Source organism: Zalophus californianus, chromosome 4, assembly GCF_009762305.2.
Source record: "Zalophus californianus isolate mZalCal1 chromosome 4, mZalCal1.pri.v2, whole genome shotgun sequence".
Lineage (NCBI taxonomy): Eukaryota > Metazoa > Chordata > Mammalia > Carnivora > Otariidae > Zalophus > Zalophus californianus.
This window is the reverse complement of record NC_045598.1, coordinates 16,610,890-16,680,671: the sequence shown is the minus strand read 5'-3', so window position 1 is coordinate 16,680,671 and position 69,782 is coordinate 16,610,890. Positions and strand designations below refer to the sequence as shown.

General features: G+C 56.1%; 1 protein-coding gene across 5 annotated transcripts; it reads right to left on the bottom strand.

The window, feature by feature from the left end:
- Positions 1–23,553: 23,553 nt before the first annotated feature.
- On the bottom strand, positions 23,554–69,282 carry EPHA8 (EPH receptor A8). Of its 5 annotated transcripts, XM_027583088.2 has the most exons (19): positions 67,900–68,003; positions 66,862–66,995; positions 63,574–63,720; positions 53,195–53,259; positions 46,777–47,440; positions 39,491–39,646; positions 36,996–37,331; positions 32,832–32,956; positions 32,592–32,754; positions 31,264–31,357; positions 30,108–30,175; positions 29,098–29,262; positions 28,732–28,917; positions 28,344–28,405; positions 27,586–27,795; positions 26,619–26,768; positions 26,327–26,517; positions 25,743–25,916; positions 23,554–25,573 (listed from the first exon to the last, which is right to left on the bottom strand). In XM_027583088.2, exons 3-19 carry the CDS (start codon positions 63,617–63,619, stop codon positions 25,459–25,461), a joined length of 2,970 nt encoding a protein of 989 aa, XP_027438889.1. In that variant the 5' UTR covers positions 63,620–63,720; positions 66,862–66,995; positions 67,900–68,003; the 3' UTR covers positions 23,554–25,458. The 5 variants fall into 5 exon arrangements, 4 of the variants coding, with proteins under 4 accessions (XP_027438889.1, XP_027438862.1, XP_027438879.1 ...); XM_027583061.2 differs by lacking the exons at positions 66,862–66,995; positions 67,900–68,003 and adding an exon at positions 69,151–69,282; XM_027583078.2 differs by lacking the exons at positions 66,862–66,995; positions 67,900–68,003 and adding an exon at positions 68,591–69,258.
- Positions 69,283–69,782: the final 500 nt, after the last annotated feature.

Below are 69,782 nucleotides of genomic sequence, written 5' to 3'. Positions count from 1 at the left end.
CTTGTACTGAGAGCTGGACAGTACATAAAGTGCCTAACATGGTCTGGTGCTTAGTAGGTGTTCCATAAATAGGAGAAATAGGAGTTATCAAGATTGGCCCATAACACCCCTGTGGCCATGTACTACCTGGTCAAGGCCCCGTCCCCTTGGGGGCTCATCACCACCTGGTCTGCCTTTCAGGGGTACAGTCAGCCTTGTGATATAAGATTTGAAAGGCTTCAGGAATGATCCTCCTGCTCCCAGGCACGTATGTCTCCTGTCTTGCCTGAAATTCTGCACTGGGGCCACAGAAAGAGAGTGAAGCTCCCTGTGAGCAAAATTTCCAGAGACATTCACTCTCAGGTTGTGCATGTGCAGAACTGACCCCGGGAGTGAGCACCCGCTTACACTGCTCTGCCCCAGGCAGGCATCTCGCTCCCCTCCCCTTGTCTAGGTCCTGCTGGCTCTCTACTTCTGTTGAGTCAACTTCCCTCAGCGTTCAGCATTGCACTCTTATGCTGCAGGGGTGGGCATGAGCACATGTTCTGGGGTCATAGAAATATTTTATATCCTAACTGAAGGGTCAGTTACACAGATGTATCCCTTTGTCAAAATTCATCAAATGGTACATTTAAGTTATATGCATTTCACTGTATATACAATTGACCTCAATAAAACATAATTTACAAGTAAATCAAGTGTAGGTATCTTCTGGGAGATATCACACATTAATGTACAATGATGATGATGATGATGATGACGACCAGAGTGGTCATCCAGCTTCTACTCGTATACGTCCTGTGATGGGGAGCTCACCACCTGTGGAGCCAGGATATCACTTGTTTGGCGGTGGGACTGGGGTTTGAACCCAGATCTGACTCCAGGGTCCAAAGCCTTGGTTTCTTCTCTACTGACTCTTCCAGGACTCTGTGTGCTCAGGAATCGTCCTGGGTGTGATACGTGAAATGTTTGTCACTTGTGGAGAGAGAGCAAGAGCTCCTGCACATCTGGGACACGGGTGAGCTGCACTTCCCCTGCCCATCCTTGCAGCTAGGTGGGGTCTGGGCTAGTTCATGCAATGACGCTGAGCAGAGTGACGCCGGTGAAACGGATCTGCCAACACGCTCTTGCCCTGCTGCTGTTGTAGAGACCTCCTGTTGTGATGGCGGAGCCCCAGGCTCCAAGTGGCCGGGCTTGCTGAGTGCCTTCATGGAGGACAACTGTCCCAGAGGGTCACCTGGGTCACAGCAGGCTTTGCAGGAGGGATGAGTAAATCCTGGTGTTGTTAAGCCAGAGGTGTGGGCTGTCGCTACAGCATAACTTACTTATCCTGACCGATGGGTCTGACACCGATATGATTGCCAACCTCATCGTCTTAGTCACCGCCCTCCTCTCCATTTCCAGGGCTGTCATTGTCATGACAATGCCCTCACAGGATGCTTCAGGCAGCTCATCTCTCCTGAGCTGTCCAGGGTCCTGTCCTGGGCCTGAGCCTCCACCACTGCGCAGGCTTCCATCAGTTCTGTGCCATCCAGGCTGAGCACCTGGGATTCTACAATGAAAAATGCCCGGACCCACCTTTGGAGAGCTTACGTTCTGTTGGGGGGAGGCAGAGGCAAATAACTCCCAAAGTGAGCAGCTCATGGGGTGCCAGAGATACCTAGAAACCAGAGGTGGGAGTTCCCAATAGGTAAGACAAGAGTCACCCCAGGGCAGGAGTCTTGGGGGACTTCTTGGAGGAGGAGGAAGGGTTGGAGGAAGGAGGCAGCAGCAGTGACTCCCTCCCAGGTATTTATAGGCTCTCCTCATGACTCAGGTCTGAGTCCAACTTCTTCCACTTTCCGATGAATAATGCCAGGCAGGCATTTTCCCTCCTAAAGGCTTGGTTTTCTCATCTGTAAAAATGGGGACAATAAAAGTCCATCTTCATAGGGTTGTCATGAGACTCGAACAAGTTAATACACGTAGAGTGCTTTACTCGGTGCCTGGCTGTAGCAATTGCTCAATAAACAGCTGTTATTACAATCCCATTTGGCCTTTGCAACAACCCTGCAAGAGAATTGAAATAACTAGAATTATCTCTGCTTTACAGATGAGATAAAGGAGGCTCAGAGAGGGCCAGTGACTTGCTTAAAGCACACAGCTAGAAGTGCCTGAGCGTGCAACGTATGCTGGGCGTGCCTTTAACCAGAGCCTTTCTGGGGTTAGGATTTATATCCTCAGACCTGGAGCCTCACTACTCCCTCTGGCTTGAACGCCTCTCCCACTCTTTCGATGCCTGACCTTTGAGATCCCACTGTTTCCTTATTGTGGCAAAATATACAGAAAAAAATGTTTACCACTTAAATCATTTTTAAGGGTACAGTGTAGTCGCATTAGTTACAGTCGCTGTGTTGTGTGATCATCACTACCGTCCGTTTCCAGAACGGTTACCATCCTCCCACACGGAAACTCTGTCCTCATTAAACACTAAGTCCATCTTTCCCCTCCCCCAGCCCCTGGCAACCACTAGTCCACCTTCTGTCTCTCTGAATCTGATGACTCTGGGGACCTAGGGTACGTGGAATCATACACCATTTGTCCTTTTTTGTCTGGCTTATTTCACTTAGCGTGAAGCCCTCGCGTTTCCTCCATGTTGTAGCAGGTGTCAGAATTTTCTTCCTTCTTAAAGGTGAATAATATTCCTTTGTGTGTATATTTCACGTTTTATTTATCTGTTCATTCATTTTTGGAGATTTGAGTTGCCTGCACCTTTGGGCTATTGAGTGCTGCTGCCACAAAAGTGGGTGTACCAGTATCCGCTAGGGTCTCTTCTCGCATGAGACCCCGCTGCTACCACCACCTCAGGGGCCACTCGGAGGGCTTTGCCAGGATCCAGAGTTCCCAGCGATCCAGGAGCCAGACCCCCACCCAGCCTACAGCACGCTGGCCATTTTGCTGTCCTGTCAGCTCCACGCCCTTGCTGTCAGTCAGTTCCTCTCCTCTTGGCCTGCCTTCTACACTACCTGCATGGTCCAAATCCACCCATTCCTCAAGGCTCATCTCGAATTAACCAGCCCTCCAGGAAGCACTCTCTACCCTCCGTGGCCTTCTCCTACCCATATGGCACCCAACCCCCCATCTGTCCCGTGTTCGAGTCTCTGATTACTGCTATCAGTGCCACCTATACCCTCTCTTCCAGAATCGGGAATTTCCTTTAAATATTGTGGAGATAATGTCCCCTTGAAGAAAAGCAAAAATGAGAATCCCCTTCCAAAATGTGTCCAGCTTAAGTGACCAGTGAATCTTAGGGTTTTAATGTACCCGTGTGACACATTAGAAGCAATGTGGCTTGCTGGGTCTTGCCACACTCTGTCTTTTCAAGCTAGAAAAAGCAGCAGAGCCATCAGTCCAGTACTTCTCTTCTGAGTGGGACTTAGAACTGAGCAAGCCCTGGGGAGGGACAGGTGGGAGGGCCCCGGCAGCCGGCCACCCCCAGAGTGAAGGAAGGAAATTGTGGGTAAGAGCACTGGTGGCCTCATCTTGCTTTATTGATGGGGATCTGAGGCCTGCACCCCCAGGAGCTTGTGCATGAGAACACCTGATTGGAAAGGGGGCCCAGGCATAAGCAAGTTCCCATTAGCCTTGTCCTCTCCAGAGGAAATGGGGCAGGGCAGAGGCAGGGGGACAGGGGACACAGACTCCCCTTTCTGTCCGGCATAGCCCCTGATCCCCAGGTAAGAGACCTCTTTTGGGGGGGGGGATGCCTCAATTGGAGGGTCCTTGTGACTGGGCCCCATGACGGGTCAGGAAGGATCATAACAGACACTGAATTCCTTGAGCTGCATAGAAACCCTAGCAGACTGTGAATCCTGGAAGGCAGGGCAGGCCGGAGTCACCTTCTCCTGGCTTGATGAGCGCTGCGCGCGTGGCATGTATGTGGCACCCCCCCACCCTTTCCTCCCGCTTGCTTCCCTCACCCCCACTCACTTGCCAGAGAAGCAGCCTAGCCGCCTGGGTTCACATCCTGCCCCTGCCCCTGCCTAGCTGTATGATACCGGGCAAGTTACTTTATTCCCCACTCCTCCACCCCTCAGTGACTCCATCTGTAACCTGGGGGTAGTAAGAGAAGCCCCCTCACATGACTGTGCTGAGGAGGAATGAAGTCAACATGGTAATGTCTTTAGAACAGTGCCAAGCAACTAGCAAGTGCTTAAGAAACACCAGATATTTTTTATTCAAGAAATATATAGTGCTTGCTCAGGGAACTGTGGCCGGATTAATGGGAGGGCTGAGCCTGCAGAAGGAGCTCGTGTTCAAAGTCAGCAGGTGCCCGGGTTGCCTTGAGAGACCTGCTTTGCCCCTGGGAGTCTCCCTGTCTCCTCTGCAACACGAAGAACACGTTTCCCATTGCCCTCACTGCAAGGTTGTCATGGGCATTACTGGGGAGCTTGGGGTGCAGGCACGGGGGAAGCAGGGCAAGCGACCCCTGGCTCAGCCATGGCCTCCCCTGTGACAGGGGCATCTGAGCAGCCCTCTCTGGGGATCCCCCGCTCGACATCTGCAGCCCCATGGCTCCAGGCAGTTGCTGGGACACGCTGGTGGGGGTTGGCACCCATTGGGGAAGGGGCTGGTGGGATAAGCACCTCGGCTTCATTCCCACCAGCTCCCACAGGAACCAGGGCTGCAGGGGGGCTTTCCCCGAGGCTGGCCTGACCCAGTGGGGCGGAGAGGAAGCAGAGCTTGTGTGTTGGCCTCTGGGGCCAGCGTGGGCCGTGAAGTCTGCTGTTCCTGAGAGCCAGGCCGGGGCACCAGCTAAGCCGAGAGAGGGCCCCGGCTTGAGAGTCTAGAGGCCGGGTGCTCCCCCTGGGCTCGTTCATGCTGCCTTGGCCTCCTCCCCGCCTCCCCGGGGTGTTGGCATCTTCGTCTCTAGCAGGCACTATCCCGCCTGCCTCATGGGGCTGTGGGCTGGCTCCGTGGGAGGATGCTCATCAGCAGCGTCCCAAAGCTGGGCACATCTAAGGGCATCAGGGTCCTGCCAGTCGGTAACTCGCTCAGGGTCCCCCACAGACATCAGCAAGAGGCAGAGCCAGGTCTGAATTTAGAGACATCTCTGGAGCAGAAAGCATGCTGGCTGGCAGTCCCCCGCCCCCTGTGCAGCCTGCGGGGGAGCCTAGAGCCAGTGATGCCGTCTCAGGCTCAGTTTCCCTGTCGCGGAGGGCAGCTGCAGTTAGCCCTGAGGCAGGACAGGCAAGGGTTTTGTTTGCTTCGTTTTCTAATATCTAACTGTCACAACTTCTCTGCATAATCCTTCCCAGTCTACAGATGAGGAAGCAGGGGCTCTGGGAGACGGAGTCCCTTGCCCCAGAAATCCCACTGAAAGACTAGGAGAGCGGAGCCCCACCCCCCCCCGGGGCTTTAGCACAGGCTGCTGTATGGCCTGGAGCGAGCACTTTGCCTCTGAGCTTTGGTTTCTACATCTGTAAAATGGGAGTGGCAGTCTGTCCGGGGCGGACACTGAATAGTGGTAGGTGGCAAAAATCCTAGGAGGGCTGGCTGAGGTTTGAACCGGGGGCTGCAGGACCCCTTGGCCCTACTTGCACACCGGGCCACCTCTGGCACCTGACAGGGGGGCCGGGTGGGCGCCGGGAGCCTTTGCAGCTTGACTTGGACATTCCTAGGCCTTATCTAAGCCTCCGGATTCCTTGAAGGCCTCTGCCTGATTTCATCGGGCCTGCTGCCTAATTTTGCTCCGAACACAGGCTGCAGCCCCTGGGGCTGGTTTCAGTGATGTGGTGGCCCCCCTCTCCCGGCTGGTTCCCAGAGCTCCCGTGTGTGCAGGGTCTTCTGCCGCAAGGAGGCTATTCGGACCTCCTAGCCCTTGCAACATCTGGGAAAGGCTAACTGGGGGTGCCCCTCCAGAGCACCCCCCTTTGCTTCTCAGCGGGAGGGGGCGGCTCAGTTATTTTTGTGATAAAAGTTTAATAAATTGGAAGGCACGGTTTTCATTCTGTGGGTAATTAGCTGCTGCCACTGTGCTCCCTCCTAATTGTCTCTCTCACTCCAGACCGGCGGAGATCAATAGGAAGCGGCCCCTGCACGGTGAAAGTCACAATTAATTAATTGTCGGGTGTGCGTGTGTCTCCATCTCTGTCACATCAAAGGCCCAGGGGCAGCAGCTGCCCACGTTTCTGGCTCTGCTGGGCCAGCCCAGGCCAGAGTTCCCAGATGCACGTGACCGCAAGCCACCGTGCACGCTTCCTGTCTCTCCCTCGGGCAGCAGGAGGCTCCTGGAGAAGGGGTCCCCTGAGACCCCAGGCTCAGGAGCCTTCTCTGACAGCCAGCATTTTCCTACCACCCCAGCTCGAATGCAATCTCTGCTCTATCCCTGCGTGGGTACCTGTGCCCTGGTACACCCCCAACCCCTCACCCCACTTAACCTTTGCCTGTCCCATCCAGTCTCTTGTGTGCAGTCTAACCCAGTAGATTTTCTAGACTAAAACTTGGGCTGTATCCAGAAGAGTGGTTAGCTCTGGTGATAGGGGGAGGTATGGGCTGGGAGACAATATTTTGGGATTCTGGGGATGCTCTACATTTTTGAGTGGTGGTTTCATGGATGTATACCTATGTAATAAGCCATTTGCATGTGCACACAGACACAGACACATACACACACACACACACACACACACACACACACACACACAGGCACACAAATGCCCCCTCCCGTTCGGTAACAACAACTCACTTTTATGTGCCGGTGTTAAGACATGAGGATGACGAGGAAGGCAGCCAGCACGTGATGGAACCACAGGCTCTGCCGCCATGTATCTTTCCTACTCTTTCCCACGAGGCTTGGCGATAGGTAGTGTCATCCCCGTTTTACAGATGGGGAAACAGAGGCACAGAGAGGGCCTGGAAGGAGGAGAGAAGACGTTAGCGGTCGGAAGGTTGAGAGGAAGGGCCTGAGGATTCCAGAGGCTTGTGGGGGCCACCTCAAGCTTTACTTACCTCCACCGCTCTGTGAAGGCACAGCCGTGTGTCCCATTTCACAGGCGGGAAGCTGAGGCTTTGAGAAATGGCGTCTTTTGTCCGAGGTCACAGGGCCTGGGAGTGATGAGCTGGGTCTGGAACCTGGGTTGTTTCTGAGGAGGGGGAGGGAGGAGAGAGGGAAGTGAGGGTGAGAGGGGTCCTGAGGTGGGGTGAGCAACTGGGGAATACTAGCAAGATGTGATACGAAAGACATGGTGCTAAAGACCTGTGTGTGGGAGCGTGCATGCACACCCACAAGCGCGCGCACGTGCACCCACAAGCGCGCGCACACGTGCACATACGTGCATGCACATGCATGCCCCTGTGCACGCACCTGTGCACACGCCCCATCCTTTCTAGCGGGGCTTCCAGCCGTCTGTCTGGTGCCGGTGAGTCCAGCTTCCCCTCATCCGCAAAGTGAGAGAGGAACCGCGGGGCCTCAAGGTTTGCTGTGGCGGGCTCGCGGCCTGGCAGACACGGTGGGGGGCTTGATAAGTAGGCTGGGCCTCTCATGCTCCTCCATCTCAGCCAGGCAGGGCCGTGCTGGGCTCCCAGGCACCCACCCTCTGCCCAACACCCACAGCTCTGCAGGTGAAGCTTGGCTCTGGGAGGGGTCAGGTCCCCTTGTCCCAGACCCTGGGCCTGTGCTCTGGTCTCCTGCCCACCCCCCATGCCCAGGCGGGCCCATCCACCCCCTGGAACTCAGGGGTTGACAAATATTTTAAGAGCTTCCTCGCTCGTGGGGAAAGGTGGTGCCTGTCCTTCTGTTGGCTGTTTCTCATTGCCTCCCCTTCATGGCTGGTCGTCAGGGGAGGCCACCTCCATGCTCCTACCTCCGATGCCGCCTGTCATTGAGCCTTTGAAGTGGTGCCTGATTTTCCAGTCTGTCTGAAGTTGCTAGCTGCTTATGCAGCAGCTGGTCCAGAAGGTACCCCCGCCGGGCCTTTCCGCGATGGTGCCAGCCGCCAGAGACTCCGGGAGACAGCCGCCGGGTCTCGGGGGGGTGGGGTGGGGCAGGCAGAGGAAGCCCACATGCCATCTCTGTCTCAGGGTCTTCTAGACTGAGTTTGCTTATTTTTTGTTTAAAAGGATGGGGGGGAAAGAGTTTTCAAGAACCCCAATGTTTTATTCTCTTCAAAGAAAAAGGAATAAAGATTTTTAAAAAGAAAAAAACTAAGGGCCAAAGGTAAAGCTTTTAAATTTCTTTGAACATTTTTACTGCCATGGCAGCCGCATGGGGGAAGGTGCCGGCCTGAGAATCCTTTCCTGGTCGCTGATGTGCTGTGTGACCTTGGGCAAGTCACTTCTCTCTGGTCGTCGGATCCCTAATGAGGGTTTGACTGGTTCTGGCCCACTCCACACCTTCTCACAGACTGTGCTGTTTGTTTTCCCTGAGACTCATTGCCACAGGCCCCCTCCTCCTTCTCCATATGAAAGTCTTCCTGAGCCCAGGAAACCAGAGAGGCAGGTGGAGAGGCCTCTAGGGATCCTGTGAGCAGGATGACCCCTCAGACGTGGGTGCACAAATTTCCATTTTGAGGATGTCACAGCTGCAGATCAGAGGGGTTAAGTGGCTTGCCCAAGGTCACACAGCGGGGGAGTCCATGGTAGAAGCGGGATTGAATCTGTGTCTTTTAACTCCCCAGCCTCATTAAGCTGCCAGAGGAGGGTTCCTGAAACCAGGGGCCAAGTTTATGTGGCTTACATTTTTCAACTGAGGCTCTTGAGAGTGGAATTTAAGGGCGAGAGCTTGGGGTCAAACAGAACTTGGTCTTGGATCGGCTGCTCTGTTTGTGTGACCTTAGGCGATCGATTTCACATCTCTGAGTCTCAGTTTCCCTAACTGTAAAATGGGGCTGTTCCTTAGGCCTCCTTGATGTGTAGCTGTGAGGGCAAAGGAGAGGATGCACGTGAAGTGCTCAGTGCGGGGCCTGGAACGCATGAACCCTAAGTGCCAACAGCTACTCGGGCGAGCCTTTAGCGTGGGGCTGGAGCTTTATCTGCTTTCTTCGTCAAGCACTTGGAGAAAGAGGGCACGCTGGGCCAGCCTCTGGGGCCTGGCTGTCATGCCTGCCTTTCACGCCACACCCCCTCCCACCAGAGCCCCTTCTGGGGAGACACAGGCAGCCCGTGGCAGGCTGTGTAGGAAATGTCAGCCTCGTCTCATGGAGAGGCCTCTGCTGGCACTGATGAGACCCCTGGCAGACGGAGTGGGCAGGGAGCGGCCCAGGGCCTATCCTCGCTCCCCCTGGGCCTGGACTTTCTTGGTCTCCCTGTCACGGCTGTGGCTCCAGCCCCAGGAGGGCACCCCAAAGGTTGCCTGGGGCTGGGGAAGCCGTTGTTCCAGGGGCCAGGCTTAACTGGAGCTGGTAGTTGGGCAGCTGGGTGGGCTTAGCTTCGAGCCAGGGGTGCAGAGGGCAGGTGGACAGTGGGTATGGGCGCAGGGTTCAGATAACAGAATGACCTGGGTTGGAATCCTGATCCTGACTCTACCACCCCTAGCTGTGCGACCTGGGGCAAGCCAAGTCACCTCTCTCAACTCAGGTTCTTTGGCTGAAAATGAGGGCAGGATTAAGGCAGTCTCCACAGGACTGTTGGAAGACTGGAGAACCGCCAGCCCCTGACACCTACAGTAGGAACATCATGAGTGGGAGATGCTAGGGAGGTTGTTATGCTCTGCTCTCAGGGGTGGGCATGGGGCTCTTCATTCACGCATTATTCAATGAGGCTTTATTGCAAATTCTGTCATTGGCCTGCCCAGTCCCAGGCACCAGCAAGACATCAGTGAACACAGAAAAGATCTCTGCCCTCAGGGAGTTGACATTCTAGTGGAAGAGGGTGCGGGAGATCAGAGGCCCAGAGAGGACAAGGGATGGGGCTGGGGAGCAGCAGGAAGCAGAGGAAAGAACACAGAAGCCCTGTGTTCAAATTCTCACTCAGCCACTAACTTGCTGTGTGACTTCAGAAGAAGCACTTGCCCTCTCTGAGCTTTAGTTTCCACACTTGCAAAATGAGATCAATCACCCAGCCTTGCATCACCAAGAGATAAGTCTCCATCAAGAAGTCTTGGGAGGGCCCTAGGGAGACCAGTTTCCTCTCTCTGTGCAGCTTCTCCACCCTGAAAAATCAGGGCTGGGCAACTATCAGGTGTCCCCTGCGACTCTTCTACTCAGCCTGGATGCTCCAGCCCAGGAAACCCCGAAGCCATGAACCTGGAAGCAGATGTTCCACTTTCTCAAGTCTGGCCCTAGGGTGGGACAGGAGCTCCGCACATCTCCTCCAGCCCTAGACCCTCCATGCTGGGACCCCTCCTTGAAATCTTGTTTCTTCTAGTCACCTTCAGGGTGGGATTCTGGGGATCCAGAAGGCCATGCTGCTGGAAAAGACCGGTAACATTCATTCATTCATTCATTCATTCAATCGTTATCAATCAGTTGGCCAGTCAACATTTACCATGTGGCAACCCCATGTTAGGCATGGAAGATCAGGAATGTATCAATTCTTCAACAAATATCAAGCACCTCGTTTGTTTCAAGCTCTGTGCCTGGCACTGAGGACAAAGTGATTAATTGATTTAACATTTAGAGATGACTGCCATGTGCTCGAGGCTGAGTGCCAAACAAATACTGAGGTCCTACTCTGTGCCAAGGACTCTGATGGGTACAGGGAACAAAGAGACACTTGCTCCCTGAACACCAGCTCTGAACAAGGCACCACACGCCTGGGAGAACAGTGGCTGATGTTTTGTGGGTGGACATGAAACCCAGCATCTCTCTGTGGCTAATCATCGGGCTCACAAGCGCGAACAGACCCCCTTGTCCAAGAATTTGCTAATTGAGCTCCTCGAACTCAGACATTAACCTGCATTACCATAAATACTGTGGAGAACAGCCATTCGCAATTGATGCTCAGTGGTAATGGAGAAAATCAGTAGAGGAATAAAGCTGAAATGGAATCATAAAACCTTATTTTCACCATTAATTTGAACCTAGGCTTCCCCAAATACCTTTTGATAAATCTTTCCGTAAGACTCGAGGGCTGGAGAGAGGAATGTAGGGCTGAACGAAGGGAGACGCTGTGCCATGGAGGCTGGGAGCTGAGCTGGGGCTGGAGGGCTGGAGGGGGGGGTCCTGGCTCACTGGCTGCCTGCTCTGCCTCACTGGGGGCAGCCAGCCCTGGTTCAGGGCCAAGCGAGGTGGCTTTCAGTGAAGAGTGAACCCAGCTCCACATATGGAGAGAAGTGGGGATGGGGAATAACAAGGTGGATAGAGAGGAGACAGATAGGAAGGCAGGACAGACTGACCGCCAGGTAGACAGAAGAAAACACACAAACTCAAAGACAGATGGACAACCAGGCTGACCAGTAAAAGGATAGTTAACAGAGACAGACTGACAGACTATTGTGATGACAGACAGCAGGTAGACTTGAGAAACAGGAGGCCAATCTGTCCATTGGGAGGACAGTCAGACTTAATAGGAAAAGAGAGGAAGACCCACAGAAAGACAGACTGACAACCAGTCTGACCCACAGGGAGCCTTCAACCGACAGACCGACAGAATCACAGGCAGACAGACAGGCATAGTGATAGTCCAGAAAGCAGATCAAAGGAGAGGTAGGCAGCCAGTCTACACTTTCAGAGGATAGATGGACAGATGGACAGACAGGGAACAGAGACTAGAGTTGGGGCAGAGGCTGGGGTCACTACGCTTCCCTAGCTGTGCTTAGGGGGATGGGGGGAGCGTGAAGAGGAGGCCTGGTGGACGTCTTCCCATTGCGTGTCAAGCCCCTTGCGTGAGGGAGACTGGCGTGCAGGGTGCTCCCCTGGGCCCCAGGCTTCCCGGCTGCTTCCCCGCCTTCTCCTCCTCACTGCCATGTGCATTGTCTTGCACGCAATGCAGGGAGGCTCAGAGCCACTGCTGAGGGCTGCTCCATGGCTGGGGGCTAGGGGCAGCTCCTGGAGCCGTCTGTGGGTCACCTGCACCCAGGTGTGTGTGTGGGGTTCAGACCCAGTGAAAGGTCCTAGCCCTGAGAGCACGGGGGCGGGAAGCCTTAGAGGCAGCCTCGGCCCTCTGCTCCTCTGCCTCATTTGCACCCCATAACCTCGGCCACGGCTCTCTGTGGAAGGTTCTGTTGGCCCCATCTCACAGAGGAGCCAACAGGGGCTCAGAGAGGGGCAGTGCTCAGGCCCAGCGCTCTCAGCATGAGGGTGGTGGGATCTTTCCTTCTGGGAGCCAGGCTGCCGACAGGAAGCCCATGTGTTGCCGTGCTCCCCTGTGGTTGGTCAGTGGCCTTGTGGCTGCGCGGTGAGTCTGTCAGACCCTGGATTCACCATTGGAAAACTACTAGTCCTCAGATGCCAGCTCCACTGTCCAGCACCAGCTTTTCCAGGGATCGAGATGCCTTTGGCCTCCATCTGAGGGACTCCCATCTGTGTCAGTTAGCTGCAAAGTCAGGCCAGGCAAGTTCCCAATAACTGGGGTCTGGTCCAGCAGAATTTCTGTTGCTTGTCCCCACCCCCCACCCCTGGTGACACGGCTGGTGGAGAGAAATCGGGGCCTTCCCTAAGGCATGCCCTGCTCCTCCATGAATGGGCCTCAACTCCAACCATCTTGGTTTTCACCCATGTCTTGTTCCCACTCAGGATGGAAAATGCTTCCGTTCATCAACACAGTGATAGTAGTGCAGTACAGCAGCGGCAGGATTACTACTGGTACCACCAACAGTGGCAGGATTACTACTGGTACTACCAGCAGTGGCAGGATTACTACTAGCACTACTAGCAGCAGCAGCATTACTACTAGTACTACTAGTAGTGACAGGATTACTAATAGTACTACCAGCAGTGGCAGCATTAGTACTAGTAGCAGTGGCAGTGTTACTACTAGTACTACCAGCAGCGGCAGTGTTACTACTGGTACTACCACCAGCAGCAGGATTACTATTGGTACTACTAGCAGCAGCAGGATTACTACTAGTACTACCAGCAGCAGCAGGATTACTACTGGTACTACCAGCAGCGGCAGCGTTACTACTAGTACTACCAGCAGCGGCAGCGTTACTACCGGTACTACCAGTAGTAACTACCAGCAGCAGGATTACTATTGGTACTAATAGCAGCAGCAGGATTACTACTAGTACTACCAGCAGTGGCAGGATTACTACTGGTACTACCAGCAACGGCAGGATTGCTACTGGTACTACCAACAGTGGCAGTGTTACTACTAGTACTACCAGCAGCGGCAGGATTACTACTAGTACTACTAGCAGCGGCAGCATTACTACTGGTACCACCAGCAGTGGTAGCATTAGTACTAGTAGCTGTGGTAACGTTACTACTACTACTACCAGCAGCAGCAGGATTACTACTGGTACCACCAGCAATGGCAGGATTACTACTAATACTACTAGTAGCGACAGGATTACTACTAGTACTACCAGCAGTGGCAGCATTAGTACTAGTAGCATTGACAGCATTACTACTGGTAATACCAGCAGCAGCATTACTACTAGTACTACTAGCAGCGGCAGGATTACTAATAGTACTACCAGCAGCAGCAGCATTAGTACTAGTAGCAGCAGCAGCATTACTACTAGTACTACCAGCAGCGGCAGCATTAGTACTAGTAGCAGTGGCAGGATTACTACTAGTACTAGTAGTAGCGGCAGCAGCAGCGTTACTACTACCACCACTCCAGCAGCAGTAGTAAGAGCAATGACTATTTGTTGAGTGATAACCAAGAGAAAATAAACTATGTTGCAAGCCCTGGATGTATGAACTCACCTCACAGCGGCTCTGTGAGGCAGGCATCTTCCTCATTTTACTGGAGGAGAAGCCAAAGCTTATGTGGCTTCTCTAAGGTCTCAGGGAAAGAGGCAGAGGCAGGATCTAGACTCTGGTCTGACCCAAAGTCTGGGCTTGTTTTGCTGCCCCAGGCTGTCTGGGAGAGGCAGCTGGAGTTCGGTGGAGCTTCTGAGAGTTGTGGCTGTGCTGTGGGGAGCATAGGAGGTGGGGAGGGTGATGGCAGATGGTGGGGCAGCGCGGGTTGGAGAACCTGCAGAGCCAGGAGGCCTTGGTGACTTGCAGGCAGCTTCCTCCACTGCCCTGGGTTGCTGCGGGTGAGAAACGCTGTCCCATCCCTCATGAAAGAAACATCAGTATTAATCGGATCAGGCCCCACACTCTGGGCTGGGTGCCTCATCCATTTTTAATTTATTTCTTCCTTAAAACTCAACCCAAGGGGAGGAGGAGGGGAGGGAGCTGAGAGAAGGCTGTGGGAGACATGAGGGAGAAGGTAGGAATTCTACACCTTCTGGATTGGTCAGGTTAACAGCACACGGAATCACATGCCTGGGTATCATTTCAGCCCAATTATTTGCCAGGCATGTGACCATGAACAAGTCAACTTCCCTCTCTGGGCCTCAGTTTCCTTATCCGTAACATGGGGCTAATGATATATATGCCCCTGCGTTGTGGCAAGCAAGTGATAGGTGTTCAATAAATGGTAACCATTGTGCCTAAGGGCTGGTCTGCTGTCATGAAGACCCTAGAAAAACTGAATGTTTTGTCTTGCTCACTTTTGGGAAGCCCTTCTCTTCCTGAAGTCTCCAGTGTGTGGTCCCAGGAAGAGCTAGCCTGAGTCTCTTTCCCAGAACAGTCCCTCCAGGATCTGAAGACAATGATTGGTGACGCTCCCCTTGCTATGACTCCCAGATCACCTCCACCATGGGATACTCTCATGGATGCACTCAAGGGCCTGTTTTTTTCCTTCAGCTCAGTCCAGCAAATATCACTGAACCAGGACCTTGGCTGCATCAGCCATACCCAGCCTTTGAGAAGCTCTATGAGGAGTGTTTAGGCAAGAAAAGAGGCAAGGCTTTAGACATGGCAGGCCAGCATGATGCATGGCAGGAAAATCACCTCCCCTGACCGTGACTCTATGCTTCCAAAAATTCAGCTTCAGGTCATCCCAAAATCCAGAGGTGACCCCAGATCAGGCCTTGGAGGCAGATGCCTGCCTTGCAGTTTCAGAACCAAGGACAGCTCCACACCATTGTGGGGCCGCACCACTTTCCCCCTGGATTTGAGGCTCAAGGGAGTCTGGGGAAGATGACTACCTAGTCCTTGAAGAGTTGGTTATAGGCTGATAGACCGTGTCATCTGCTCACAGGGTGGAAGTGCTGAATAATTGTTGGATGAATAATTGGTTGTCTTCATTTCAGACAGGACAAGAGGTGAAATTATGAAGCAAAAGCTCAGAAAATTAGGGGACCTTAGGGGAAAGCAATTAGGACCTGAAGTTGTAGGCAAGACTCTCAACTTGTCTGAACCTCAGTTTCTCCAGCTGTGAAAGGATAGGAAGAAGAATGGATATTATACACACACACACACACACACACACACACACAATCTTTCTGAGGCTGGACCATTCTTTTTTTTAAGATTTTATTTATTTGACAGAGAGAGAGAGAGCACACACAAGCAGAGGGAGCAGCAGGCAGAGGGAGGGGGAGAAGCAGGCTCCCTGCTCAACGGAAGAGGGAGCCCCATGTGGGGCTCCATCCCAGAACCCTGGGATCATGACCTGAACTGAAGGCAGACACTTAACTTGACTGAGCCACCCAGGTGCCCTGAGGCTTGATCTTTCTTAAGGATAGAGCCAGAAGTGTCTCCCTGGCTTGGGAGGGATGCTGGGAGTATCTGAGGGTTAAGCAGGACTCTGGGACTCTGCTGTGCATCTGCAATTGAAAGTTCCATGTCCAGAATGTCGCCTTGAGGATCTTTACACTGAGGCAAATGACTCCTATTTTAAGCATCTTGACAGACATTCAATTCTGTCACTGGGAGAGAGACTGGGGGAGGGAGGGAATCAGAGGTGACCATCTGGGCTTGGCACACACACACATACACACATGCTCCTACCTGCCTCTACACACAGGCATACCATTCATATACTAAGTCACACACTGGCTCATGCTACAGTCATGGAAATGCTTATGCACTTCACACATACACGTACAATCATATATGCAATAATATACTTACACCAATCACACACATTTGTGTGTTTTATATATGTTAGTCACTGAATTCTACATACAAAAACACATCCGGTAATGTCAGCCACCCTCACCTTCATGGCATAGGCTTACCCATCGCAGTTATACTCACACAGACACATGTACATACAATCATATACCAACAGTCATACACACACTTGGAGATAATGTCACATGTGCCCTTTTGTAAAGTCTCATGTCACCAAATGCACAAAAATGTCCACACAACTCCTTGTGGTCAACCACTTACATTGAAGCACAAATCTGCAGCAATGGACCCCACCCCACTACTCCGTCACTCATCCCCTTCAGCCAGTGGGTCTCACATGTTTTCCTCCCAGGAGCAACTGTCCAGAAGACAGATACAAGTGTGAACTGCTGGGTCATTCCTGAGCTCAGGATAGAGCTGACATCCTTAACCACTGCCTTCAGCATACCCCACCATAATGCTCCCCAGGGAGTTAGGCTGACATGCATTCAAATCCTGATCCACCACTCACCAGCTGTGTAACATGGAGCATGTTACATAACCTCTCAATGCCTCAGTTTCCTTGCTAATGAAAAGGGGATAGTAATGGTAACACTCTTATGAAGTTGTTGTGAGGACTGGAAAGTGTAATGCATGGAGAGCACTTGTCACTGTGTCTGGTATATGACAAAAGTGCAGTAAATAGTGATTCATTATTATTAATAACAATAAGCTACCCACATGGGCTCCCATTACGTGCCACACAGACAGCCTTTTCTTCACGATCTCTTAAATAGGAGTATATCTTTTTGTTGGGGGTGGTGGTAATTACATTCAGCATCCAAAAATAATGTCAGCATTGGGAAGGAGGGGGCTGCACCTGGACTCCTCTACCCTCACTGCCCTGTTCTCAGCCCTTGGGTCACCTTGGCCATGCCTCCTCTTGAACTTTTCTCCTGATGGTTCCAGATGCCTTCACCTGAGTCTCTACATTTACCCAAGGTCCCCAGGCCCCCTTCTCCTTCCTTTGGGTTCCTACCATATCAAAGCAGAAAGGTGGCTTTCTGGTTTATTTTGGTTTATTTTACATTTGATACTGGACCCCTCATTTTTGGTATTCAGAGAGAGGCTCTTGCGCTAATCTCTCCACTCTAAATGCTCATCACATTTCTCTTAAAGCCACAGGAGCTCCCCTTATTCCCATCTTTTATTCATCACCTTCCACCAGCCCTAACACAGGAGATGTGGAAATGCAAACTCTCCAAGGACTGTGAATTTCACACCAGCAACTGACCCCTCCCCAGCAGGCTAGGGTTGAGAGATGGAGGTGTCCCTAACGAGGTACCTGGGCAATGGGGATGGAATGTGAGAGGTGGTGGCCCATGGGCCCAGGTCATCACCTCGTGGGTGAAGTGAGAGATAGAGAAACCACAGTGAGGAGACTGTCCTGGGGTCTGGGGCTCTCCACACCTTCCCGCTTCTAAAACCTCACCCACACACCAACAGCCTTGCCCTTACACCATCCCAGAGACACCCAGCCACCTTCCTCCTGCTATAGTGACCAACACCAGGCACTGTCCCTCTTTCTTACCTTCATATTATCCTCTAAACCTCATGACAAGCTTGTGCAGTGCGTGTAAGTACTGACCTCATGTTACAGGTGATGAGTGATGGGATGAGGCTCAACAAGGCAAGTGACATGCTCAAAGTCACATGGAAGGGGAGGAGGAAGAAACTGACCCCACAACAGGGCAGATACCAAGGGCCCCAGGAAGGATTATTTGCCTGTGCCTTTATTCATCACCAAATCCTTACCATGAGCCAGACCTGGGCTGGGCACTGGGTTTCTGGGGCTAAATAGGTACACTTTTGACTTTAATCAGTCCACAGTGAAGATGGGAGATCTATCACAGTGCAATATAAGAGCTTTAATGAGGAAGCCTGGTCTGTGGGATCTCAAAGAAGGGAGAAACCCAAACCTAAATTAAGGAGAGGCCTCAGAGGTTGAGCGCTGAAGCATGAGTAGGAATTACATAGGGTGAGTAGGGAGAGGAGGAACATTCCTCTAGTGGAACACGCACATGGCGCAGTCATGGGAGAGGGCCAAGAGTATTTATGGGTCTGCAGGTACTTCTTCCTGGCTGGAAGTTCCTCTGTGGGTTTGCTGAGGAGTAAGAGCATGGGATGAGACAAGAGACATGGGTGGCACCAGGCTAGAAAGTTTGCTTGGTATCTTGGACTACCCCTTTCCATGCTTCCTCCAACCCCCAACCATATTATCTATTCTCCTCTCCCAGTGAGCCCATTCATCATAGGGGTGGGAAGGTTTGGCTGGTTTTGCCCACACTGAGGGCTCAGAGAATTGTTCTTCCAGGGGGCTTTTGTGTTTTCTCAGGGAAGTCCAAAGACAGCAAGTCTTGCTTCAAAGAGATGAGATCCTAATGGTGAAAATCTAGGCATTGTGTTTGATTAAAAGCTAAAGCATCCATCTGCCTGAGGATTTCCTATTGCTTCCCAAACCACTCCTCTGGGAATTTGTTTCCCTTCTGCAGGTGGTGCCTAGAAGGGCACTCAAGAGCCAGGTGGTGGAAGAGTGTGGTGGAAGAGCTGCACTGGGGGAGGGGGTCTTTCTTTAAATGCTAACCATAAGAAATTAGGTGGAGAATTTCATACCCAGACTATGCCTCTGATGCTGTGTGAACTTGGGTGAGCCCTTTTCCCTCTCTGGATAAGGCTGGATTTCTTTATTTAAGAAAAAAAGAAGCATGTGGAGAATGACCAATTTGATTCCCTTAAAGCCCTCTAATTCTATAATAAAAGCAAAGGGGGCACGCCTGAGTGGCTCAGTCTGTTGGGCGTCTGACTCTTAATTTGGGCTCAGGTCATGATCTCAGGGTCATGGGAATGAGCTCTGTGTTGGGCTCCATGTGGAGCACGGAGTCCACTTGGGATTCTCTCTCTTCCTCTCCCTCTGCCCCCTCACACTTGTCTCTCTCTCTCAAATAAATAAATAAATAAATAAATAAATTAATTAATTAATTAATTAAAAAGTCTTTTTAAAAAAGAGCAAAGGGACTTATCCAGCATTCTATGATCGTGTGATTTGGCTTTTCTGTTTTTTTTTTTTTCTAGCCTGTGAGCATCTTGGGGGCAAGAATTATCTTATTTATTCTCGAATTCATATCCCTAGCCAAGCACGGGGCTTGTCACAGAACAGGTGCTCAGAAGGTATACATTCATTCATTCAACAAATATCTGTTGCACACAAATAAGGGCCATCACTGTGCTGTGTGCTGTGGGTAAAGCCCACTGAGTAAATTAGATGCAGTGCCTGCTTTTTCAGACTGTACTGAATTAGGGGAGCACAAAATAAACAAATAAATAAGTGCTAGTTAAATCCAACTGGTTGTAAATTTGTATTGTACAAATACAATAATATTGGGTAACATGGTAGAGAGTGACTCAGGTGGGTGGTGGTCACACTTGGGTGGAACCTTTTGCAGACATGGAAGAGCATCCCAGGCAGAGGTACGAACTAATGCCAAGGCCTGGCATGTTCAAGGAATAGAAGGCTAGGCATGAGTGAGGGAGAGGATGGTTGGAGGCAGATCAGAGAGGCCAGCAGGAACTGATCATGGGGGATGTTGTAGGCCGGGTGAGGATTTTAGATGTTATTACAAACTTGATAGGAAACTTTTGGAGGGTTATAATTAGGAAAGTGGCATGCCCTGGTTTTTAAAAGATCCCTTCAGCCCCTTGCAGAGAATGCATTATGGGGGTGACAGGGGAAGCAGGGAGACCAGTAAGGAGGCTCCTGAAGATGGGGGCGGCGCAGGTGGCGATAAATGGTTACATTTGGGACACAGTTTGGAGAGAGAGCTGAGAAGACCTGCGCATTTGTTGTAGCACACCCACCAGCTCCAGCCGTTGGGATTCAGCACCATGGACAGCGCAAGCCTCGCAGGCTCAGCCCCCCCCCCCCCCCCACGCCCCCCATTCTATTTCTTAGGAGACACTGAGCTTCCTGAGGGCAGCTCTCGGAACTCCTTCCTCCCTTGTGGTTTTTACACATCTTTATTTTTAATTATAAAACATTTCAATATACAGAAAACTCATAAAGTAACAGGCGTGGGTGTGCCCCCCAGGATTAAATGGGTGTTAACATTTTCCCATATTTGCCTCACAACCCTCTCTTTTTAAAAAGGAAAACAAATAAGACACAGTCAATCCAGCTCAATACCCCTTGCCCTTCTTCCCCAGAACTAACTGAACTGAAACCAGTGTTTCTCTGTCCCAGGCATGTTTTTGTATTGTCATTATCGAGTTATGCCATCCAAACCCTGTAATTCTATTGTGACATATATTTTTAAAGTTTACATAAATAGTATAATACTGTACATATTCCTTTGTAGTTTATTTTTTTCACTCCATATTATGTCATGGAGACTTATTCCTATTGGTACATGTTGATCTAGTTTGTTCATTTTAACTGTGATAGATGATTTCATTGTACTTATAAAGCAGCTTATTTTCCTGTTCCCCTGCTGAGAGCAGTTAGGCTGCTCCTCATTTTTCTATTACATACTAAGGTGCAGTGAATATCCTTGGACATGTATCCTTTTGCATGTGAGTATGAGTTTCCCTAGGATGCATAGAAAACACTGTGGGTGACCTGCCCAGATTCCTTTGACCTGCAGGTGCACTCATTCTGCAGCTGCCCTAAGTGTTGGCTGCTAAGAGCCCATAGCTGCTCCCTTCCTGGGAACCTCCTTGCCAAAGAAGATATACGATACGACACCACCCACCCTCCCGCAATGGGGCAGGCAGCCTATGGGCAATCAATGACTGATAAGGGTACAGGTCTGGCCCCTTGCTTCAAGGCGGATCAACTCTGTGTTGCTATTAATGCTCCAGAGCTCCCTGTGGCATCAGATTGAAGCTAATCTCCAACAAGAACATATCGTTGCCTAGCATTCCCTCCCACCCGATCTGCCTTCCCCTCTCTCTTTCACCTGGGAGCGCTCCCTCAATACATCACCTGCACAAGAATCTCAGGCACTACTTAGGGAACTTAATCTAAGACAAACACACACTAAGGTGGAGCTGCTTGGTCTTAGATTTGCTCATCGTAAAATTTACTAAGTGTTTCCAAATTGCTCTCCAAAGTAGTCGCACCAATTTACATTTCCACTAGTGGTTTATAAACATTCCTATTCCCCCAACACCTTCATCAATGCTGGTGTTATAGACCAAGTTTCCCAATCGAATTGGTGTAATACCTATCTTGTTATTGTTTGAATTTGCATTTCCATGTTTACTAGTGATGTTGAGAATATCTTTTATACCTTCATTGGCCATTCAAATTTCTTCTTTTATTTGTGTGTTCGAATCTTTGCCCACTTTCCTATGCTTTGAAATGTTTTGGTAAATTGATTCTTTGAAATTAAAAAAAAATTTGTTTTGGAAACGAATTCTCTCTTGGTTGGTTATACAGCTTGCAAATATTCCCCCAGCCATGGCGCTACCAAATCTATTTCTTTTTTGCCATGTAGAAGTTTCCAATTTGATTGAAATAAGGTTTAACATTGTTTTCCTTTATCATTTGTGCTTTTTTGTGTCTTATTTTCTGCTCTAAGGTTATAAAGTTATCTTCCTGTTTTCCTTTGAAAGTTTTATAGTCTGCTCTTTACATTTAAACCTTAATCAACCTGGAATTTATTTTGTGAGTGGTATGAGCAGGGATCCAATTTTATCTTTTTCCATGGGGGTATTTAATTGTCCTAATACCACCCATTAACTAGACAATCCTTTGCCCCTTGTCATGTTTCAAACTCTCATATATATTTGGATCCATCCTTAGGCATTATTATTCTCTGTTCTTTTTAACTGTTTCTGTATTCCCAGAACCAAATAAAACTATCTTAATTATTAGAGCTGTATAGTAATTATTGACATTTGGTAGGGTGAGGTTGCTTTCCTCTTCCTCTTTTTTCTTCTTCAAAATTGTCTTGGCTATTCTAGGTTATTATTCCACATACATTTTGGGATGACCTTGTCAAGTTGCAGAGAAAACTCCACTGCAAATTTTATTGGAAATATAATGTATAGATTAAGTTGGAGGGGGCTAGCTGACTTTATGATAGCAAGGCTTCCTAGACAGGAACCCTATTGCTTCTTTTCTGGCTATTATTCTTCCTCTTCTCTGCATCCATCCTCACACGAGGGAAATGAACCTCCAAATCCTTCTCATCCTTCAATGCCCAGCTGAATGCTTCCTCCTCCAGGAAGTCCTTGGTGATAGCCCTGGCCCTCTAGGCTTTCTCTCCTCTAATTTCCTCTAATCCTTCTGTGTGCCCCATTTCCCGGACACTTGGCATAGCAATCTGGCTGGGGAGCCACTCTTGTGCATTCCATTCCTCCACCTAGTTTCGGCTTCTGAAGAGTCTGCCTTCATCTCTGTATCCCCCAGTGTCACCCAGCACATAGCAGGTGCTCCAGAGGCCCTGACGATTCCTTCCCTTAGGGAAGGAAGTGTGTAGTAACAGGTTCTTCCTCATAGGAAATGGCTAGTCCCACGGGGAGGAGGCCTGGAGCAGAGTTTAGAGTTTCAGCAGAAACACACCTGGCTAGAAATCAGACAGTTCTAGCTTAACATGGTCATTCTGCCAGTTGGGACACTGGCCTCTCTGAGCATGCTTGTGCCCAACTGTAAGATGGAGACAATATTACCAATCTCACAGGGCTGCTGGCATTATTAGTGAGACAATGAAGGGAACACAGTAAAATGTTTTCTCCCTGGTCTACGTTTCCAATTTGAGGGAGGTGCAGGAGTGAAGATTCTTCCCTCAGCTTGACGAGCTGCTGGAAATCATTTGCTTGCTCATCAGTAGGATCCCCAGGGGCATCTTCCCCAAATGGACACAGTCAGGTTCTGCTCTGCCCCCGATGCCGCTGCCCTGGCTCCTGCTGTGTGCCCTTCCCCCAGAACAGAGATGGGTCCTCAGCCCCTGATGTCACTATAGCAGGTGCTTGCATCCCTCCCCTGCCCACAGCACACAGGTCTCTCAATGGAGCCGTTGGTCCCAAGGAAGTTGTTCTTATGAAATGCTCCTTCCTCATGTGTTCCTCCTCCAGAGGAGATCTTTCTTCCATAAGAGCACTTGAGGCAAGGGCAATGCCCGCTTGCAAGCAACCATGCTCCAGTGTTAAGCACCACCTGCACATCTTGAAAGAGAGAATTTGGGGCCTGTGGGGGTGCTTCCTAGCAAAGCATGGGCTTTGGAGTTGGAAAAACCAGGGTCCTGGCTCAGCATCCCCCAAACTTGACTTCAGGTGACTTGACCTCTGTGACTCAGCCTCCCCATATATAAAATGGGTGCATGAATCCTATCTCCTGGGATAGATGAGAAGATCAGAGCAGAGAAAATGTATGGGATGCATACAGTAGGTGCACAGCATAAGGCTGCTCTCTTACCAGGTGATGTTGAGGTTGAAAGGATGGGAAGAAAATGGGGGACACAGGCAAAGATGAGGCAGAATGAGGCAGAATTTATTCTCATTGTGGGCAAGTTCAAGACTCAGGATGAAGACCACAGAGAAGCAGATCCCTGGGACCCCAAGGGTACCTCACGCCTGGGGCAGGGGCCACACTTTTGCAAGTGCCGGGCCCTCCATGTCCACCCTGACTGTGAGGATCAGAGACCAGGAACTGGGTGAGAGTGGGGTGGGGGCGGGAGGCAGACAGGGTCCTCCCTGGATCGTGTCCTGACCATGTTTCCGACTTCCATAGGAAGGAAGAACAGCTCAGCTATATAGTAATATAATATATAGAGGTGTAGAGAGCTGGCCGCAGCACCTAGGCGGGGCTGAGACTCCCCAAATTATTGCAGGAGGAAGGGGGGGCTCAGTGCTGGTGTCTCTGCGGAACAGCTGTGCTGGCTGGGGGGAGGGCTGGGCAGGGGGTGGGGAGCTGGGCTTGCCCCTCCCTCTGGGGCCGGCAGGGGGTACAAGGCATCCTGCCCAGTGGGGTTCCTTGGGCCCCGCCCACCAAGCTTCCCCTGGGAAGGTGCTTTCTCACCCTGGGTGCTCTTTATGTGCTTTGAAGACCATTTTTGCATTGTCAGGAGTGAGGAAAAAATATTCTGGCATGGTAGAAAAAAGATATTTACATACCCTGGTGGGCCGTAAAGGGGAGGGTCAGTCTCGGGGTGGGGGAGCTTCCGAAGCCCCCTCTCACCCACAGCTGTCAGTGTGGGATGGTGTGTGGGGGAAAGAGCCCTGGGCTGGGAGGCAGGCGGCCTCAGCCCTGTTGACCTTGCTGTGTGACCTTGGACAAGGCACACCCCCTCTCTAGGTCTTGGTCTCCTCAGGTGGCACAAGAGGGGGTGGACGTGGGGCTGAAAAGCTGGGATCTTATGGCCCCTGATCTTAGGATTGAGGAGGGAGGGGCACAGGCCAGGGCTGGGCAGCGAGAGGTTGGCAGAGGGTCTTCCAAGTGAGGAGCCCTGGGATGTGGAGGGGCATTGGGGCCCAGAGGGAAGTTCATGGCCCTGGCCGCTGACCAGGCAGCCAAGTCCAGCTGAGGGCATCTTGTGTACTCTACAGCGATGTCTACACAGTAGGCAGCCAGAGGGGCTGGCCGGGAACCCTGTTTTCCTGTGGAAGCAGTGGTGGGAGCCAGGTGGAGGCTGCAGGTGGCCCCCTAACTGCTAGAGGGAGGGCTCAGACCTGAGATAGAGCCGGGGGAGGGCTCACCCGGGCTGAAACGAGGGTGGGCCTGGTGCTGGTGCAGTTCCAAAGTGGCCCCTAATTCCAGCCTCCAGGTGTGGGGGGAGGTGGGCATGAGCCTCTCCCTAGTCCCTGTGGGTGCTGGGGCCTGGGCCCATACTCAGTGGGCAGCGTCACACCAAGTTCTGTGCTCACAGGCCTGTGACACACGTCCTCATTCATCCATGGTCACGCACGTGTGCCCCCCGCCATTATGGAAAAGCATGCACGCCATAAGCACACATCCGTGCTCGGACCTGATGGGTGGACACGCACACATGGTCACAAATGTTCACAAAGGCTCCCACGACCTCATGAAAACACATCCCTACAGCATATGAACACACACACACACACACACACACACACGCACACACGGAGGCAGGTGAGTGACGTCTCTGTCAGGCTCCGTGTCACTGAGGCCCCAGCCTCTGGGGAAGAGAAGCCCCTCCGCCCTGGGGGCAGATGTCGCAGCCAAGCTGGGCACCGAACGCCCCTTCCCAGGCAGCCTGACCCCTGCTGAGTCCAGGTCCTGCGGTGGAGATCTTGGCACCTGAGAGGAGGGACAGAGGCTTGGGGGGCTGCCTGACCCCCCCCCGCCAACCCTGCAAGTCCTCTGATGGCCGACATGTCCCGGGTCTGCTTTAGTTGCTGCCCGGGCCCTACTGGCCTTGGGTCAGAGGTGCCGGCGGGGCCCCTGCGTGCTCGTCAGCTGGGCCCTCATGGTCTGGATGCTGCCCAGGATCTTCTTCTGGTGGCCCATGAGAGTGATGCCCAGGGCACGCACGTCCCTGTGAAGGAAGAGTGGTGCTGACCCGGTCGGCCTGGGAGGCCGGGAACCATGGGGCCGGGGCAGACCCATTCCCTGGAGCTTCCAACCTCCTCGGTGGCTCTGCCTCTGGTCCCCTGCCCTCCTCCCCTGTCCGCACCCCCACGGGCACCACCCGACCCTTCACTCACTGAGCATTCATACGCAGCACCATGCCCAGGGAGGAGTACCCGCCGGCGGCGAAGTGGTCCCGGTAGCGGCCCATGCGGATGGAGTCCAGCCAGTCCCCCACGGTGAGGCCCCCGCCGCCACCCCCGCCCCCACGAAGGTCAAAGCAGCTCTGGGCAAAGGCAGGGGGTGGGCACCTGAGGCACAGGGGCCCTTGGTAAGTGGCCTGCCAGGGCCTCTGCCCTCCTCAGGGACCCTGGTACTAGCCACTCTCAGCCTCCATGCAGGCTCAGTAGTGGACAAAGGGTCTGACAAGCTAGCCCCAAGCCTGAAAAGGAGAGGCCTGAGGAAAGCTCAGGCAGGACCAGGTTGAGACCCAGGAAGCTCAGGGGTCAGGGGCCCAGGCAGGACAGGGGTCAGGGGCCCAGGTAAGGCAGGGGTCAGGGGTCCAGGCTTGACAAGGGTCAGGGGACAAGGCAGGTCAGGGCTTTGAGACCCCGGCTAGGTGTGGTCCGATTGTTAGGGCTGACACTAAGTCTGGGCCTTATCTGGGGAAATGCTGGGAGAGCAGCTGGGCTTGGGCAGTGCTGGGGTGGGCCCCGGGCACCTGTTGACAGTGGCAGTGGCCCTGAGACTCTCAGGGCTCCGGATGAGGGCATCGAGGACGCTGACAATCTGGGAAAAGCGAGGCCGCTGGGCCCTGTCCTTGTGCCAGCAGTCGAGCATGAGCTGGTGCAGGGCGTGGGGGCAGCCCATGGGCGCCGGCAGGCGGTATCCCTCCTCCACGGAGCTGATGACCTGGGGTTGGGAGGGGGGGGCAAGCGCAATGCTGGGCTGGAGGCCGCCCGCCCCCTCTGACGTCCCACGTGGCCTCTGCCCAGCCGGGGTCCCGGACTCACGTCACGGTTTGTCATGTTCCAGTAGGGCCTCTCCCCGTAGGCCAGCACCTCCCACATGACCACACCGAAACTCCACACGTCGCTGGCCGAGGAGAAGGTCCGGAAGGCGATGGCCTCGGGGGCCGTCCAGCGGATCGGGATCTTGCCTCCCTGCAAGACACACACAAGTCCTGAGGGCTTCTCCCCAGCCCGAGGCGGGGAGCCGAGCGCTGGGTCAGGGCTGGGAACCCGGCAGCCCAGGAGCGGAGCCATGGCCTCCACGCTGCCTAGAGCTCCTGTTCTGCTTGGGGGACCTGCACTCCTGGCTGTTTTGAAGACTGAGCGAAGGAAGTGTGTGGCGTGCCTGGAACATAGTAGCTGCTCAGTAAGCGCCAGTTAACAGGCTGATGCCCCGACAAGGGACGAAGCCCGCGGGACACGGCTTGCTTACTATGTCACTGCTCTTCCTTCCTTTCCTTCTTGTTTGTTTCTGTTTTTGTCACAAAATCCTTTCTCTAAGGGAAACCTCGTCCAGATGCTCAGATGCTTGGATGCTCAGACCCCGAGGGAAGGTTCTCACTGAGGCAGGGTGGGCAGGCCCGAGCCCCGGCCCACTCAGCCTCCTGCCCCGAAGGCTTCTCTCAAGAAGCCCGCATCTCTGTGGAACAGGTTCTGCAGACACTAGTGTTTAGCCAATCCTTACAGACAGATGCGGAGTGGATTTGTGATTCAGACAGACACCGACCCTCCCAAAACCTCCCAGAGAGTGAGTGACAGTGGGGACCAGCCCTGGTGTCTCTCCAGGCCACCCAGTATACAGGAAAGGTGGGAAGGGGGGGTCCCAATTCCCAGAGGGGGAAAGCGAGGTGCAGAGAAGAGGTAGGACTTGCTCCAGGTTGAAGTTGGCAACCCCGACATTTCCAGCTTCACTTCACTACGTATGGGGGAGCCCACCTCAGTCCCACTGGAAGGTGGGGGGACCACGCACCGTGGTGGTGTAGGCCGCGTCAGGGTCATCCTCTAGCACCCGGGAGAGCCCAAAGTCGGACACCTTGCACACCAGGTTGCTGTCAACCAGGACGTTGCGGGCAGCCAGGTCTCGGTGGACGTAGCCCAGGTCCGAGAGGTAGCACATGCCGGCCCCCACGCCTCTGAGCATGCCCACCAGCTGCATGATGGTGAACTGCCCGTCGTGAGTCTGTAGGGGAACATGGCTGGGCTTCAGCAAGGCTCTGCGCCGCTTGCAAAGTATCTTCACTTCTTATGAAGCACGTTCCTGTTTCAGCTCCTTCTCATGGTCTCATTTACGCTCATAGTGACCCTGAGAGGAGGGTGGGGCTGTGATGACTTCTTACCCATTTTGCAGAAGGAGAAATGGAGGCCCAGAGAGGTAAAACCCTGCATCTGAACACTCAGCAAATAAATGGCAGGGCAGGGGCTGGAGGCTAACCACTTCCACCACACCCGCCATGTCTCCCAGCTGGCTGGGGCACTGGGTCTCCACAGAGGCACCCCTCTTAGCCTGTGTGCAGGGCAGAGGACCCCATGCTGCAGAGGGCCCTTCATGTGAAGGGGGGCTGCAAGGCAATTTGATTAAGACCCCTCCCTATCCCTCACTCCCCTACCCCAGGTCCACTGGGTCCAAGCTCCTGCGGGTGTTTGGAGGCCTCACGTTATCTCCCATCACCCAGACTGAACTTCCCTCCCCCCTCCCAACCCACGGGGAAGGCAGGGTGGGGCACACACCCGCAGGAAGGCGTCCAGAGAGCCGTTCTCCATGTACTCGGTCACAATCATTGCCAGGCGGCCTGGGGAGGGGTAGAAGGAGGGGGTGGCTCTTGGTGAGGGGATCAGGTCTGTTGATTGGAGACCCCAGGAACTTGGCCCCTCCATGAGCTGCAAAGAGGTGGGCCAGCACGGAGGGGTTCAGGGATTCTAGGGTTCCCACTGGGGTCCCAGGCTCTGGCCCCCCTCCCCAACCAAGTCAGCCGGGGACCTGAGCTGGGGGGGGGTGGAGGGGGGACAGGGGCAGGGCAGGGGCAGAGCACAGTGGCCCAGGGATGGATGGATCCAGACTTCCGTCCTGGGGCAGGAGGGACCTTGTAGGGTGAGGCTGCCCTCGCCTGGCACCTACCACGGGTGACGACACCTTCAAGGCGGATGATATTGGGGTGGTCAAACTGACCCATGATGGACGCCTCACTCAGAAAGTCCCGCCGCTGTCTCTCAGTGTAGCCGGCTTTGAGGGCCTTGATGGCCACGGGCACGTCCCGCTGCCCCGGCACGCGCAGCCGCCCGCAGCAGACTTCCCCGGACTCCCCTGTGGGCCCCGAGTGGGGCAGGCAAGGGAAGGCTGTGGGACCCTCCGCTCTGCACCTGGACCCTGGCACTCCCCCCTTCCCCAGCAGGTGCACCGTGATCCCCCCTGCCCTTGTTCTGGGCGCCCCTCCCCCAGGCACCCCTCTGTGCTGTCCCCACCTTCACAGCCCCCAAGGCTCACCAGAGCCGATAACTTTCTCGATGTGGATCCTGGAGGCTTCAATCTCTCGGGTGAAACTGCGGCCCGCCTGGCCTGGCTCCTCATAATTGTGGGGTTCTGCATAGAACGGGGGCTCCGGGATCTTCCCCGGGGGGTGGTGCAGGGGCAGGAAGACAGGTGGGGGTGCTGAGGGGCCAGGAGAGGGGGCCATCAGTGGGACGCAGGAGACTGTCTCTCGCAGCATTCCGTGGGCCTGGGGTAGGTCTGGGGTGGCGTGTGGAGAGTAAGGAGCGTCCCCAGGAAGCTCAGGTTGTGGCGGCAAAACAGTAGGTGCCCAATACGTGCTTCCCAAGTGAAAATGGAGTCTCTGTGGACGAGCTATGGGGTCTCTAGGGGACTTTGGGGTCTCCAGTGAGTTCTGAGCACGTCTGTCGTTTTTGGGGGGTCACTTCTAGAGTCTTTAAGGTCTTTTTAAATTGCTCTGGGGTAGAAATGTAGCAAAAACGTTTTCATCACAAACTCCAAATTTGATTGAAAGTAGTTCTTTAGAAAACTGTGTTAAGAAGGATTCTGAAGCTGCACGAAGCTCACTGAGAATCGGTACCATGATTAATACTAATGTCTACCACGGGCACAGACATGAGGCATGGAGGTAGGCTCTCTCCTATTTGCCTCGTTTTCTGGGGTCTCCGCAGGGTCCTGGGAAAGTTCTCTGTAGCATGGGTTATTATCCAAGAGTATATGACATGCCCCCTCCCAAACTGTAGGCAAAACTGTGTGTGAGTGCACAAATGTGTGCATTTCCCCGGGCAGAGGGTTTCCAGCATCCCTGGTGGGGTCTGCCAACCCAGTAAGGGTGAACAGCACTCTGCCTCTGAGGTCTCGGGTTTCTGACATCCTGCTGTCTATCTCCGGGGCTCTCATCTTTTCCGTGGGCACCCTGCTCCTCCCCACCTGTCCCCTCCCCAGACCGGCGCTGGCTCCCATCATGACCTCCTCTCTGCCCCATGTGCCTGGGCCCCTGCACTCACCCTGCCCGTTCTGATACTGCATCTTCTCCTCGTCTGAGTCCTGGAAGGCCTTGCTGTAGCCGCAGTGCCTGTGGACGGCAGCCCTAGCCTCAGCCCTGACCCCCGTTCGGGGACAGATCAGAACTCCTCCCTCCTAGGGGAGTCCCCCCCCTTAAGGCTCTCAACCCAGCTGGATGGTGACATCTCTGACAATTACAGTTTACAAAGTCAAGTGCACTTGGCCCGCACAGCAGTCTACGCACCATAAGCCCCATTTTACATGAAACCACCCTCGGGGGTGGGGACAGGAGGCTTCTGGTATTTATAACACTGTGTGACCTTGGCCAGCCCCCTCCCTTCCCTGGGCCCGTGTCTCCATGTACAGGACGATGTTTCCAGGCCTTGCTGACTGGGCTCCTAAGCCCCCACGAGGCACAGTGTCCTATCTCCACCTCTCTCTGGGATGGAGTGGGGGAGGGAACGATGACTTTAGTTTTTACAGACCTGGGTTCCTGTCCCAGTTCTGACATCTACTTGGCAGAAGAGGCCTAACCTCTCTGATCCCCAACTAGCTCACCTGCAAAGTGACACCAGAATGTCCGCATCACAGGATTAAATGAGGTGGAGGAGGTCACGTGGAGGGAGGCCCCGTGGGCCTGGCAGGTGGGTGGACGTGGTACGGAGTCAGGGAGGGAGAGTCTGGACGACAACGGGCTTTGGGGCTTGAGCGACCCCACGAACAGTGGCGCCGTGTCCTGGGGGGGGGCTGTGGGAGGTGCAGGTCTGGGGGTGCCGGGGACGGGTCCTTAGGGGAGAGGTCTGTGCTGGTGACAAAATGTCAGCATCACAGTGGGGTTCCTAGCCATGGGCCCTGATAAGGTCACTCAGAAAAGATGGCCCCCGCTGAATAGGGATGAGAGGAGGGTCCGGGACAAGCGTGGGGTCCTCCAGCCTTCCGAGGCTGTTTCGAGAAGAGGGGCTGGCAGGGATGGAGAAGGGCACGGCATGGAGGCAAGACAAACGTGTTCCACGTGGGAGGAAAGAAGAACAGGTATACCCGGAAGTGAACCCAGCCCTAGGTGCAAGGGGACCACTGTCTTGGTGGGGCTTGGGACAGGCTGGAGACACAGCGCCCCAGAGGAGGGGCTTGGGGTGGCTGGGGACCAGGACCACCCACCTCTTTTTGCAGATGAGCAGGAGCAGAAGCACGACCAGGCCCGTGATGAGCGTCAGGCAGATCCAGACAATGGTCCGGGTGTCGTAGCGGGGCCCTAGTTGGGGGAGAGCAGGGTGGGGGAACTGGCCTCTCAGGCCCAGGGATCTGGTGGCTCTCCCGGGTGGACCCGGTTGGCAGCATCCTCAGCTGTGAGTCAGCCCTGGGTCAGGGTCACAGGCCGCCTCCTCCTCTGCCCCCACCTTCCCCTCTACTAAGCTGCCCCTTCAAGACCCTGCTGCTGCAGGCTTCCCGGCTCCCACCCCGGTGTCAGCACTTCCTGGGACTGTGTGAGCCCCAGAGAGGCTCTAGACTTCTCTGAGCCTGTGTTTTCCACCTGTAATGTGCCTGTCCTGCCTGTTGTCCAAACAGTAACAAAGCCAAATGTGCTGAGAGGTGCACGTTCCAGTCCCAATTACAAGAGATCCTAGTATTATCTTCAGTTTTTAGACAAGAACACTGAGGTTCAGAGACTTGGGGAACTTACTCAAGACCACACAGTAAATGGGATGGAGCCGGGCAGGATTCCGAGCTGGGCAGTCTCAACAAGGTATCAGACCTCAGAGCACTTGAGACACACCATCAACTCGGCCTTGAACCTTTCAATCCGAGCACCACGCCCTGGAGGGCCCCCCAGTATGGAGAGCTTAGAGAAGACTCCAAGAAGCTGGAGATGGGGGCAGGGCATTGCCAGGCTTGAGTGTGCCTCAGAATCATCCTGAGGCCTTGATAAAACCTTAATTATTGGGCCCCCACCCCAGGGTTTCTGAATCAGAAAGTCTGGGGTAGGGCCTGAGAATCAGCATTTCCAATACCCCCAGGTGCTGCTGCTGGTCCCAGCCCGTGCTGTGAGAACCACTGTTCTGGAGCCTGGGGGCAGGAGGAGACTGGGGAAGGGGCACGGAATTTGTCCCCAGACTGACCAGGTTCAAATCCTGCTCTGCTGGGTGACCTTGGCCGATTCACTTTACTGCTCTGGTCCTCATTTTCCTCATCTGTGAAATGGGGATGTGGATAATGGCAACTCACTGGAGGGTCTCTAGGACAAGTATAAGTGATCTTGTTGGCAGAGGGCACCATGATGCCGGCCAGACTCACTGATAACTCAGTGACAGCCAGTGTTTGGTGGGCTGTCCCTGGCTCTGTCACCTTGGGCAAGTCTCCTCCCTTCTCTGAGTCTCAGTGTTTCACCTGTAAAAATGCCACTCCAGCACAGGCACCAGCTCGGCCACCAGGGTCCCCGGCACCCGGCCTGGCCCGGCTCCCTCGCCCTCCCCGCTCCCCGCACTCACGGGGTTTCCCGGTCTCCACCTCCATGGCCTGGCTGAAGCGGCCGCAGCCGGCGGACGTGCGGGCTCGGACCTGGAACATGTAGCGGGTGCCCGGCTTGAGGCCTGAGACGGTGGCCCTGGTGGTGACAGCCTTGAGGGTGGAGTAGCTCTGCATCTCCTTGTCCTGCCCAGGAGAGGGGTGGTCAGTCCAGGGTCCTCCCGCCTGCTTCCCCTCCCCCTTCCGCCCTTCCCCACTGGTACCTTCTCGTAGTACTTGATCTCATACTCCAGGATGATGCCGTTGGGTTGCTCTGGCTCCTGCCACAGCAGAGAGACGCTGGTCTGCCCGGCCCGCTCCTGGCGGATCACCACCACCTGGGACGGGGCTAGGGGACGGAGGTCAGCCGCCGTCAGATGGGTGGATCGGGGATAACGGAGACTGGTCTCTGTCCCAGGGATGCCGGCTTGGGCCGTGCTCACCTTGCCAACTGTCCTGCCCGCCCCCACCCCCGTCCAGGGGAGTCGGCACCCTCCAATCCTCCTAGCAAATCACCGGGCGGCCGCTCTGGTCGCCCCCCTGGGGGTGGCACAGCCTAGGTCTGCTCTAGGATGCTGGGGCTACCTTGACCCAGACGAGGCCGGACTCCCCCAGCTTTCACTGCCTCCGCCTTCTCTCTGGCCAGGCCCATCCCTTGGAAGAGTGCTGGACCTTCCCCCTCCCCCCAGCCCCTGTCAAGCAGACACTCTTGCCGCCCTGGGGCCCCATCACCGGATATCTCTATCACCAAGGGCCTGGGGTGGGACAGGCTCTCAGGAGTACCTGAGGGAGAGGAAGGAGAGAGGAAGAAGGAAGGACCCCGTGTCCTCGCTGCCTGGGTTTGGAGGGTAGGACGGCAGCAGCTCTGATACTCGCGGAAAAGCCATGAGCTGGGCACACTTGAGCCCCAGGGTTCCTTTGTCACACCAGGTCACCCGTTCACCCCCTCACACAGTGACTGAGTCACCCATTCCCTCCCTCCCTCCTGCGTTCACTGCACCTACTCCCGAGGTGAGTCTGCTGGAAGGTACCAGATACAGCTGGGTGCAGCCACGCTGACTCTGCCCAATGCCTCCCCTGTCCCCCTCTCTGGGCATCCTGTCCCCCCCTGCACCCCCCATACACCTGGAGCTCCCTGAAGACAGGGGCTACACAGGGTAGGTGCCCACCAAATGTTGCTGGGTGACTTTGATGTGAAAATGAAAGAAGTAACTCCAGAGTTAAGTTGGAGGGTGTGGTACCGGGCCCCCATCAGCCTGGGCATCGGGCCTGGGTCACAACCCGGCCTCCTCTGGCTGGCTGGGACCATTACTGTCTGGGGTGGCAGTTTCCCCATCCAGAAAGGGAAGAGAGCAGCGCCACCTGCCCGGAGGAGGTGAGGATCAGATACTGCCAGCAACATGTGGATGCCCCTTAAAAAACAAAGAACTTCCAAGGCAAGAGGTGCTGTGTGAGGGGACCAGAGCACAGAGGTGGGAGGGAAACAGGGTGGGGGACCACAGCGGCTCCAAGGAGGAGATGGCTGTAGAGAAGGGGGCCAGAGAGGAGGGGAGGGGAGGGGAAGGGGAAGGAGAGGGGAGGCCCTGCAGTCCCTGAGGCCAGACCTCACCCATTTGCTCAGGGCTGTTGTCTGCCCCAGCCCCCCCCTCCCAGAATTCCTGAATGCCTTCCACATGCATTGTGGTCCACTAGGACCTGGGGATCCATAGTGACCAAGGCAGTCCTCAAGGAGCTTATGATCTATAGAGAGACAGAAAGTAAATAAGACGACGAATCGATACATAATCACAGGAGGGACAGGAAAAAAGCATGGCATGTGATGGAGCAGACCTTGTATGCATAGGGGGCTGGGGGAAACCGGGCCATTTTAGCTGGGGTGGTCAGGGTGGGCCTCCCCAAGGCAGGGATGACGGAACTGAGGACTGAAGGAACCAGCCACCCAACATCACAGAGAGGAGCCAGTCGCTCTGACGGAAAAGGCCAAGGCACAGAAGGGCTCAGTGGCTCCAAGAGATGGACAGAGGGACGAAAGGCCCGTGTGGATGCAAGGGAGGGAGCCCGGCGAGAGGAGGTGGGTGAGCATGGAGAGGCGGGCGGGGTGGGTGGCATGGGTGCATCCTGGCCTGGCCCTGGGAGGGTCTCAATGGGATCTGAACTCAGGCTGAAGCTGGTAAAGGGCTCACGTGTGACCAGACCTCACTTACACTTTTAAAGCTCATTCAGGACGTGGTGTGAGACAGCAACATGGGGCGAGGGGGAGCAGGCTCCTGGGGTTGTCCAGACAACACAGGATGGGGGTGGGGATGTGCTGTGGACTGAACTGTGTCCCCTCCCCAAATTCATACACTGAAGCCCTAACCCCCGACTTGATAGTATTTGTTGTCAGGGCCTTAGGGGGATGATTAGGTGTAGATAGGGTCATGCAGGCGAGGTCCTCGCTGTGGGATTAGTGCCTTTATTAGAAGAGACACTGGACTTCTCTCTTTCTCTGCCTTGTGAGGATACAGCCAGGAGGCAGGAAGAGGGTTCTCACCAGAAACCAAATTAGCCAGCACCTTGAGATCTTGGACCTCCAGCCTCAAGAACTGTGATCAATACACATTTCTGTGGTTTAAGCCCCCAACCTGTGGTATTTTGTTATGGCAGCCTGAGCTCAGAGAGATGGATCGGAAGGAGGCTGAAGCGGAGATGGTCACCTGGAGGGAGGCCCCGTGGGCCTGGCAGGTGGGTGGACGTGGTACAGAGACAGGGAGGGAGAGTCCGGACGACAACGCGCTTTGGGGCTTGAGCGACCCCACGAACAGTGGTGCCGTGTCCTGGGGGAGGGCTGTGGGAGGTGCAGGTCTGGGGGTGCCAGAGGTGGGTCCTTAGGGGAGAGGTCTGGGCTGGTGACAAAATGTCAGCACGACAGTGGGGTTCCTAGCCATGGGCCCTGATAAGGTCACTCAGAAAAGATGGCCCCGCTGAATAGGGATGAGAGGAGGGTCCGGGACAAGCGTGGGGTCCTCCAGCCTTCCGAGGCTGTTTCGAGAAGAGGGGCTGGCAGGGATGGAGAAGGGCAGGGCATGCGGGCAAGACAAAAGTGTTCCACGAGGGAGGAAAGACCGGGGAGGAAAGTCCCCACTTCTCTCCCACACCGCGTGTGGCCAGGGGGGGACACTGAGCTTCAGTGGACAGCTGGGGAAATGGGCCTGACTGGAGCTGCCTGAAGAGGCTCACAGAGAGAGGACACAGAGACAGCCACACAGACAGCTCTTTCAGGAAGGTTCCCTGGGAAGAGAACGGGTCTGGTGGCTAGAAGGGAGCGTGCCTTCAAGGGAGGGTTTTTCTCTTCATGATGAATCATACTGATGGTGTCAGAAATGGTGGTGGGCTCTGGACTCCACCTTCCCCCCCGCCAGCCAGCCACCCGCCCCCATCTCCCTGGAGACCAGTGGGCAAGGGCAGGGCCACAAGCACCAGACACACAGGCCCATTCCCACCGTGTCACCAGCCCTGGGGACAAGGCTGGGCACTCTGTGGGTGCCCTACAAACGTTGGTTGGATGAGAGTCCCTTGAGTGGGTGAAGCCCTGGCATCAGAGAGGGGGTGCCCTGGGCTCACAGTTGGGAGGCCCCTTTCACTTGGGGACGAGACAGACCTGGGTTCGAATCCCAACTCTGCCACTTCCTATGTGGTGACACAGAGCCTTGGTCTCCTCCTCTGTGACATGGTGAGGTTTCTGTTGGGCCAGGGACGGGGTGCGGGCCACAGCAGTCCTAGACGTGTGCTGGGGTGGCTGTTGATGGCGAAGCTGCCGTGGTGGGTTCTTGGGTTGGGCCGTCACTTGACAGGCAGGACCCACCAGAACTGGGCAAGAGAGGGGCTCCAGGGGCTGAACTCAGCCCAACAACTGGCTAGGAACCCAGAGATAAACGGCTGTTGTCCAAACCAGTGCAACTAAATCCATCCCAGGGGCAGCAGTGGCAGGTGTTCTGGAAAATGATAAGCGGAGTGATTTTATTTTTTAATGACATTTATGGAGCATGTACCTTGGGCCAGGTGCCGGGCTAAGCATTTTCATTTCTCTCACTTAAGCTTCATCCTAGTACCCGAGGCAGGTACTATTATTCCCATTGTACCAGGGAAGAAACAGAGGCAGAGAGAAAGTTCTGGAACCTATGAATGCCGGGCCAGCCTGTCTCTGACCTGGTTGGCTTCCTCCCACCTACAGGATATGTTCTACTCTTCTAAGGGCGTGGAGAGCCTGGAGCTCCGAGTCCTGGGGAGGAAGGCAGGGCCAGGAGAGACAGGCCCCCGCCCGGAAGGCCACAGCGAACCCGTGATAGCACTCGATCGTACCAGGGCCAAGAGCCGGGGCAGCTGCGGGACAGAGCCTCTCCGCCTACCTGCCTGGTTCGTGGTGATGTTGACGACAGCCGCCCGGCGGGGTTCGGGGCTCAGGTCAGACACACCGTTGACGGCCTCGATCCAGAAGGAGTAGTTCATGTGGGCTAGCAGGTTGGCCACCATCAGACTGGCCCGCACCAGGCTTGTCTGCTGCGGCACGAAGCGAGGGCCGCTCCCGCAGGTCTCGCAGTGGCCCAACGCCCAAGGGCAGCGGCGGCACACCGCGTTGTAGGTGATGTCGTTGCGGCCGCCGGGGTCCAGGGGAGGGGCCCATTCCAGGGTCACGGATGTCCCGTTCACACTGGAGATGAGATTCACCGGTGCCGAGGGTGGCCCTGGGGAGCAGAGAGTGACTGGTGGCAGCAGAGGGCAGTTATCTGGGCTGGTCCAGCCCCAAACCCCCATCAGGCCAGGGGAGGGCTGGGACTCCCCCATGATATTTTGGGGGGTCCACAAGGGTAAGGTCATGGCCTTCTCCAGCCTCTGAGAGCTCCCTAACGGCAGAGGTAGCATCAGACTGGACCACAGGGTCCAGTCTGTGCCCAGAAAGCTAAGCCCTTGGCCCTCACCATCCCACTGCTGGACCACAAGGATCCCGGGTTTGTGTTTCCGAGTTTCCATCCAGAACAGGGTGAGAGACTGAAAACCCTGGGGGGGGGGGTGCCCACAGCAGCCACCCTGGGTGTGAAAGGCCCCTGCCATTTGCAATCCGCACTCCACTCCTTAACCCCCGTACTGGGTTTACTGTGCACGTCACTGAGTACTGCTGTGGAGTGCAGGGCGCCGGGAAGCCCAGCAGGGTCTCTGCAGCATGGTGAGCCCAGCCCCACGAGACCCCCAGTCTGGGCAGTGCAGAGATTCTGGAGAGCTGGGGCTGGGGGCTGGGGTAGGCTCCTGGGGTTGGGGATTTGAGTCTGGAGGACATGGGAGGCTGTGGGGCCCCTGGGACTTAGAATTTCCGTTCTCAGCATCCCAGGCAGGGACTCTTAGATCGTAAGAAAATAGAAGAGAAGAATCTCAGAATCAGAGAGAATCATAGACTCTGAAGGCTATGGAATACTAAAAGCCTAGTCTTCTGCAGTCTTAAGATTTGTAGAACCTGAGGGCACGGAATTGTGGATTTGGAGGAAAACTGGAGTCTGGCTCGCTGAGTACGAGTATCCATGACCTAGAGCGGGGCTCACGTTGCCTGCAAAGCCCACAGTAGTCACCATGTCACTCAGCCATCCTTTCTGCCCTGGCAGATCCCACATGGGGTAAATGCATGGGTCTGGACAGAAGAGGGGAGGGAGGGAGACAGAGTGTGTGTGTGTGTGTGTGTGTGTGTGTGTGTGTGTGTGTGTGTGTGTGTGTGTGTGTGTGTGTGTGTGTGCGCGTGCGCGCACACACACACACTCTCACCTGCTATGTAGTACAGGGAGCCTGGGGGCTCGGCGTGATGGAGGTGGGGGGACAGGGAGGTTGGGGAGTGAGGCCGGGCTGGACTGGGGGGCAGAACCAGTCAGAACCGTGTGAAGCGCCCGTCACCCCACCCCAAGAGACCAGGGTTGGCAGATGGGGTGGGCTGAGCTGGGATGGGAGTGTGAGAGGCCCCTTCAGGCCCGGAGAGGCGGCGATGAAGGGGGCCCGTGAGCAGAATGCCGAGACGGTCACGCAGCCCGGCAGGCACGTGCCAGAGCCCCTCGGAGTCCCCTCAGGTACACAGGGTGTGAGCACACGCGAGCACACTTCTCCAGGCACACACGCCTCCCCTGCAGGGCCAGCTGTGCACACGCGGAACCCACAAGGCACATTCAATCAAGCTCTACGGGACTCGGAGCTCCAGGGACCCAGAGGTGCACACACACCCCTAACAATCCTTTACACACACTCGGGCACAAGACTCTGACGTTCACACTCGAGAGCCTATGCACACTAAGCAGGCATCTTCTATAGGAGCAGCTGCCGACACATATGCACGTGTCACCCTCACTGCAGGTGTCCCAGGGCACAGACAGAATCCGACACACGCATGCCCTCATCCAAGCAGGCAGCCGTGCATATTCCTGATACACACCCATGCATGCACACGCCCCCACACACTAAGGCAGCTCTGAACGGTCCATCAGGGATGACAGCGCTCGGGGGCCTCCTCTGGCTTGCCCACCCCCCAGCTCCCAGGACATCAGTATCACTGCCGGGTCAGGAGATGACCAAAGCCTCCTCTCATCTGCCCTCTGAAGCAGAGAGGAAAGACAGGGAAGGAAGGAAAGATGTCCCTGGAGAGGTGACAGGTGATATAGGACAGGAGGTAGGGATCCCCTCCCAGAGAGGTCAAGGCCACCCCTGAGGAGTCAGAGTTAGGGTCACCCCCCAACCCTATATTGGCCCCTGGTCCAAGACAGCCACCTGTCCCTGCCTCACCCCCGGAGCACTGGTTCTCTGGAGTCCTGGGAGCACGGGGTCCTGGCCCGGTCTTGGTCTCCAGGATTCTGGGGCTCAGGGCGGTACTCACGGGTGCAGGCTGCAGATGGTGGGTCCAGGGCTGCGCGGTAGTAGCTGAGGTCACAGCGGCAGGCCTGGGCAGCGGGGGCTGCAGAGTGGCTGTGGGGAGGGCAGCGGGCACAGAGCTGGTCCCCAGGGGCTGACTTGTAGAAGCCCAGCTCACAGGCTGCAGGGGACAAGGCAGGTTCAGAGGAGTCAGCCGGGCCACCCTGGCCAGCCCCGGGACAGCTCTCACTCTGACCCAGGCCTTCCAGCGGGATCTCCCAAGGGACATGGGTGCAGACCCTGAGCATCACCCGGTCCCACCCTCATTGGCAGATGGAGGGACTGAAGCACAGAGAGGGCCTGTGACTTACACAGGTTTGCACAGCTAGCGGGGGCAGAGCTGAGGCAAGTCCCAGCCCCGAAGTCGGCCCAGGAAAGAGCCTCTTCAAACCAGAGTCACGTCTCCTCCAGGGGCCCTTCCTGCCCAGGCCTGTCTCCAGCCTGAATCTATTTGTCCATCACAGGACCCCGGTCCCTGAGTGAGACCCTGCCTCAGATGTGGGGGTCAAGAGGCTAAGCACCCAAGGGTTGTGACTTGGGGAGGAACGAAAGCTGGAAGGGAATGGGGTGGATGGCAATGTGACCGGATAAGAGACCCAGGTGATAAGACCCCCATAAAAGTACAGATTCCAGGCCCCACCACGGCCACCTGGTTAGAAGAGCCAGGCGTGGGGCCTGGGACTCTGTTTTCCAAGCTCCCGAAGCAACGACTACCCAGAATCTCAGGTTCCCACCCCTCCCAGAGCCTGCGTCACTGTCACCGTGACAGGGACACACCTGTCCTGTATGTGACCCTCTCCCTCGCCTCTGCCACATCTGCATCATCTCTCACCTGGATGTCCCGGCCTCCAGCCTTGCCTCCCCAGCCCCGCCTGCCGGCCTGACTGCCGTTCATTCAAGCAGCATTCGTGAGCGCCTACTCTGTGCCAGGCACTGATCCGGGCGCCAGAGGCACAGCCGTGAACAAGATCGACACGGTCTCTGCCCTCAGGGAGTCAGCCTCTTTGAGGGAGAGACATACAGTAAATGAGGATGTGATCACCTCCAGGAAGGAAATAAAGTGGGTGATGTGGCAAAGGGTGAGTGCTGGGAGGAGTTACCTTCCTGGAGAAGGAAATGATATTTAAGTCTTGTCTAAAGAATAAGAACAAGTCAGCCTTGCAGGGAGTGGAGACTTTCTAGGTTGAGGAGCTCCCTAAAATGACACGTGGATCCATCACTGCACGTTCAAACCCTCACGGGCTCCCCAGGGCCTGAACAGCAATGCCTGGCATTTGAAGCCCTCCTGCAGCCTCCTCCAGTGTCACGGCTCCCTCCCCACCTGCAGGCCAAACCAAAGGACTGGCCATTCCCCACATCCAGCAGTTTGCTTCCTGCCTCAGGGCCTTTGCATGTACCGTGCCTTCTTCCTGGGATGGCTTATCCCTTTGGTCAACCTGTTGAACTCTTTCAAGATTCATTTTAATTGTCCCTTTGAATGAAGCCTTTCTCCACACCTACACACACACACACACACACACACACACGTACAGAGAGGCCACCACTCCCTGCCCTACTTCTGCAGCCCCTGCTCAGGACCACCACCTATCACACTACGGCTATACTGTTTTATCTGTATGTCTGACTCGCCTCCTAAACCAGAGGTGTTTGTGGGCAGCTCCTTGTGAATAAGGGCAGAGTTGCCTTATTCATCTCAACGTTCCTAGTGTCTGCCTCATAGCAAAAGTTGTCAGCCCTTGTAGGGGTTTTCAAAGTGAGCTAATCCTGCCATTACCTGCTCTGGACAGAGAGCGAGCCCGGGAGTTCAGGAGGACTGAATGCCACCCAGCCAGGTGGCTCCCGGCTGCACCATGGACCTGACCTCCTTTGCAACAGGGACCACTGGGAAGTTTATGGGATTTCTATCCATTAAGTCCCGTTCTGGAAAACTTGGTGCTTGAGAGAAGCTTCACTTGAAAAGACGTCATGTCGTTTAAAAAAAAAAAAAATCTCTTTATTATAATAGCTAAAATCAAGTTGATTTGTAAAATTCTCCCAGCTCGAGAGAAAACCTGGAACCAGGAGGAATGACTGCCCTCACGTTTGCTTCACAGACTCAGAGGCCGCAGAGCGGACGGGGCCTACAGGCTAAAGAGCTGAAGGAACTGTGCCTCCGCTTTGAGACTTCTTCCCTCCCACCTGGAGAGACCCCAAGAGGTCTCGGGCCTGACAGGGGGCTGGGAGCTTGGGGGTGTAGGGCTCCAAGCTGACACACTATGATCTCACCTCCTCCTCCCAGAAGCCCCCCCCGCCAGCCCCGGGAGACAGAGTCCTGGGGCAAGCGGAAGAGCCTTCCTCGGGGCCCAGGAATCGGGCTTTGCACTTCATCAGCAAATATTTGTTCAACCCGTTGTTGAGCTGAATGATAGTAATCCTCGTTGTCATGATCAGATCCAGGTCGATTAGCATTTCAGGGACCGTTTGCTCATTCTGCCCTGCATTTATTCCTTCCCCCAAATTTACTGAGCTGCTACTATGGAGCCGAGATAAGCAAGAGCTGGTCCCACTTTCAAGGAGCTGTCTGGGCCGTGACAGGCACACAGAAAACATGTGGTGACATCTTGGTGCGATTTGTGGCATGAAGGAAGCGTGGCGAGATGGCCCAAAGTTCCTGAGTCCCTACCGGCCAGAATTCATCTTGTTCTTGTCAGTTAAGAGCAGAAACTCGGGAGCAGGCTGCCTGGGTTCCTCTTCTGGTCTGACCCCTTCACCTAGGCTATGAGACTTTGGGCAGGTTGTTGGGCCTCAGTTTCTTCATCTGTAAAATGGGGATAATAATAGGACCCACCTCCTAGGGCTATTGCCAGGGTGACCTGAGTGCATGTGAACTCACACCAGGACCATGCCTGGCACTCAGTCACAATGCTGTGTGGTGGCGATAATACATCTCTTTTGGAGTACCTTGCCCAAGGCTCCCTGTTGAGCCAGAAGGCAAACCCAGGTGGGGAGCCTCTGGGGCCTGGGCCTTTCCCCCACCAGCCTCTCAACACGCGTCCAGGGCTTAGAGATGGCCCGGCCTTCCTGCCGCTCGCCAGTGGGTGGTTCTCACACGCCCTGCAAATACCCATATGGCTATAACGTGTCAAAGCCAGATTAATCTGCACAATGAAAATAAAATAATCTTTAATAAGAATACTAATCACCAGGCCTCGGGGAGCCCAGAGACCTGGAGGCAGAGCTGGGAATTAATGGCTGAGACAGATGGAGCAGCTCTGGGCTGGGGCCCGGCCCTGCCCGCTGACCCAGGGCGCTTCCGGAGCCCACGTGCCCGGTGAGTGGGCCGAGCGCCAGGCGGGGCCACTGCCCCTGCCGAGGGCACATTGCCCAGGCCGCCCGCCCGGCTGGCAGCTGCCTGTGGCCCTACCACCTCTCCCCGCGCCCCCGCCAGGAGCCTGAGACTTGACAAATAAGGTGTCTGCCGGTGGATGACCAAAGGAAATTAATTCTAAATCAGATTTTAAACACCGTCAGGAAAGCAAAAGAGCTCGGCGCTCACGCTCCCCCTCTGAAGCGAGACTCTCTGATATTTATAGAAAAATGATTAGGGCCTCCGAGGGTGGTTTGTATTCTGCGTCCAGGTGACGGGAAAGACGGCAAGCAGGGCTACAGCCTCGGGGCTGCAGCTCTGTTGGGTGGTGTTCGGAGAGGTCTTTCCCCTGCCCGGACTTGGGGGGTGGGGACTGCGGCCAGCTGTGGGGACAGGTCACGGGGCCTGGCACTGTCGTGAGGGGGGCACTCTGGTTGGGAGATGTGGGACCCAATCGCCCACTCCTAGCAGTGTGCCCTTGGGCCAGTCACTTCAGCTCTCCGGGCCCCCACTTCCCCACTGGTAAACGGGACAGGCTCCCCATGGCTCTGACTTCCTTCTGCGGGTCTCTGAGGCCTGAGGGCAGCCCAGGTAAGGCCTCACAGAGCCCTATGACTGGCTTGGTCCCTTCTGGGCGCCACTGTCTTCTCTGTGAAATCAAGTGCTCCCTGGCCACGTATGTGCAGAGCTTTGAGGGTGAAAGCAGGGGGAAGGGGACCTGCAGGCTGGGAGAGTGGCCGTCACCGTGTGGGCTGGTCCCTGCCGCAGGCCTCAGGCTCCGGATCCCCTCCTTTTGCTAGAAGGAAGGCGGTGGGATCAGGCTGGGCAAGCCGGGACCCCAGAGCCCAGCCCTTCCTCTTCAACTGTTCGCTCAGAGACAACTGCCTGACGGAGAAGGCCAGGGGGACCCACCGTCCTCAGGGTGCCCCTCTCAGGTTGGTCGGTGGCAGAGGGGAGCTGCAGCTTTGAGAGGACAACTCACGTAGCCCAGAAAGGCATCCCACTCTGTTCCCAGCTCCTGCCTGGCCCCCAATCTCACCATTCTCGGGCTACCCACCCAAAGAGGGGTGGGGTCAGGGGCCCCTGGCAGGGCCGCCAGCCGGAGCCTCCCGTTGGAGGGGCTCAGTGTCAGACCCATGCTGCTTCTTCCAAGGAGGTTACACAGACAATCCAGAAACCCACTCAGGGGAGTGAGAAAAGTCTCTCCTCGTGCAACTTGCCACTGGCATTCTGTCCCCAAACCTCTCTGCTTCCAGTGCATTAGGAATTAATATTTTTTATAAAACCTGTAATTATCCTGCAACTGGCATAATTATGTTGCATTGTGGTTTAAATGTAAAATTCAAAATATGCTGCAATTTCCTAACCCCGCATTAGCATTTCTTTATTGTTTTTTATTAATACACCAGCAGGGCCAGGCAATGGGAATGGCCTTGGCCTCTCCCAGCCCTGGGAAGGTCCCGCTGCTTGGGACTTGGGAGCTTTTACCAGGAGTCCTGCCCTTGACTTGCTGTGGGGCCTGGGGCAAGACACATTCCCTCTCTGGGCTCCACTTCCCACCCCTGTCAAACAAGGGGGCTGGAGCAGGACCCGAGACCTCTGACCCCACCGTCAGGAGGAGCAGTCTCCCTCCCAAGGTAAGGGTGTCCCACTGCACGCTGGACAGACAAATGGCTCACTCGTGCTTGCTGGCTAAACCCAGAGTTGCCGTCAGTCACTGACCTTGAGCAGGGATCCACTGACCAGCTGGCCTGATTATTATGGCCTATGCTGTACTAGTTAGAACTGTTCTATTACCCCAGGGAGGGGGGAAGCGGGGTTTGGCAGAGGGCTCTGTTGACAGAGGAAGCAGTTCAGGACTCTGGAGGGAGCCAGCCTGGGATCAGAGCCCTACTCTGTGATTTAGGTTGAAGGACTCAGTTTGTCGCATCTGTAAGATGGGGATATGCTACCTAGCTTAGAGGACTTTTGTAAGCATGAGAAGGTGTGTGAACTTCCTGAGCGCAGGGACTCCCTGTGCCTAAATTCCCATGCCTGGGACACACCAGATGCTCAACAGAATGAGTAACTGCCGTGACAAGGAGAAAGTGCTTATTAATGTGCCTCGTACATGGCAAACACTCAAAAATTGTTGAGGGACCTTATTGTCCCCATCAGGAGGGGTGCTGGAAGCCAGCTCTGGTGGGGAGAGCAGTCAGGCTGGGCCAGAGATAGGCTAAATGCCTACACGTGGCTCCCAGCAAGACAGACCCGACTCAGGTCCCAGCTCCACCTCTCACCAGCTGTGAGGCCTACGCAGTGACGCTACCTCTTGAGCCTCAGTTTCCCCATTGGTAAAATGGATCTGTAACACCTGCCTTGCTTCAGTGAACAAATGAGTTGATGCGTGAGCCTCCCTTTGTGAGCTGCAAAGGCACTAGGGATGTTGGTTATCATCCAGCAGGGAGCTGAGAAGTGCAGCTTCTCACTGTGATGGGAACCAGAAGAGGCTGGAAGCCTGGGAGCCTGACAAATGAGGCCACAGGGGCAGAACAAGTCCAGAAACAGGCGAACGTCACAGAAGGTGCTTTGGGAGTTAGGGTCCCCGAGAGGTGAAGGCTCCTAGCAGTTGGGAGCGTGAAGGACTTCTTATGGAAACCAGAGAGCCCCAGAGAGGGGCTGGAAGGGGTCTGGTGGCTGGATGGAGTACCCTGATCCCAGAGAACTACCTTGAGTACCACCCAAAATTCTCGGCCTGTGCCCTGCTCTGTCCTGTGAGCACCAAGGGGTCTTTCCTGCCTGCTTGGGGCTGAGGGATGGGCCCCATCCCAGGTCCTATCTGGGGCCAGGCCCCAGCCTCTCTGATCCCCGCCTAGGAACATCTTCCCCCACCCCAGGAGACCAGGGGTCCCAACAGCAGGCTTCACTATGCTCTGAGTGGCTGAGCAGCCATGTGTCCAGCCCCCCAGGGAAGCCACGGAAGGGCAGAGGGCAACCAGCTGAGGCACCAGCTGTCTGTCCAACCAACTCTCACAGTGTCCCCGGTGCTTGGGATACCCCGCTACACCACATAGTGCAAGTGTGACACACACACGCAGCCTGAGGTCTGGGCCCTGCTCCTGGTCTCTGGCATGGGAACCCGAGCAGCACACTGATGGGAACAGGTGCCATGCTGTTCCATCCTCGGCCTTCCTCTTCTCAAGGACCTTGGCTGTCTTCTCCCACAGGTCCCAGGGTAAGATCCCCCCAGACCCAGGCAGGCTGCTTCAGGTGGCCCAGGGACACACCTAGACAGGGCTCCCCAGGTATCCCTGCCTGCGCACCTTCCCAGGGGCCCCATGCTGCCCTCCTACACCCAGGGACTGCTGCCATTTCCCTCCACTCAAGTTCGGTGCTTTTGAGCATGGACTCCGGAGCCAGACCTCTGGGTTCAAATCACAGCTCTGCCGCTTCCTAGCTGTGTGCCCCTGGGCAAGTTGCTTTGCCTCTCTGTGCCTCAGTTTCATCTATAAAGCCAGGATAACAGTAGCTTCTATTTCATAGGGTAGCTCTGAGGACTAAATGAGTTAATATGTGAAAAGTGCCTACAACGATGCCTGACCTAAGTTAGCTCACAGTATTGTCCCCTCACTCAGCTGGACACCCAATCCGGCAGGTGTCCTCGGAGGTACGTCTCCACAACAGCCACAGAGCCTAGCCCCTGGCTGTAGTGTGTCTCCCTGTCTTCTCCCTCTCCTGCTCTGCACACACACACGCACGCACCGCCTGGTGTATTTGCTGACACGGAAACACTGGAGGGTCACCCCTCTTCCCAGATGCTGCTGCCCCCTCCCGACGCATGCTGCCCGCAATGCCCCCCCACAGCCAGGCAGCCCCCTCCCGGGCTGAGCCCGGGCCCGCTGGCCGCCCCCGCGCGGCGCGCTCACCCTCACAGGCATCCCGCCGCTCCTCGTAGCCGGCGCTGCACACGCACTTGCCGATGGGCACCAGCCACTCGCCCTCGGCGCTGCAGTACATCTTGGGCGTGTCCCGCTCCTCCGAGTGCCGCACGCACTGGCCCCGCACCTCCACCAGCGAGGACGAGTCGGCACCCGTCACCGCCTCCGAGAAGGCAGCCAGGTTGCGCACCATAGTGGGGCACTTCTTGTAATAGATGCGGAGAGACAGGATGGCGAGGCACGCGCCGATGTCCTGGAAGGCCAGGTAGAAGCCGCGCTTGCTGAGGGGGCCCACGCCGCGCACCTCCGTGTTGAGCTTGAGGCGCCGCACGCCCAGGTCGGCACCCGTGAAACTCTCGTCGGCTGCGATGGTGTCGATTTTGAGGAACTGGCTTTCTTGTGTGCTGGCGCCCAGGTCACGGTCCGACTCCAGGTAGTAGAGGTTGAAGGTCTCCTTACAGGTGCCCAGCACGCCAGGCATGCTGTTGCAGTCGCGCAGGGTGAACTTGATCTCGGCGTAGACGCGCCGGGCGCCGTCGCGGGGCACCCAGCTCGTGCGTAGCCAGTTGTTCTGGTTGGGGCTCATGACGTTGCACACCTGGTACGTGTGGATGGGCTGGAAGGACTCGTCCACCTCGTTGATGGAGTCCCACTGCAGGCAGAGAGAGCACAGCGCTGAAATGAGCATGAGCACCTCGCCCTCTCCTGCCAGTCACCCCTGCCACATGCGCACGGGGCCAGGGGCATCCCTGGGAGGAAGACCGAATGTTCTCTGCCCTTGAGTTGCTGACCTTCTACTGGACCACAACTGTGAGATGTGATCCCACAGGTGCCCCATCCTTCCGAGAAAATGTTATTTGCTGCAGTTTATTGATGAGGAAATAGGTGCAAGCCCCATGTCTGAGGTCACCCAGCTGGTGAGTGGTGGAGCCAGGACTGGAATTGATGCCAAAGCTACAAAACCCAACCTTGTGTCTATATGGTGGCTCCAAACACTCCCAGGGTGGGAGGTTGGGGGGTGGGGTCAACTTTGCTTGGGTAAGTCAGGGAGCCCATGGGTCCAGTTTTCGTATCAGTTGCCAGAGGGATCTTTCTAATGCGTGGACCTGACTATGCCTCAAATCCTTCAGCAAGGAAGTACCAGTGGGACCCTTGAATGTGGTGGCTTCTGTGCCAGGTGCTGGCCAGATACCAGTGATTCAGAAATAAATCAGACAGGATCAACAGAGTGAAAGGCAATCCAAAGAACGGGGAAAACATACCTGCAAATCATGTGTCTGATAAGGGATTAATATCCAGAATATATAAAGAACTCCTACAACTCAACAACAAAAAACCCGAACAGCCCAGGTGGAAAATCGGCAAAAGACTTGAATAGACATTTTCCCAAAGAAGATATACAGATGGTTAAATAGTCCACAGAAAGATGCTCACCGTCACTCATCATTAGGGAAATACAAATCAAAACCACAATGAGAGGCCATTTCACACTCACAAGGATGATTATCTAAACAATAGGAAATAACAGATGTTGGGGAGGATGTGGAGAAACTGGAACGCTTGTGCCTTGTTGGTGGGAGTGTAAAATGGTGCAGCTGCTGTGGAAACCAGAGGGGAGGTTCCTCAGAAAGTTAAAAACAGACCTACCCTGTGACCCAGCAATTCCACTTCTGGGCATATACGCAAAAGAACTGAAAGCAGGGTCTCAAACAGATACGTATACACTCAAGTTCACAGCAGCATTATTCGAGGTAGCCAAAAGGTAGAAACAACCCAAATGTGTCCATCGTTGGATGACTGGATAAACAAAACACGGTGTATCCAAACAATGGGACAGTAGTCAGCCTTAAAAGGGAAGGAAATTCAGATGCATGCTACCACACGGGTGAACCTTGAGGACGTTACGCAAAGTGAAATAAGCCAGTTGTGAAAGAACAAATATCGTATGATTCTGCTTAAATGAGGTCCTTAGAGCCACAGAAACAGAGAATGGAATGGTGGTGGCCAGGGGCTGGGGGACTGGGGAATGGTAAGCTGGTATTTCATGGGGACAGAGCTTCAGTTTGGGAAGATGAAAAGAGGTTCTGGAGATGGACAGTGGTGACGGTCACACAACACAGTGAATATACTTAATGTCACTGAACTATACACTTAAAAAGCGGTTACGATGGTAAATGTTATATGCATTTTACCACAACTTTTTTTAAAAAGAAAGGAACACTCCAGAAATGCTCCCTCCCCTTGAGCACCTCACAGTCCAACAGACAAGGTGGTGGAGGGCTCCATGCCAAAGCGGGTGGGCATCTAAGGGATCGTGGAAACTTCCTGTAGGCTAAAGCAGGAAGCTCTTGCACGGATGGGAGGGAAGAACCCCCGAGAGGCCTGGAAGAATAAGCAATGTTCAGCGAGCACCAGATAGCCCAGATTGGCTGCAGAGGATTCACGTGCAAGACCGTGCTGAGAAATGGGCCAGGAGTTAGAGGTCAAGACCTCTTGGTCTCTAACCTGCTGTGTGACCTTGAGCAAGTCTCTCTTCCTCTCTGGGCCCTAGCTTCCTCGACTGCAGAATGCTGGTTGGCCAGGAGCAGTCACAGTGGGCTGAGTTCCGTGGACTCCCGAGAGCCCTGAGGAGGGGCTGCAGGCTAAGAGCAGATGGAGGGGATGGGCTCTGGGTCCCTGCCTTGGGTTGGCCCGAGATGCAATGCCTTGCTCTTCTCTCTTCGGCCTCTATGCGCAACCGTCCTTGAACTAGAGATTCTATTGCTTAAGGGGGATGGGGGAGGTAAAAACCACTCTTCGTGATGTTCTGAGAACCTGGGGGTTTCTGAGTGACCCGCAAGTGCTGAAGTGGGGACCACGGGGTCTCAAGTCTTTCCCATCTGAGGAAAGCCCCTCCATCTCATCTCGTCTTGGCCAGCAGGTGGTCTCAACCCTCGGTGTCCACATCTGTAAAATGGGGCTCAGACAGGCCCACCTCAGTGAGGCTTGAGAGGATGAAAGGAGTAGCGGGCTGCCAAGCGCTTGGCTTGGGCCTGGCACAGCAGGGCACCAGCGGAACGGGACTGCCATGATGCCGACCTGGCATCTTCCCAGCCCACCTGTGCCTGCCTCCAGGGACCCCAGCGCAAGAGGTCCAGGGTGTGCCAGCCTCACCTAAAAGCTTATGCCTCCTACACCCCCAACTCCCACAGGAACCCCCCGTACCCCACGCTGTAGCCAGGGCCTCTGGGCAGTGCTGTGCCACATCTGGGGTTAAAGTCATTGTCACAGTTAATGGAGCACCAAAGAGCCAACCAGCTGCCCCCATCTGTTTCCTGCCAGGGACCTGGATAAATTCATCAGCTCCCTCTGAGTCTGCTCCAGCCGCTCCACCAGTGCCAATGGCCTGGCCTTGCCCTGCCAGCCCCGGAGGCTGCTGCAGATGCCCAGAGTGGCACGAATTCCTGGAGGCTGGTGCAAGGATGGAATGAGCCCTGTTCTCCACCTGGGCAAACCTCCCCACCCCGCCCCCCCGAGCCCCTGCGCCCTCCTCCTCCAACCCCTGCCATTGCTCTGCAGCTCTGTCCTCTGTCTGGAACAGAATGCCCTGCCCCAGCTGTGCAGCCCTGGGGATCTCCCCTCCCCTCTCTGAAGTGTGAAATGGGCCAGCTGATGCCTGCCCCTTCCCCCTACTCCAGGGGGTGCTGAGGGTCAGGGGGGACAACAGAATGTGCCTCTCAGCTAAGGCAGCGCTGGTTAGCACCCGTTAATTCACCAGAAGCGACGAGCAGGTCCCAGCATGTGGAAGGAGGCGCACGGCCTGATGAAGAGCCTGGGTCCTGGGGCCAGAAGTCCCCCGACCTTAGCAGAGTTGCCTAACCTCTCAGAGCTTCGGGTTTCTCACCAGGAAAATGTCCCTTTCGTGCATCCTCATGGATGACAAGTGCACGGAGCAGGCTCTGTGCTCATTCCCGTGTTATAAACGGGGAGGTGAAGGCCAGGGAAGTGACTTGCCTGGGTCACACTGATCAGAGGCAGCAGAGTACCGGCTCGTCCAGACCCAGCAGCACCCTTGGCCTTTAAGCTGTGAGGCCTTGGCTGACAATCCCATCACTCTGCTGATGCTGGACACAGCCCTGGATGGCCCTTGCTTCCAGGCTGTTTCAAGAGCTTTCAGAATCAGAGGAACCTCACGGAGCCTCAAGGCCCATGTCCACAGGCTCCCTAGCCAGCTGGGCAGGAGAATTGCCTGGAAAGCTTATGAAACCAAAGATTCCCAGGCACCTCCCCAGACCCCCGGGACACGGGGCCCTGTATGCCTCACTTGCTAGCCTGGAACAGGTTCAAGGTCTAGAGTCTGGGAACCAGGGATCTCACCCAGCCTTCTTTCCCCTCCAGGCAAGCCCAATCTCCAGCCCCCATAAAGATGGAAGGTGGTCCCCGGCTCAGCAGACAATGCTGGAGGGCCTCCCACCCTCTCACGATGAGGACATAGACCAAAGAGAAGATCGGGGACCCAACAGAGGCTCTAGGCCCAAGCGATTGGAGTTTGAGTCCATCCTTTGAAAACTGTCTGATGGTGGGCAAGCTATTCCTTGCTGCTCTGAGCCTCAGCTTCCTCATCTGTGAAATGGGGTGGCTGTGCCTACTCACTCACAGGATTGGTCGTGGGGATTAAATGAGATCATGTCTGTGAACTGTTCAGAGCTGTGTGAATATACGTTATTTGTTCTAACTCCCAAACAGGATAAGGTAACTCTGAGCCATGCTTCATGGCACCTTGCGAGCAAAAGAACCTTAGATTTGCAGCACAGTCAGTGAAAACACAAGTCCAGCCATGCTCCCCACCTGCTTAAAACCCTTACAATTCCTTGTAAGGAACTCTAAAAACCAAGTCCTAAGTTCTGAGGAGGACCTGGGGCCAGGCCCACTCCTTCCTAGCTGCTGGGTCTCGGGGGAAAAGCTGACCCAGCCATCGGCCAGGCGGTCACCTCCTCAAGGCTCAGCCCCCTGCCACTGGCAGAGCTGGCTCACTTTCTCAAGCCCTTTCACACCCTGCTCACCCCTGGGAGACAGCCACCTGGGGCACACACAGAGGAGAAATTCACAGGGAGAAACTGAGGCCCAGGGAGGTAAAGACACCTCAAGGACCCAGCCTTTGCCCTTAGGCAGGGCTAAGCTGCTCAGGCAGAAAGGAGTTCCCTCCTGGCTCTTGGGCCCATGTGGCCTGCTGTGAAGCTTCCTGAAGCCTGGTACATGGGGGCTAATGACAGTGGACTCGGCTTCCTGCTCCAGAGGGAGGGGAAGGGGGGCTCCAGCCTGCCCCCAGCCAGCCACAAATGGCCCGGATGAAAAGTGAAGAAATACTCCCACTCCCTTCACACATAGTCACTCTTGATGTCATTGTCACCATCATTATTAATATTATTACCCCTGTCTCCAGAGCCGTGGAAACCAGCGAGAGAAGTCACGTGTACGTGACACGCCTGCGTCTGTGATGGGGGGGTGCATTTCTGAGCACGCCTGCAGGAGGAAATGTCTGTGACACAGAACCCTAACACACACTAATGACAATGACAGTGACAGTATATTCAGTAAGGGCTCACCAGGTGCCAGGCACAGCGCCAAGACCAGGTGTCACCTCCCCTCAGCCTGACAGCAAAGCCCACGAGGTCATCACATGCTCATCCCTTGCCACAGATGGGGAGCTGAGACTCAGGGAGTGAGGTGGTGACCACCAGGGCCATCCCGCTTGTCAGTGGCAGAATCGGGCCTCTGCCAGGCTCATGGATCCTCCCCCTGCCCCCAGGTCTGGATAAGAGAAGCGGAGGGTCAGGCAGTGCAGCTTTGTCTCTGGATGTCCTGGGGTTACCACGCCCACTCCCCAGGAGGATGGGACCCATGGAGACCTGATGGGCTCAGCCCTGGGTCACCATGGAGGCCAGAGGGGCCTGGGGGCTTGGCTACACCTGCTGGCAGGTGCCGCCCAGATGCTCTAGGGAACAGAGTAACAGGGGCCCGGGCAGCTCCTGGTGAAGGCAGGGCATGAGGGAGGGGACCAATCCCCAAGGGGTGAAAGGCCCGGCTGGAGCCCATCGTGAATCTGTAGGCCCAGAACACAGACATAAGGATCCCACACCTAGGGCCTCAGACTTAAGAATTGGGAGCCCAGCACCAGGGCTGGTTCTGTAATCCCAGGGGTCTGCATGAAGAAAGGAAGGAAGGTAGGAGGTAGGAAGACAGGAAGAAAGGGACGGAGGGAGGGAAGGAATCAGCAGCTCTGTTTCTAACTGCTGTGTGGCCTTGGGTAAGTCCCTTCACCTCTCTGGGCCTCTGCTTCCTTTTGCTCTATCTGATGGTAAGAGCATGAGTCACAGGCTTTCTCTGCTCACAGAGGATGATGCTGGCCCCACGGCTGGTCACCTACCCCGTGAGCCGGATACGTGAGCCAGCCCCAGTCTCCGTGAATGGTGGACGTGTCCAGCAAGTTCACTGTAAAACAGGAGAGGAGAGAGCATCAGAGCCTAGGACACGCCTCCCCAGTCCCACAGCGCAGCCCAACCTGGCCACACTGGTCTGCTCTCAGCCCCGAACACGCCAGCTCCACGCCTCACTTCCCCTCTCCTCTGGGGCCCGGTTCAAGTTGTCCCTCTTGCCTGAGACCATCCTCCACCACCTCGGCCCACATGTGACCTTCCAAACCCCCCCGGAACACAAGCTGCCCCAAGCACGGGGCTTCCCTGGTTGGTGATGCAGTGGGATGGCTAAGAGATGGCCTCAGGAGTCCAGCAGGCCCGGGCCACATTCCCAGCCCTGCCACGTTGGGGCTGTGTGTCCCTGAACAAGTCCCTGCCCCTCCCTGAGGCTCAGTCTCCTCCTGTGACAAATGGGCATGACGGTGGCTCCTGTTTTGCACACAGCCTCATCCTCGTCTCATTCATGGGACATGATGGCTTTCCCAAAAGCACCCAGCAAGGTTGGCACCGTGAGGTCATACCCCCTGCAGGAGGACAAGTCCCAGCTTTGCGATCACCAGTGTCCCGCAGGAGATGCCTGGCACCTACTGCATCCTCTGAACACATCTGAGGTGGGGGGACCTGGAGCAGTAAGAACTGCCTCCCGGCCCCCACTGTGTGCTGAGCTCTGTGAGGGGCGCTTTAGACGTCTCACCCCTGACCTGCACGACGACAGCCGCCGCGAGGTGGTGACTCTCGTCTCCATTTGGCCAATGAAGACCCTGGGCCTCGGGGACATTTGGGAATGTGCTCAGAGCCGCCCCAGGGTAGCCGGCAGGCCTGGTGTTCAGAACACCCAGGAGGCGACCACAGCCGGCGCCGCGAGCCCCGGCAGCCTGAGGCCAGGAAGCAGAACCTGTGAGCAAGTCACCATGGCTGGGAAGGAGCGCTGGCCCGAAATGCAAGTCTATTCCAAGCCAGACCCCCAAAGGGGACCCCGCGAAGTCTCAATAACACAATGGAGAAGGCCTTGTCTTTGGAGCCAGACACGGCTGGGCTCAGATCGCAGTGCGGCTACATAGTAGCAGTTGACCTTGGCTTCTCTGACCCTGTTTCCTCATCTGTAAAATGGGGATAATAACACCTAGAGAGTAAACTGTAAAGCCTGGAGTCGCTGCCTTATTAGAGCTAATTCCCTTTCCCAAAGTCCTGCCCCCTCCTGCCTCTCTCCTTATACCTCAGACCTACCCACTCACTTTAAGGTGATGAAGGTGTGCTCAACTGTTAAGAAATCGGGGTTTGAGTCTCGACTGCTGTGTGTCCTCCGGGGAGTCCCTTCACCTCTCTGGGCCCCTGCTCCCTTTGATCTATCTGGTGATGGGAATATGAGAGGGCTCTTGGTTCCACGTTCCCAATGCCTCCTGTTTCACGCTCTCTTCCACATACCCCCTCTCCCAGCCTGCAATCACGGGCTGCCACCTAGGCTGGCTGGGGCAGGTTCCAGAGGGTTAACACTGCTGGGGCCCTCCTGGAACTTTTCTGCAGGGAGGCTGGGTGTCTTTCTGCCTGAAATTTGCATGGCTCTGCGCCTGCCCCTCAAAGATGGAGACAAGTGTCTTCAGGAAACGTTGGAGTGAGGATGCTCTTATTTGCTGATTTTCTCCCTCCTCTCACCCTCCCACCCCATTGTCAGGGGCCCCGGAGGGGAGGCCAGCTGGAGAGAGCTTGCAGAACCAGGGGAGGGGCCTCTGCCCTCTTCCCTGGGTCCCCAGGGGTCAGGTGGGATCAGGGGATGGAACCAGTGTCCACAGAAGGACCTCCCCTCCCCAGCCGGCCCCACGCCAGGGGTGCAGGCAGAGAAGCCTTCCCGCCTCCCTCCCTCCCTCTCAGGCAATGGAGAGAAAACTGGGTCAGGCAAGCTCTCTCCTCCTGCCGGCTGGTGGGAGGGGGAGGGGGCCGCACTGCAGTTTCCCCCAGACCAGCAGAGCCTCATGGGGGGGGGGGGGATGAGGACAGGGGGCCGGTGGGCTCCCCCATTCCAACCCACATCCCAGATGTGGTCTCAGAGCTGGAGGGCCCACTCTCCAGTCCCCTGAACACAGCTCAGTCCTGCCCCTACCCCCCGGGGCAGTCAGCATAAATGTCCACCACTTAGACTCCTCCCCGCGGGAGCACCATGACTCATGACTGGTGGGGCAGCTGCCTGCAGACCCCACTTTCCAGGCCCTTCCCACCCCGGGAGACCTCACCACATTTGCAGCTGATTCTTGATCAGCCAGCCAGGGGGCTCAGATAATCCAAAGATAAGTCAAAAGTCGATTCTATTAGATTCGGGAAGAGCTATAGGATTCTAGGGCTGCCTGTTCCAACTCCTTCCAGACACTTCCCTGTCCCTGCCCTCCTCTCCTCTCCCTTCTTCCCTACCTCACATGCCCTCCCATGGGGGGCCGAGGAGGAGACCCAGAATGCCCGTCACAGGAAGCTCCGGGCCCACAGGAGACTGCTTCAGGGCTAGAGACAAGCCCCGCATGAGGCCCACTCCTCCTGCATCCCCTTGGAAATGCAAACCTTTCTGCTCACCCGGCCTGGGCTCTCTCCCCCTCTTGCACGGCTGGCCTGTAGGTCTGTGTGCCATCCGTGAAGTCCGTTCAACTCTCTGGGCCCATCTCACCGTTTGCCAACGGGAGGACTGGACTCATGGTCTCTCAGGACCTTCATGAAGCAAATCATTTAACCCCTCTGTGCTCAGTTTCCTCATCTGCAAGATGTCTGTAGGCATCCTTCTCGGGCCTACCCGCCCGGGCTGTTCTGGGAGATCAAACGGGTCCCTCTCCTGCTCTGAGAAGCACAGATAATTCCTAAGCTTTTCCTGTTCCACTGTGGAAAGCATTATGCGATTTCTTTTTTTTCTCCAGCACCGTCACCTTCCCCCATTCCATTTCGCTGAGACTAATACTTAAATTGATTTACATTCCCTGAGGACGCAGTGCATGATGGTGAGGCTAGAGAATTCCGGCGGCCAGGGGATGTCAGCCAGGATGTGAACGCCTCGGCGATCACCCCAAAGTGGTGGATAATCCTCACCAGAGAGTGATAAGGGGCTATGAGCCTGGTGGGGCTTGGGGGGCATCTCTGCAGGTATGGAGCCCCTCTCCTGTCCTATGAGGGACGTGGCACGGGCGCACATGACCAGGCTGGGGCACTGCTACTTTTCGGGAGCCCAGCTAGGAGCAGACACCCCTCCCTGAGCACCCACAGTCTCCCTGGCCAAACCTGGCACTGCACCAGCCCAGGAATGATACTGGGAGGGACTCCTGTCCTTCAGGAGGGAGGGCTGGCCTTTGTGGAACCTCCGCCCCAGGCTATCCAGCCTGCATGGTCCACCCCCGCCCCGCTGTGGGTCCTCTGCCGCACTGGCTGGACAGGCGAGGACTGGCCCTTGGACAATGCCTCCCTCGGCCCTGGACAAAGACATCCCTGCTTGCCTCTTTTTGTGGACCTTGCCTCTTCCCCAACTGCTGTGCCCTCCCCCCCGGACATGTCCTCTCTCTCTCAGGCCAATGGCCTGTCTTCTGCAGGTGAGCCTGCTCTAAGTCACCTCCCCAGGGGGATCTGGGGTGTGCCAGTCTGCCATTCTGGAAGGTGCCGCCTCCTTCCTAGAGGAGTTGAGGGTGTACTATCCAAAGCCCAGAGCCTCAATGTGGACCCCACAGCAACCTGCTGGTAAGAAACTGTCCCCTTCCCCCAACCCAAACCTGGGAGCCCCCAGGCCCCTGAGCCCCAGTCCTGCCCTCTTCCCTACTCACCGGGCCCCCACCTCAATTCTTTTCCGGTATCCCAGGAACCTGCGCCCGCTCACCAGCCACCCCAGCTGGCTCTGCTCTGCCTGCCGCCTCACCTCAGCTCTCAGCTCCCCTGCCCTAGTCCTTCTCCCACTGGAGACTATGAGTTCATCTATGCGTGCATTTATTATGTGCACGTGCATTTCCGTGGGCATGAATGCAAGCTTGGGAGTCTTCTTATATATGTAGTATCTGCCCATGGCTGTGCATATTCTCCTGTGCATGCCTCCGTACACATATGTGTGTGCACATGCGTGTCTGTGCACATGTATCCTGGCCGCACTTCTGTGTGTCTAACTGTAGGCGTTCACATGATGTTGGAGGTGGGGAGCTGTCCAGGCATGTGAGTCTCTACAGGCCTGGCTCTGTGTGTGTAAATCCTGATGGGAGTCCCTGCGTGCATGTGTGCTTTTGGGGACGGTTATATCTCTGAGCTGTTTGTGCATGAGGGGGTGGATCTTTGGTGTAGCTGAGTGTGGATGAGGAACACTGGGTCTGGAGCTCCCTCGTGTGTGGAGGAAGTTCATTCTGCCAGGGCAAGAACACAGCTCTGGACCCAGGACACCAGCCTCTGGATCCTGCCCAGAGCACAACGTTGGGCCTCCTCTGGGCTGAGCTGTAGGAGCAAAGGAGATCCTGGGGGATAGGAGGTGAGGCGCAGAACAGAACCCAGGGCTGCATCCCGGGCTGGACCTGGACTTCAGTGGGGCTAACTGTGTGTGTGCGCGCACATGTGTGTGCACGTGCGCAGATGTGAGGCCCTGGGTGTTGAGGAACCCTGATGGGTGTCTCTTCCCAGCTTTCCTTGTTCCCTCCCACCGCCAGGAGGTCACCTCCCAGACCTTTTTTTTGTCCTGACTGCTCAGCCCACACTCCTGCTCCTGCCCCCCACCCCTGGGTCCCCTGAGTGACTGGACTGCCCCTGCCTTGCCCCTGGACAAGACTCTGCTCTCCATCCAGGGCCTTGCCGGCCTTAGCCCGTCTGCAACCCCGCCCCACCCCGCCCCTCCCGCAGCGACTTCCCCAGCCGTCCAGCCCTCCCACCTAAGACTCTCACTCCCTGCCCCTCTCTCCGGCTTCCCGCAACCTGCTCCTGCTCTCTGCTCCTCCTTCCTTAGTTCTTGGTCTCCTTTCTCAATGGCACCCCTTCCCTCTTCTTCAGCCTTCTGAACCTCATCTCGCATCCCTGTGTCCCTCTGTTCTCTGTCCTCTGTCCCTGCCACGTCCCCTGGTCCTGTGGCCTCTCTCCTCCATACCTCTTCTCTTGTCTTCTGTCCCCAGCCCTGTTCCCTCATCCCCAGGGTCCACCGCTCAGTTCTCCTTCCCCAGCTCCCAATCCCTCGGTCCTATCCTCCCTCCCCGTCCCCCCAGACCCCGGGGGCCTCTGTCCCCCATCCTCAGGCCCTCGGGTCCGGGTTCCTATCCCCCAGTCCTGTCCCCATCTCCATCGCGCTGTCCCTTGACCTCGCGTCTCTCCCGCGGTGCCCCCCCTGCCCCCCCCTCCCAGCCCAGGGATCCCAGCCCCTTGGGCGCTCAGGGTCCAGGGGGAAGGAAGTTGAGCCTCTGGCAGCGGGCGCCGCACCCCGGCCCCTCGGCCGCCCCCGCCCCGCCGCCGCTGCCGCCGCCGCCGCCGCCGCCGCTCACCTTCGCCGCGCGCCGCGGACACGCAGGTGGCCGCCGCCGCCGCGGCCGTGACGACCCAGAGCGCGGGGGGCAGGCGGCCCCGGGCGGGGACCATGGCCGGGCCGGGCGGGCGGGGGCGCCGCGCACCCTCCAGCTCGGCCGCAGCGGGCGGCGCGTCGGCGCGCTCCCCGGCTCTCCCGCACAGCCGGCGGCCGGGCGCACACCCCGGCGCACACGCCGGCACACAGCGCACACGCGGGCACCCGCGCCCGCCGCCGCCGCCGCCGCCGCCGCCGCCGCCGCCGCCGCCCCGGGCGGGGGCCGGCCCGTCACGGCGCCGAGCCAATCAGCACCGAGGCGGGGGTGGGGGTGGGGGACACGGAGCCGCCCCGCGGACACCGGCCCCGCGGATCCCGCCGCCGCACGTGCACACGCTCGCTCGCACTCACCCGCCCGCACCTTCGGGGGGCGGCGCGCGTCCCGCGTCCGCACGTGGACTCGGAGCCACGGCGCGCCGAGCCGCGCTCAGGACGCCCCCCGCGACGCCCGGACACGCAGAGCACCGGGGGAGTCCCCGCGTGGACACTCACGCACAGGCGAGGCGTCCTCCCGCACACTCACGCTGACACGCATGACCCTCAGACCCACGCGCCCGAAGTGCCTCGCGCGGTGACACACTCGGATGCACCCTCGCTAGTTCCCGCGGCAGAGGCTCAGAGACCAATTCAGAAGCACTTGGGGGTAAAAACTCTCTCCCCTCCCCTCCACAGCCCACTGAGTGGGCATGAAGAAGGCACCCTGAGTTTAGGGAGCGGTAGAGTGCAGTGGTGGGGAGCGCAGGCTCAGGCACCAGAAACGTACAGGATTGTAAATCCTGGCTGTGTGGCCTTGGGCATGTTTCTTAGCCTCTCTGAGCCTCAACTTCCCTATCTGTAAAACAGGAATAACCCTATGTCCTAGGGTTGTCATGAGAATCCTGTTCAAGGACTCAGGTAAGGAAGGGTCCAGCATACTGCCAGGCGCACTGCCAGGTGCCCCGTAATGGCAGCCGCTCCGGATGATGGTGATGATCATTCCCTGCGTTTCCCTCCCCTGACTTCCCCCACCTCAAGTTCCATTCCCAGGAGAAGGGACCTCATCTTGGGAAGGCTACAGGCTGTGTGCAGAGAGCACGGACAGGGATGTGGGGGCTCCCTCCCGGGGCCCTGCCTACCGCCTTCAAGGTCCCTGGGCACCTGGAGGGCCAAGCTGTCCAGGAGGCAGATAAGAGACCTGCAGCTCCTAGGGGGCTGGCCCTCAAGTTGGGACTCTGCCTCTGACTTAGCTGGCACAGACCGTTGCTCAGCTCTCTCCAACTGCACTCCCAGCCCTTGAACTCACCGGGAAGAGCTGGTTGGACCCATGGCTGGAGGTTACATAGAATGATCAAGACCATTTGGGGAGGGCGTTCCAGACCCTGCTTTAGGCGCTTTATAAGCTTGCTCTACTTTGAGCCTCACGCAGTCCTGCAGCAGAGGTGCAGCTAAGGAAACTGAAGTGAAGAAAGAGCATCATTCGCCTTACATCACACAGCTGGTTAAATGCTAGAGAGGAGCTCAGATCCAGATCCACTGGACTCTAAAACCCACTTCTTTCCTATGCATCTTTCTTACTTACAGAAAGGGGGGAGATAGCTCAGATTAGGAGCCCTTTGCTAGCACCAACAGCTCAGACCAACTCTCTCAAAGATGAGGTAAGCCCCCTGTTACCAGAGGCATTCAAGCAGACACTAGCTAAAGGCTGTTCAGGGATGCTGTGAAGGGGGTGGGGGTTAGAGGGAGCAGATTGGACTAGACCCGGAGAGGCAAACTCAAATGCCCACATGAGACAGGCGGGCATCCTGATGAAACCCACTAGGGGGGGGTCTTCCCCGCTGTAGCTCACATCGCTGTAGGGATGGGCGCCCGATTTCTGTGCTTTCAAGAGAGGTTTTATAGCTGGAATTTTTATGTGCTATCTCCTAATATTTAAAGTTGGCAGCTAATGCAAACATTTTCATAACAATGCATGTGGGCAAGCCTGTGGTGGAGTGGCCACAGCTCCCAGGACTCTAGACCTCCCTGCAGGGCTCCTCAGGTGCAAGAGTTTGTGGCTGGCAACTCGCTCCTGGGGCACTGGGGGAGTGGGCGCGGCGGGACAGAAACCGCACACAGAGTGCAGGATGCAGTCACCAGCACTCGTGGGCATCGCCTATCCCGGCCAGGGCTCCCCGAAATATTTGTTGATGGGAGGAGGCTTTGCTGGGGGCTGGGGTTCTGCATTTCCAGGTGGAGGTGGAGCCAGCTGAGCCTGGGTTTTGTCTGTATTGCAGTCTTGTGGAGCTGGGGACTCCTTCAAGGACTCCGTAAGCATGAGGGGCGGTTCTCTGTCAGGGGTCTGCTCCATATTCCGAATGCTGTTTAGCGAAATTAGGACTGCATTTCACCGGAGTTCCGCGGGGGTAAGAGCCGCTTGCTTTCAGGCGTCTCCTCGACCCGCAAAACTCCCAGGATGCCCCAGCCCTGGTGTGCCCTGTCCCGGTCTCTCCCTCCCACCCTCTCCCCTCCGCCTGTCCTGTGTCAAAAAGTAGCAACTTGCCCACCTGCCAGTGGGAAGAAAGAAGCCATTAGACCCTTCTCCTAAAGAAATGGGTGTCCAGCAGAGCCTTTGGGAAGATGGTGCCTTCTCTCCTCTCCTGAGTGGTCAGGCAGGCAGGGCAGCAGGGGAGGCCCCCCCCCCCCCCGGCAGGGACAAGCCTTCCCCAGCGTCCCTGTCACCATCAGCACATCTCCCAGGCTAGACTCTGCATCCCTTCTCTCATCCAATCCCTGCTTTTTCCCCATTTCAAAGGCAAGGAGAGTGAGATTCGTGAGGACGGAAGGAGGGAATCGGAAGCTCTGTGAGGTGCACAGGTGGGATCTAGAATGGCTGTGGTTAGCTTGTGTCTCCTCCCCGACCGGATTCTGAGCCTCTCAAGGGCAGCAGCCATGAAGGGTCCTGGCTGGGTGCTGCGGGAACGTTTGCTGAGTGAGCGAATGAATGAGCAGCCACCCAAGGGGCCCACGCCTCACTGGCCAAGTGCTTGAGGCCGCTGTTGCCGAAGGCCATTTCTGGGCTGCAGGACGGCTTGCTTTCTGGAACACTGTGCAGGTGTGCTAGCCAGCCCTGCTAAGTGGGCTTGACCTCAACTCTCTGAGGGGTGAATCTGAACAGTGCTCACCTCACCTTCTCCCACCGGCACGTGGGCCCCTTGGGACCTCACTCCAACGGAACAGGCAAGGTGGGGGGGTAGTGGGGAGAACTGGACCTGGCCAAGCAGGACAGCCTCCGACTCTTTCCCCCACTTCATGGCTCCTCCCCTAACCTGCGACTTCTTGATTTTTCCATCCAGGAGTGGGAAGGGAGGTTGAAGGAAGCATGACACAAGCCCCATGACATTCTCCATTTCCTGGGAGAAATACCCTCTCAGGAGTATTTCTTCTCACTTCGCCTTGCGGAGCCTCAGTTTCCCCAACTACATGAGGATGATGAGGATGTGCACCAACTCAAAGGGTTGCTATGAGGCTCACGTGAGTGAGTTGCACGCGTGCTTGGCAACCTTTCAAGAGATCTGGGGTGGGAAGGGGCTACTGTATTTGAGAGGATGGGGCTGGCTCTGAGCAGTCCTACACCCCAAGGGAAGAACTCCGCGGGGCGCCCCTTCAGGGACAAGTAGAAGAGATGCTCTGGTGGGAGGTGGGTGGGTGTGAGTGCTCGGAGCGGGGGCAGTGGTTTGTGGCTCACCCCCACCCTAAGCCCTGCCCTGGATGTCTTGTTGCCCTAGGCTGTCTCAACCCAGACTCCTGCAGAGAAGTCCACCCCACAGTCCCTTCTCACCCTCCACTGTCAGAGGACTGGAGGGGGGCACATTCCTCACCTTTGCATATACAAACCTTGCCTTCTCCCCAGGCTGGAGGATGGAGCCCTGGGAGGTCTTAGGAAGAGCCAGAGTCCTAGCATGAGGCCCATGTTGCTTCCTTACTTAGGGCCTCAGTGTTCCCATCTGTAATGTGCCCACTGCACCTGTTTTCCCGAGTTGTAACCAGCACGGAGGGAACGTGGTGCTGGCACTCCACTGGAGATCCGACCACCGCCCCCCCAGGAACGTGCTCGCAGGCTAGAGGGGAGGTAGCCCCCCAAACACGACGGAGGAAGGAGCTCACGTTACATAGGAAAGATTCACCTGGAACGTGGGTAATGTGTTTACACTTTGTACTTTGCCTGTAGAGCTGGGGCAGGAAAGCCTAAGACAAACCTGTCAGGTAGAAACAGAGTGAGCGCCACATTTGTAATTCACATTTTTTTCTAGTAGCCATATTATAAAAGTAACAAGAAATAGGCCGCATCGAACATCATAATATATTTGTTGAGTGAATGTTGCCTGGTATGCAATGTTCATTTACTAATCAATTCACTAATTCAACAGCTCTGTTGTCGAGCCCGTCTGGTGCACCGTGCCAGGTGCTGGGATGAAGATGGTGAGGCCACACAGACGCGGTCCTCAGTCTCCCGGATCTTCAGCCTACCGGGGAAGCAGATAATTAACTAGGCAATTACAAAATCCCTTTCCACGTAAGGGAATATTTCAGAAACTGTAGGAAAACTTAAAATAAAATTTACGATTTAAAATATTTCAAAAAAAAAAGTCCTCTTTAAGCAAAAAATACTGAATGTAATTTAGCCCTTGCTCGGTGGCTCAGAATCATGAACAAAAAATCCTTGAATATTGATGTGGGAAAGGACTTCGAGGTGAGTTCGTTCCGGCCACTGGTGGTGGGACAGTGTGGGACAGAAGCGCCTGCAGGCCAACCGATGGCAGGCTGACCCACCTTGTTGACGTGACCCTGGGCTTCTCTGCTTCCCTGGTGTGACCATGCCTTCCCTGGCTTCCCGGCTGCTGGCTACCTTCTCTCCGCTGCTGGGCTCCTGCCTCTGCGTGTCCCAAAGGCCTCCTGAGCTGCTGCTTCTAAGGTGGCCTGAAAAAACACGAACGCTATTAGAATAGTACATAGAGTAAGACTCGGGGGCTCTAAGCGAGGGGCTCCCCTGTTAGTGGAGACCGAGTTTAGTTATGGTGAGGTGGCGGCTCAGAGGTCTCTTCAGGTATCTCTCGCTGTTCTCAGGAGATTTGTTCTCAGGTTGGAGGGTAAATGAGGTGTTGTTAGAAATACCTAAGAGCCTTATTAATGGCCGGGCATGCACAGACTAATTGCTTCCTCCTGTTTACATATAATCAATCACTTCCACAGTTTGGAGCCACGGGAAGCGGCAGAACAGGGGTGAAGGAGGACCACACTGGCCTGGGTCTCCGAGATCTGGACTGCCTATTCCTCGTGCCCAAGTCTTTCCTGTCCCGAGAAACCAAACCACGCCATCCCTTCGTCCCTCACTCCCCTGGCCTATGCTCTCTCCCTCTCTCCTCCCCGCTCCCAGGAAACTTCTTGAAGGAATTGTGTATTCTGCAGACTCCACGGCTTTCTCTCTCAGTCCCGCCTCAACTCTGATCACCTCCACCGGCCCTCAAACACCAGCTGCCCCAGCCCCACGCACCGTGCTTCTCCGCCCCGTGCCTGGCCTCGGCTGGCATTACCGTCTACCCAGTTGCACAAGTCAGGAAACTGAACTTTGTACCTCCTTCTCCACCAGCCAAGTATCTAGGACATCCCAAATCCTTTGATTTTACCACCAAAACATACCTTGAATCCATCTTCTCCTCACCACCAGGCTATCAGCCTGGTCTGAGCCGCCCTCACTCTCACCGGGGTGACTGGCTCCACGCACCTTCCCTGGGTCCCTTCAGCCACACCCCACACTGCAGCTAAAAGGCCATTCAGTGCCAAAGATCATGATCAGCTGCTGCCCCACACCTTCCACTCCCCTGAGTAGAGCCTTTCCAGAGCCTTCCACTCCTCTCTGGATAAAGAGCCAAATCCTTATCACACCTGCAAGGCCCAGTCCAGGTGGTCTGGACACTCTCCAGGCACCTGCTCTTCCCCTTCTGTACTTTCTTGGATGGTACTGTGCCCCCTCTTGCACACAGACTTTGTCCTCAGGTCCCTCTTCTGGAACATTCTCCTACCTCTGTACCCCCTGTTCATTCTCAGGGAGCCCTGCCTGAGCCCTGGCCCAGGTCAGCGCTCTCACAGAAGCTTGCCCATCTCCAGCAGCACCCCGGCTCAGTTCGGAATCCTACCGCACATATCTGATTCCTTGATTCCAGACACCATCTTGTGAGAGCAGGGTCTTCCTCTGTTCCTCCTGGGCACCAAACCGTCAACATTCGGCGCACAGGCAGCCCTTCATAAGGGCTTTTTTGCCCCGTCCCTGGCTCCCTTTTGAGCCCTGCCCAGGCCTGGCACTAGAGCTAGATTCCCTTTGCCACTAACTGCCTATGTGACTTTAGACCAATCTCGGTACCTCTCTGGGGTGCTGCTCAGCCTGGGGCAAGGTCTCTAAGGGCTCCCAACATCTAGGATGACATGGCCCAATATTCACTATACTTGTTAATCTTAACCACAGCCTTTTGAAGTAAGTTCTATTGTTATCTATGGGGTGGGGGGAGGTGACATATTTGTCCAAGATGCCACAGCCACTAAGTGGCAGGCTTGGGATTTGAATTCACATCTGTGTTTCCAGAGCCCATGCGTTTAGTCGTGAGGCATTGGAAGCGGGGAGAGTGGTGGGTGCTCAGAAGAGGGGAAAGTTCAGAACTTGGGGTTGGTCTCAGGGAGGGAGAAAGCAGATGCCATGTTGGCTACTGATTTGTGGGTTACCCGGTGCATGTGCTGACCCTTCCCTAAGCCCCTCAGACTTCTGGGGGAAGGTAAAGGAGCTCGTGGCCCTGAGGAGAGGCCACGCTGGGCAACCACAGGGGATAGGGCGGGGAGGTTCTGCCAAGTCTGGGGTCTGCAGGGCCCCGCGCCCTTTGGGAAGGCTGGATTATGGGGCCAGGCCTGGGGCCAGGGCCAAACGGGGGCCTGATCTCTCAGCTTGACCATGGGGTGGAGCAGGGACCCTCCCTATGGAGTATCAGGATGGGGCTCCTGGCAGCAGGTGGGAGAAAGTCTCTAAATGTGTTGGGAGGCAGCAAAGAGCTTGGGCTCTGGAGTCAGACCTGGTTGGGATCCCAGGCCTGACACTCGCTGTGTGCTCTGTGGTTTCGGGAAATCACTTCCCCTCTCTGAGCCTCAGGCCCCAATCTGTCAAATGGGGACACCACCACCTGCCCTCATATCATGAAGATTGAAAGGGTTCCTGGTACACAGTAGGCCCTCCTGCATCTCAGCTTCGCCCCCACTCCCCCCCTCCCCCACCCCCGCCGCCCAACCCCAAGACCTCCCTCAGGGAGCAGGAGGGATCAGCCATGGCTCATAATCAGAAAGAGGAGTATTAATATCCCTGATATTAAAAAATAACCTTATCATCATTCTGCCTTGTCGGGAGGAGATGAGCCCACATCAGCATTCTGACAGACAGGGACAACTCTGTGTTTGCGGGTATTTGCGGGAGAGAGAGACAGGGAAGGAGAGAGGGAGGGAAGGAGAGGGAGGGAGGGAGAGAGAGGGAGGGAGGGAGAGGGAGGGAGAGCTCGAGCACACAGTGTGAGAGCGCGCGAGAGCGAGCCTGGGTGACAGCGCCTTGCGGGGGCGGGCGGGCGGGGAGGCCGGGGCTGTGTGGGTGTGAGTGTACGGGCGGGTGGGTGGCGGTGGCACCTCTCCAGAGCAGAGGAATAGTTTTAGGAGGGTGACTTGGTAATACCCATTATTGAAAGTACTGAAATGCTAAGCAGCTCTAAAGATCTCTGTCTGATTTTCATTAAAGGCGCTGAGGCAGAGGGTGTGCAGGGAGGGGCAGCGGCTGCTGGGGAAGGTCTGATGACAGGAGCCAAAGCCAGGGTCATGACCACCTTTCCAGCCATCACCGCTATTACCGTCACTAGTCACCACGGCCCAGGGGGAACCCTGGCCCTGCGTTAGGCCATCCTGGTCACTGAGCCGCCACGTCGCTGAGCTGAAGCCAGGGCTGCCACCCACTGCTCCATGTGGGCTGATCGCCCTCCCCCCGCCTCCTGGGCCCCCGTGCTCCTCTGTCGTAGGAGCAAAGAACCCCTGTCCCACCTCTGTCCCATTCCTTCCGTCCATGGTTTCCGAGGCCGGGCAATGTCGGGGCAGGGGCCGGTGGTGCTCTCCCGGAACTGCTAGTCTGACCTGGAATAGGTCATTTCCAGAGGGTGGGTGGGAACTCCGAGAAGCTAAGGAAGGGTCAAAAGGAAGGAATGCTAAACAGCATGGTGATGGTGTACATGTGGGGAGGAGGAGGGGAGTCCTTACAGGCCCAGAGAGGGCAGCTGACTTCCCCAAGGTCACACAGCCAGCAGCAAATGTGGGACCAGAACCCAACTGCCCAGCTCCTCGTCCAGTGCTTCACATGAGACCATCTCACCGTGGAGTAGCCAGAACGTGGAGAAAGAGCAGGGCTGTAGGTTTGCTCACATGTCAGCCTTGGGATGGGGCAGGGTGGGGGAGTCTCTGTCTTGCTCCCCAGCAGGGCAGGAGGAAATAGTCAGCTGGAAGGGGTCCTCATTTGTGGGGTACCCATGGTAGGCTGGATGCTTTGCAGTTCCCCTCTCTTCCAGTAACCTCACTCCAAGGTTTCAGGGGTATCATGCCTCTTACACTAGGCTCCTGGAAGGCTCAGAGGGGGAGAGCAAGCTTCCAAGGTCACCCAGCCAAGGAAGCAGGCAAACTGAGAGGTGAACCCAAGGCTATCGGACCCTCAGATCTGGGTTTGTCCCCCTTGGCCAGACAACCCCCTGGGGGCAGGTTTCTTGGGAAGGAGACAGGGTGTAACTTGGAAGCTGGAGACCCTCAGTGGCTTGGGGTCACCTAGAAGGAGCTCCCAAGGGTCTAGTTCGATTTGGAATTGTTCCCAAAGCAGATTTACTCCCTGGGATGCAAGTGGAAGGGGGGCTGAGAGCCCGGGGCTGCTGGGGGCCCAGGCTGTTTGAATTCTAGCCAGGCTGTTCCCACTCCTGGCCCAAGGTCATTTGTTCAGGGAAGAAAGCGGCTTCTCAGCCCTGCGTGCCCCGCCCTCCCTGCTCTGAGCTGGGAGCTGGGGGAGGCTGAAGGACAACGTTCCCGGTGAAAGCAGATTACCCCGCCAGTGTGAGGGGCCGGCTGGGCGGGATGGCACTGTGGTGACAGGTCCATCAGGCGCCTCTCCGAGGGGATGTTTCCTGGGGCTCCTGGTGACAGGCCCGGGCTGTGGAGGGAGTGCTGATGAGGTGGAGACAGCCTGGCCCCATGGCTTGGAGACAGGGATCCAACTCTGGCCTCTGGGCAGGGCCTCAGACTCTCTGATGCCTCCTCCTGAGAAGCCCGGGGAATCACCCAGTCACCGGCCCGGTCCCGGCTCTGGACGGTCCATTGCATCTGTCCCCTCTTCAGCTCCATCCCCTCCCCCACTCCTGGCGTTGGCCTCCCTGCCTCCAGGTGCCCCACCTCCAACCCAGCTCCCATGCACAGCCAGGGGAATCTCTCTGAACGGCCACATGCCCCCGCTTACCGTGTGCAGCGAGCCCACTGCCCCAGGAGAAGGCTCAGCTCCTTGGCCTGCAAAGCCAAGCCCTTCGTGGTGTGGCTTCTGCTTCTCTCTGGGGCTACATCTCATACCCTTCTCTCTCTTCCAGGCCCTTGCATGTGGCACCCCGCCGCACCCTGCCGCCTCCCCATGGGGCCTAACCTCTACTCCCACAAGTCTCAGCTCGGACTCACCTCCTCCTTGAGGCCTTCCTTGAACAGAAGCCCCGCAGTCTGGCTTAGGACCCCCCAGGTCCCCGGCACTTACCCCTTTGTCATCCTCCGCGTCCTGACGTGTGGCTGCGGTAGGCTCTCACGGGTGCGGGGCATGTGCTGAGCACCCACATTGCTTCATTCCCTCCTGGCTCTGACCAGGCGTGGTAAATGCCCATGTGGCCATCTCACCCAGCAAACTGGGGCGCCTTATGTTTACCCACTTTATAAAGGGGGGGAGTGATTGCTCAAAGGCACCAGCAGGTAAGTGGCTGAAGTGAGCCAAGAATTCCAGGATCCCTACTGTCCACACTTGATGCCACATCCCACCCCTGGTATTTCAGCCTCTGGGGGGGGGGGTGGTGTTCCCCTGTTCTGGCTGAAGATCAGCCCTGTTCAGCCAGACTTTGGCAGGGACCAGCACACACCCCCAACCCCCCGCCGCCGGCAGCTCTGGGCCTCTGAGCAGCTTCCCACGGAGGGTGGGGATGGGGGGGCTGGGCAGGGGCAGGGAGGAGCCGAGCCTCCCAGGGCAGCTGGGAATCCACAGCGTCTCCACTCTGGCTCTCCTGGCCCCATTTCTGCAGCCCCTCAGCAGATCCTGGAGGTGCTGACCTCGCTCAGGTGTGACCTCTGCGCTTCCGTCCGGATCTTGCCTTCCAATCCATCTTGCCTTCCGCATGCAGTCCTACCCCCACGTTTCAGACTAGCCTCTCAGCCCTACCTCCCTCCAGCTCCCGCGCTCTCTGTGCTGGCTGGAGGGGGAGGATAAGCATTTCCGACCCTGGAGCCTGCCAGAAGCCCTGCCCCCAGGCCCTCGGTCTGGCCTTGGGCTTGTTCTGTCAGCCTATCCCCCCACCAGAGCTTTGAACCCCAACGTGGCGCTTAGTGCTCCGGCCCTACCTCCTCTCCCCACCGCTGCTGAGGGGCTGGGTTGGGGGTTGCTGGGGATGATGGAGTCGTCTCAGAAGGAAGAAGCTGAAGATGTAAACGAGCCCATGAAATCCCCGATGACAGCCGTGACCACTGTGGCTCCAGCCATTAAGCATGGAGCTTTAGCGGCCCCTGAAATACACCTGGGGCACTTGTCAGCAGCTCCTGCTCATCACACAGGCGGGCTGGGCACACACGGGCACACGCGTGCGTGCACACACCGACTCAGGGAGCACCGCGGAGGGGGGGGGCTAGGGGACCCTGCGGAATGGTCCCAAGAGTCCCCTTGGCCTAAGGATGGGGAACCGGGGCCT

What these genes read in the sequence shown, in the direction of transcription:
- EPHA8 (XM_027583061.2), bottom strand. Translation starts at nt 69,217, where the DNA reads ATGCGGAAGGCAAGATGGATTGGAAGGCAAGATCCGGACGGAAGCGCA. An exon ending in CTGCTCATCTGCAAAAAGAG is followed by an intron (nt 30,176 to 31,263) that starts GTGGGTGGTCCT and finishes TGCCGTCCACAG; the next exon opens with GCACTGCGGCTACAGCAAGG. An exon ending in GCCACTGCCACTGTCAACAG is followed by an intron (nt 25,917 to 26,326) that starts GTGCCCGGGGCC and finishes CCTGTGCCTCAG; the next exon opens with GTGCCCACCCCCTGCCTTTG.